The 72,089-nt window shown below is 38.2% G+C and overlaps 2 protein-coding genes across 3 annotated transcripts in view; one reads left to right on the top strand and one right to left on the bottom strand.

Moving 5' to 3' along the window:
• Nucleotides 1-8,875: 8,875 nt before the first annotated feature.
• Nucleotides 8,876-54,402, top strand: ITGB1 (integrin subunit beta 1). Of its 2 annotated transcripts, XM_046678453.1 has the most exons (17): nt 8,876-9,011; nt 27,151-27,217; nt 29,377-29,462; nt 32,388-32,610; nt 34,295-34,465; nt 34,986-35,224; nt 37,920-38,075; nt 39,511-39,606; nt 39,911-40,000; nt 41,457-41,597; nt 41,749-41,948; nt 43,504-43,742; nt 43,962-44,184; nt 45,259-45,491; nt 47,169-47,335; nt 48,259-48,339; nt 53,169-54,402. In XM_046678453.1, the coding sequence occupies exons 2-16, from the start codon at nt 27,151-27,153 to the stop codon at nt 48,331-48,333; spliced, it is 2,406 nt and encodes an 801-aa protein (XP_046534409.1). In that variant the 5' UTR covers nt 8,876-9,011; the 3' UTR covers nt 48,334-48,339; nt 53,169-54,402. The 2 variants fall into 2 exon arrangements, with proteins under 2 accessions (XP_046534409.1, XP_046534410.1); XM_046678454.1 differs by lacking the exon at nt 48,259-48,339.
• An 11,253-nt stretch (nt 54,403-65,655) lies between these two features.
• Nucleotides 65,656-72,089, bottom strand: part of CCDC7 (coiled-coil domain containing 7) — a 485,718-nt gene continuing 479,284 nt past the window's right edge. Inside the window, exon 37 of the mRNA XM_046679053.1 lies at nt 65,656-65,873. Coding sequence (XP_046535009.1) covers nt 65,656-65,873 — 218 coding nt within the window. The remainder of the gene's footprint in view (nt 65,874-72,089) is intronic.

Consider the following 72,089-nt stretch of genomic DNA (forward strand, 5'->3'; position numbering starts at 1 on the left):
TCAATTGTTATGCAACCAATCTCCAGAACACTCTCTTTCTTGCAAAACTGAAACTCTATACATATTTGTCTTTGTTTACAATTCCCCATTCTCCCAGCCCCCTAGCCTCTGACAACCATATTTCCACTTTCTGTCTCTGTGAATTTGACTATTCTAGGTACCTCATATAAGTGGAATCATACAATGTTTTATTTGTGACTGGCTTATTTCACTTAGCATAATATCCTCAGATTCATCCATGTTGTACCATGTGTCAGAAATTACTTCCTTTTTGAGACTGAATAACATTCCTATTGTATATATATACCACATTTTGTTTATCCATTCATCCACTGATGAACACAGGTTGCTTCCATCATTTGGCTATTATAAATAATGCTGCTATGAACATGGGTGTACAAACACCTTTTGGAGACCCTGATTTCAATCTTTTTAGGTATATACCCAGCAGTGGAATTACCGGATATGGTAATTCTATTTTCAACTTTTTTAGGACCCATCATACTTTTTCCATAGTAGCTGCACCATTATATAGCCCTGTCAACAGTCACAAAGTTTCTAATTTCTCTACATCCTCACCGACACTTCTTCTTTTCTTTCTTTTAATTGGTAGCCATTCTAATGGACATAAGATGGTATCTCATTGTGGTTTTGATTTGCATTTATCTAATCATTAGCGATGTTGAGCGTCTTTTCACATGCTTCTTGGTCATTTGAATATCTTCTTTGGAGAAATGTCTATTCAAGTTCTTTGCCCATTTTTTATTGAGTTTTTTGTTGTTGTTGAGTTGTAGAAGTTCTTTAAATATTCTAGATATTACCCCCTTATCAGATATATGATTTGCAAATGTTTCCTCTCAATCCATAGGTTGCCTTTTCACTCTGTTGATGGTGTCCTTTGATGCACAGAAGTCTTTAATATTGATGTAGCCCAATTTATTTATTTTTGTTTTTCTTGCCATATTCAAAAAGTCCTTGCCAAATCCAGTGTCATGAAGCTTTTCTCTATTTTTTCGTTCTAAGAGTTTTTATAGTTTTTGATCTTACATTTAGGTCTTTGATCCACTTTGGGTTAATTTTTTTATATAGGGTAAGGTAAGAATCCAATTTCATTCTTTTGCATGTGGATATCTAGTTTTCCAAATACTAGCATTTTTTGAAGACATTGTTCTTTCCCCATTGAATAGTGTTGGCAACCTGGTCAAAAATCATTTGACCATATATATGAAGATTTATAGGCTCTCTAATTATGTTCCATTGGTCTACACGCCTGTCTTTATGCCAGTAATACACTGTCTTGATTACTACAGCTTTGTAACAAATCATGAACACATGCTTACTCATTCATTCAATAACTTTCTTTGCTCTCTGCATATGCCAGGCACTTCTGGAAGCTGGGTTAGGAAGACAAAGTAGTTGCTCTCATGGAGTTTACACTTTAGTGGAAAAAGACAGAAAATAATCAAAGATAAAATAAATAGAAAAATATCAGAAAGTGACTGGTGCCATCCAGAGAATTAAAATATGGCAATGTGATGGAGAGGCTCGAGGTACTATAGCAGATTGGCGGTAGAGAAAGCCTTCTACAGAGGTGATAGTTAAGCTGAGATCTGATTGACAAGAAGGAAGTAGACATGCGAAGAGCATTACAGGCAGAGGGAATGACAAGGACAAAAACTCCAAGATAGGAACATGCTTGATGAAGTTATGGAACAGAGAGAAGGTCAATGTGGCTAAAGTATACTGGGCAAAGGGAAGATGGTTTAAGATGAAGTCAAAGAAGAGGGGTGGTGATTTTACTTTAAATGTAAGGAGAAGCAATATAATCATTTATCTAAAGCATTGTGTTAGACATATAAACACATAAGATATGGTCACTGCCCTGAAGAAAGATAGAATCTTATGAAGTGTCTAATAAAAAATATGTAGCTGACCAACTTTAGAATGATTTGTTTGAACAACCTTAGCCATACTTGTATGCTTGTTTACATTGATATACAACAATTATAATTTCACGTCATCCTTTCTTTTTTGAGAGAGATATATACGAATATATGTATAAATTATATATATATTCATTAAATTATATATTTTATATATTTAAATATACATAAATTAAGTGATAGACAAGGAGTAAGTAGATGGAGATGAAAATGTCACCTTATTATTATTGAAAATAGTTGTATTGAAGAACAGGGCTTAGAGCTACAGACAGATTGATTTCTTCTTGAACATCAGAATGACAGACTTACCTGCCTAGTCACAGTAGAGGTGGCATAGGGCAGATGATGTCTCTGTAAAACTACACAAGGAATCAGAGACAGTAAAATGCAAAGAATAAACATCTGGACTCTAGAGCCAGACCACCTGGGTTCCATCTGGGCTCTGTAACTTACTAGTTTTTCAATGTAATCTCTCATTGCTGTTTCCTTACCTATAAAATACGGATAATATTAATACTACTTCATGTAAGGTATTATACCATAATGTGTTCTGCATCTTGTTCATTATGCACACTTAATATATATTAAATATCTTTTCATATAAGTGCAGTCAGGTGTAACTCATTCTTTTTTAAAGCTGCTGATTATTATATTCCATAGGTGTATTAGAATTAAATTAATCAATTTTGCCTTTTCCTGAATGTCATATAGTTCTAATTGTATAGGATGTCACCTTTTCAGATTGGCTTCTTTCACTTACTAATATGCATTTAAGCTTCTTCTATGTCTTTTCATGGCTTGATAGCTCATTTCTTTCCAGCACTGAATAACATTCCACCTCTGGATGTATCACAGTTTATTTACCCATTCACCTACTGAAGGACTTCTTGGTTGCGTCTAGGTTTTGGCAATTATAAATAAAACTACTGTACACATCTATGTGCAGGTTTCTGTGTGTACATAAGTTTTCAACTCTTTCGGGTAGATACCAAGGAGCGATTGCTAGGTCATGTGGTAAAGTTATATTTAGTTTTGTAAGAAATTGCCAAACTGTTTTCCAAAGTGGCTAGACCATTTTGCATTCCCACCAGCAATGAATGAGTGTTCCCATTGCTCCATATCCTCACCAGCATTTGGTGTTGTCAGTGTTCTGGATTTTGGCCATTCTAACAGGTGTAGAGCGGTGCCTCATTGTCTTTTTAATTTGCAGTTCCCTAGTGACATATGATGTGGAGCACCTTTTCCTATGCTTATTTGCCCTCTGTATATCTCCTTTGCGGAGGTATCTGTTAAGGTCTTTGGTCCATTTTTTAATCAGGTTGTTTTCTTAAGCTTTAAGAGTTCTTTATATATTTTGGATCATAGTCCTTTATCAGATATGTTTTTTGCAAATATTTTTTCCCTATTGGTGAGATTTTAATTGAAGTGTTTCAAACCAGTGTTCTGACTATAGAGAAGAACCGTTTAGTTGACATTTTAGGCATGTGGCAGCCATAGTAGTTCTAAATAGAGAATTCTTGTGATCATAGAGCAAAAAGCCTATGACATCAGCCAACAACAATGCAGAAATCCTAAAGTAGAAGAGCCACTGGACTTGTTCTTCCAAATGCTATACGTAAAATCTTCATAGGAAATAATACTTAAAATTTATGTAGAATTGTTCTCAACGTAATTAAAAATTTACAAGAGTTTTTAATAGGAGTGATTTTTAAGATTTTATTTTCTCCTTTTTCTCCTCAAAGCCCCTCTGTACATAGCTGTATATTTTTAGTTGTGGGTCCCTCTAGTTGTGGCACGTGGGATGCCGCCTCAGCATGGCTTGATGAGCGGTGTCGTGTCTGCGCCCAGGATCCGAACCAGCGAAACCCTGGGCCACTGAAGTGGAGCATGAGAACTTAACCACTTGGCCACGGCGCCGGCTCCAGGAGTGATTTTTAGATATAATTTGAAGGCATTGAAACCCTAATATGTAAGTTGGAAATTTGAAATAAGAAGTTCTATTTCCCTTTGAAATTTATTTTACCTTGCAAAGCAAACACAAACAGCACACTCTTTAGTTATGAAGTTTGATCACAAATGATTGTACTTTTTCTATTCTACCTCCTACAGGTTAAACAACACTGCAGTGAAAATCTTCCTATAACAAAATATTTACATGTTTATCTGATGTTTAAAAAATTGTTTTAGATAAGATTAATTAATGTATAACTCAAAATTCCAGGACAAGAACAAAAATTTGTTTAGGCTCTTGGTCTATAAAAGGGACTGATCATATCTGGGCTTCAAATAGTGATTCTTAATGTTTTGGGGTTAATATACCATTGAAATCAGAAATATCTGCAGAAATGCAGATCTATATATACAAATTAAATTTTGTCTACAATTACAGGGGGTTCATGGACTCATGATTTCTGATACATTGGTACACAGCAAGAACTCTATTAATCCCCAAATTAATATTATGGGGATTAATTTGGGGAAAGATGGTGCTTTTACTTACCAAACAAATATATATTTTAACTAACTTAGCCTTCAGACTCCCTAATGAATCTGGCCTAAAATCAAGCTGCTCCTAATTCACATTGCCAAATTTTCTCAAGATACTCAAACGTAGTTAAAAGAGGAAAGAGATTAATGTTGTTTTATAGTCACTAGCCATAACTTGTTAGTATCACCATCATTTCCTGTTCTGAGTGACCCTGGTTCCTAAAAATAACTCCAGTGCTATTCAACTGCTTATATTTGGCATATTCTTCATTCTTATTTGGGAAGGCACATTCCCTTCCCCAGCTGAAGAAACCCAGTGTTTGAAAAGAGCTGCCTAAAAACACTGTTCCCCTCTGGGCTCTTAAAAATGTTCAGCATCTAAATGCTGGCAGGGAATGCTCACACCCAGTGGAGGCAATACTCTATGGACTGAGCAAGAGAAAAAACGAGGATGCTATATATGGAAAACAGGAAGCAGAACCAGTTGAGGCAGCCTTATTCATCCGTGACCCATATTCAAAGCCATGATCCAGCAACTGTTAACTATTTAGAAAAGGAAAAGACTTAATGGCTAGCCTAAGCTATAAGGGACACATTGCAATTCAGGCCAGACTGTTCTGACATTTTCTACCTTATTTTTAAATAAGCAAAGGAATAAAGCACTAACTAAGGCCTCAGGACAGGCTAGTCAAACACACTGACACATACCATACATACATGGTTGGTGGCTGCCTTGCAGCAAACTGAATTTTTCATGCTTCCTCCAGCAATTACAGCAGGGTATTGAGGAATGTTCTCTAAATCAAAACCTTCAAGCCAAAAACAAAAAGTTGCAAAATAAATAAACTTTCAGTTTTTCTATACTATGTGATTATTTGCATATTATTTATATATTTGGAGACAGAAAAAGGAGCACTAGAAGGACTGTCTCACCTTTTCTTGTTTTTCAAAATGCCAGTAATTCCCAGGGCTGCTTTTTTTTTTAACCAATGCACACAGATTCACTTTTTAATAGAGGGAGTTTAGTTTCTTAGAAAAAGGAATGAGGTTATTTATGATTCAGAAGCACTTCCACATTGGTATTATAGGGCATTATCAGACTTCTATTCCTTCTATCCCCATTCACTCATCTTTTTCTTTTTCTAATGTTTTAAAGGAGTTACACTCTAAGTAGCTGGAGGTGGCAGATGAGAAAAAAATATCTTGGTCACTCTGCAGAAACAGTTCTTAGCCAAGTAGCTGAAGACTCACCTAGCTACTGTCAACCAATTTGCTCTGGAAGCCACCACACACATTTACAATGGTACTTAAAACCTAAGTCTAATTGATCAGCCAGGCTACTTCCAAGGATTTTCCTTAATTAAATGTCCTAGTAGGGCATTTTCATCACACAGGAACTGTGTAATTCAGCACACTTCTCCCCACACAACTTTTTTCCTTATCATCAACGTTAGCATTAGTCTTCACCTATCAACCTGGAATCTGATTTGCAGTGTGTCCTGTGCACCCCCTTTGAATTTCGAAAACTACTCTTCTCACTCCTCATTGTCTGGACAGTCTAATTTATAGGGTGACCAACCACACAATCTATCACCCATATCAGGATGTACGTACTTTTGAGAATGAAGAGGGGTGCTATTAATAATTATGCTTGGACAATAGACAAACTGGGGCTATCTTGGGCTTACTGGGACACAAAGTCACCTTGCTTATTTAAAAATGATCTGGTATGGATTATGCCAGAATGTTTCAGTCAATGCCCAACACGAAAAAAAATTTGGCCTTGGGTGTACTTCTATTCTCACAATGCAGGTATTCATCCTTTGTTCAAACCCCATGGGATCTTACCCTCTGATGATTATTGCACTTGGTAAATGATTTATAAATCAATGCATACTGAACTATTTGTCCATAAAAGTTTATACCGTTTAGGGTTGTTTCCACTCTCAAAGATTGAAGAGTTAGCACGGGATGGTTTGTGACTTACTGGATGGAGTAATATTTGAAAGGCTAAGTAATATTCCCGAGAGTGCTCAACTACAAGAAAAAGACAGCTCTCCACTCCTGAAGCCAACATTGACTCATTCGTATTCCCAATCCTGTATTCCATAATCACGTGATTAAATACAACCTACTAGGTCTAAAGGGCAATAATCAAACTGATCCCACTGTTCGGAAAAAATAATCAGGTTTCTCGAGAACCCTTTAGGCTCTTTTGTACCTGACTTAATATTAATGGCTCCTTTCATTTATGTAAGCCTAGCCTTTAATTATAAATAGAAATAAAGATTAAACACTGATTGAAATGAACTTGGGCATCCAATCAAGTCTTTGTTGGTGAGCAACTCTGAAACTACTTTAGAAAACAGTAGGTGAATAGACCCATTTTGAAGAGCACATAGTACTACGGTGCCAAAACTAAAGGAAAGGCCCACTTTTAATTATTTGACATAAGGACTTATGATGAGATGTCAGAAGACAATTTATAATAATTGGGAGACAGTGTAGGTAAAGTATGATTTGTCTTAAATTCGAAATATTAATAGCTGTTCTATCATGATATGATTTAGCGATGTGATTTGCACTATTCCTACTTACTAGGATTTCCTGTTTCGCATGGTAAGACTGACCAACCCTTGTTTGGGGAGTTCATAAATTTCATAATTAGCGAACTGTCCATCGATTAATATGTAATATGAAATTGCAAGTAGAGTCATACTGCTGACCAATCACTGCTTATCTTAAAGAACATATTTCTTTAATTTCTCTTTTCCTCAGAGCTCATGACTTCCACACGTAAACTCTTACACTTCAGTTTAGCCAAATGCTCTGGCCTGCCCGAGGTGGAGCAAAACGACCTCTTTATTCATTTATCAAATACTAGCTGAGCCCCAATTATGTGTCCTGGAACAGTGTTTGACACTGGGATTAAAAAGATGATTAAAACGCCATTGACCTAATTTAGTTTACGTCTGTGCAAATGCAAACTTCCTAACATTCTTGTGGCAAAGATTGCCTCCTCAAATCTTATACACGGAAGAAAATTCTGGGAAATGTGGCGCAAATCAAGCCTGGATCAATTCTGCTTTCCCTTTAGAACTATAATCTCCTAGGGTGACACCAGGCCAATTCTGATTAATTTTGAATAGTAGTATGACCAGTATCTTTAAATTCAAGAATGTTAAGGGCTAGTGGCAGCTTTACAATCGGGTTACTAATACAGAAATATCATTTAGCCTGTTAACCATTAAGAAGGAAAAACCATGCTCATTTCTTTAGAGGTTTTCAGATTACCTAATCAACAGATTTGCTTTTGCTGGTGAGCAATGTGCAAATTTTCCATAGATTGGATTATTTTATTTTCTCTTATTTAAGACTGGCACTCAATAGGCATCCCAGCTTCTAATCTCCAAGTGAAACACTTCTCAGTTTCACAAATCTTATAATTTGAGCTCTATTCCCCACAGAGTTGCAGCTCGCCAGGTGGCAATGCAGAACTTTTTCTGCTAACAGAATGGCAGCTTGTCAGCAGCATATTCTGAATCACTGGGTTTCAGTATGATGTTGGTTGGCACAGGTTTCGATTCTTTTATCAAAATGTGGCTAGCCATTCTCATAATGAATGTTTCTCTCCTTTTTTAAATGTTCCTTCTCCAGCCCCCATCTCCACCTACTAAAAAAAGTGAGGACCAACAGAAGTTGTATTCTTAAGCATGAAACTTTTCCTTCTCATCCCTGTTCCCATAAATTGACCTCCAGATTAATCTAACAAAAGCAGTTCCCCATCTCATCAGTTTTTCTCTCCAATTTTCCTCGTCCCCATCTTTGTTGGCATCCACCTTCTTCCAAAGTCTTCACCTTCGTCCTAGATACAAGCCAAGCAAACTATCACTACAGAAAAGCAGTATTGGCTTTAGCCAGCTCCCTTCCAAAAGGAAAACGTTTTTGGTCGCCATGAAGCCCTGCGGGTGGGTGACTGTCTCGATGTGCCTGGGACTGCAGGGGCTCCGGGACAGTCTCAGACACACGGGGCGGTTGGTCAGACAAACAGACGTACTGCTTTGGGGGAGCAGAACCTCAGACAGGCGGACAAGGAGAGTCCACCCCAGGTTCCCTATGGCCCGTCCGGCCCTCTCTTACGGGAGGATACTATGACAGCTCACCAGGGCCTTACACCTCTCTCCCTTAGCAGAAAAGGAAACTGAGGCACCGCGAAGGCCCCGGCCGAGCCGCGGGCCCGCTCCTTTGTCCGGGCCTGGGCCTTCCCTCCGCCGCCGCCGCCTCCTCGCCCGGGGCGCGGCTGACGCGGCGGGCCAGGAATGCGTTTCCGGGGGGAGAGGGCGGCGGCGGCGGCCGGAGGAGCGGGCTGGGCAGCGCCGAGGAGGCGGTGCCGGGGGTCGTTTCCTGCGGGGAGGTGGCCCCGGCCGCCGAGTCTCCTCCCCCGCCCCCAGGAGGAGGAGCCGCCACCGCCCGCCGCGCCCGAGAGCCGGGACGCCGCGCCAGCCCCCGGGAGAGGCCGAGCGGGAGCCGCGGAGCAGCAGGCCCGAGCGACCGGCGGGGCCCGGACGCCGCCTGGAGAAGGTCGGGGCTCAGGGCTTAGGGCTCGGGGCTCGGGCGGGGCGGGCGGCGGCCTCCGGGCTCCGGGGCGCGGCTGGACCTCGGGCCGCCCGGCGCGGCCAGGCCGGGACCTCGGCGGGCGTTGGGCCGGGTGGGGGAGGCGGCCTCCAGCCTTCGGGCAGGAGAGGAAGTCCGGGCCCGCGCCCGCGGCCAGGCCTCTCTGCCGGACCTCGTCCCCGTGCCGCCGCCCTCTCCCTCCCCGCACGCGCGGCCGCAGCGCCCAGAGCCCGCCCCGCGCGCCGAGCGGAGGCTCGCCGGCCTGGGCGCTGTCACGTTGGGGGCGGGGGCGTGCGGAGGACCCGCCGCGACCGGCCGCTCAGACACCTGCCATTCGGAGCGCCCTGGCCGGCTGTGGGGCCGGGGACGGAGACGGGACAGGCGCTCGGCCCCCGCCGCGCCCGGGGTGCCCCCCGCCGGCGAGCGGGGAGGGAGCGGACGCAGGCCTCCCGGGACGCGCCGTCTCGGCCCTGGGGACCGGCCTGGACGGTGCTCTTTGTCTCCGTCTCGAGCGCGGGCTGCCTTTGCCCTGAGCAGCGCTGAGCTTAGTCATTAGCTTCCACATAAGGAAAACTGTTCATGCTTCCAACTTGCAGAAGGCAGGGGCTGGCTCTCGGCGCCGGGGCCGCGGGGTGGGCCCGAACAAGAGGGGGCGTCGGAGAGCCGCTTCGAGAAGAAGGCGCAGGGTTGGCATCCCGTGTTTTATTTGTTTCAGTTAATATTTCTAAGAGCCGCACTGGCGCGCCGGCGCCCTGGGCACGCAGGCCCGGCTCCCGGCGTCCCCGCAGCTGGTGCCCGACCCGTTCCTGACGCGGCTTCACCGCGGGCCATTTCTTCACCCTTCATAGCAAGTTTTTTTAAGAATACCAGTATGTAATGCCTAAGCAATTTTTATTTTGTTAATTTTGTGCTTTTGAGTCAAAACCTAGTACTAGCTGGTCCGATCACTAGTACAGTACACTCTTTAAGCTTCCACTTCCCCATCCTGTAAAATGGGAACGAGAATACCTACACTAATAGTAAAAGTAATAATTATTATAGGAGCGACAGTGAGGGCTCTGCGTAGCTCTAGGCACTTTACATGTAGTGTTTTGTCATTTAATCCTGGAACCCATCCATGAGGTAGGTGCTGTTTGTGAAGAAACTGGGGCAAAGGGAGCATAAGTAATCTGCCTGTGGCCATCCAGCTGGTAAGTGGAGAGCTAGGGTCGAGCCTGTGTTTGAACACAAGTAACCCTCCTTTGCTACAGTATAGTTGTGAAAAGCAAATGCAAAATATCAAACAGTTTAGAGTAGATGCTCAATAAATACTGACTCCTTTTCATTCCTTCTTGGTATATTAAAATGGTTTAGAAAAATTTGGGACCCGCCCCGTGCGTGAACGGTTAACTTCTCCCGCTCTGCATTGGCCACCTGGGTTTGCCAGTTTGCATCCTTGGGGCCCACCTAGCACCACTCATCAAGCCGTGCTGTGTCCCACATAGAAGAACTAGAATGATTTACAAGTAGGATATACAACTATGTGCTGGGACTTCGGGGAGAAAAAAAAAAGAGAGAAAGATTGGCAACAGATGTTAGTTCAGGGCCAATCTTCCTCACCAAAAAGCGAAAAAAATAAAAAAAGTGGCATGTAATTGATAACATCATTAGTAAAGTTTCTTTGGGTTGCATCCCACATAGATACTTAGGTGGGTGGAGTTACTGGGTTGTTATTTTTTCTTGTTTTGATGGTACAAAAATAACAAATGCAAAATGAACTTTGATTAGATATCTTTCTTAAACTAAATAAGCTTTTGCAAGAGATTGTGTAATAGACTGCTTTTAGAAATGATTAAGGAATTTTAGTTGGAAGTTATTCATTCTACATTTGTGGACATCAAGGCCCAGAGGGGATAGGACTGACTTAAGAGTCCCACTATAATGTTCATATTTTTAAGTAATTTTGGTTCCATGATCAATATTAAGTGAGGAACTGAAGATGATGAAGTGATAAATAGAAAAAAGTTGAAACAAATCGATATTTTGGTTACAGGCATTTGAGGAAAACCCATTTTACTTCTCCTAAAATTCAGTATAAAATGGAAGATGTTATTAGAATGCTAGTTAAAAAGATGGGATGCTTGAGGATGAAGTCCAAAGCTTTTGTCTGCGATGGTGAGCTCGACTTGAGTTAGAGGACACCACATTTCAAGAAAGGGCTTTTTAAAAAGAAGCCCGACTCCATTGCTCCCACTTTTCTGCTGTGTAAAAGTAAGGGGAGTGCACTATGCTGAGTGAGAGGAGCTGGGCCCAGGAGGTGAGTACTGTACCCCTCCACTCATGTGAGGCTCCTGAGCAGCCAGAGTCAGAAAGACAAAGGACAAGGGTGGTTGCCAGGGGCTGGAGGAAAGGGGTATGGGAGTTGCTGTTGCTGAGTACAGACTCAGCTTTGCAAGATGGAGAGTCTGGAGATGGATGCTGGTGATGGTTGCACAGCAGTGTGAATGTACTTCATATCGATGAATTGTACACTTAGAAACAGTTAAGATGGTGAATTTTACATTATGTGTATTTTGCTACAATTAAAAATAAATTATTAAAAAAAAGACAGGGGATATGGTTAATACTTTACTTCTGTAAATAGAAAGCGAATAAACTCCAAATTAAGTCATCTCTCTTGACTTCACGGACCTAAACTTTTGTTTTTGTAATGTTGATTCTTTTAAAAAGAATGTTAAGTTATATATTGATTATTTTCTAATGCCCTCACCATGGTGCACATGAAAAGTATAGCAGCAACGATATTGAAAATCACTGGATTTAGTAATTTTAACGTTCAGGTGGCTTTCTTAGCTTTCTGATCAGTATAATTAAAATCTGCCCCAAATTACCATCACTGAGTGAATATGCAGTTCTATATTGGTGTTGATAAATTCTTCACCCCAGGAGGAACTCTGGGGACATCTGGTCACTTTATAAAATAGTGGAAATTAATCCAACAGTTGAATGTGGTGCTAGTTTTTGTGAAATGCTTGCCACTCAATAGCTTTATTGTTTGGCTTCTTGCCAGATAAACTGACTCTCAGCACAGGGGGAGTATAGCATAATATTCTATCTGAAGAAAATATTTTTCTTTAATATCCTGTAAGTGCACTGTTTTGCTCTTACCTACCCTCTAGAGTGATGAGATGAAACATCTTGTAACTGGTAAAAATTTCAGAACTTTTGAGTTCTGAGAATTTAAATTTCTAAACGTATGACAAGCTAAATTTTCTAGAGGCTTCCTATGGCCTGTTAAATTTTAGATTTCTGCAGTCTGCATGGAGAGTTAGGATCTGTCAGGTTTTGGGTAGAATCCTAGAGGATTATCCTGTGCCAATATGTCAGTCTCTCTTGTCGTGTTAGCAGGTCTGTTCTGACTTTGATTATATGTTATAGGCTTGCTGTCCTTTTATGTTGCGGAAGTGGGAGTGTTGGGGTAGGGAGGATGGGTTGACAGGAATAAGGGTAGGGAAGAGCACATTAGTCTTCAGGGTCCTGAAATGGTGGCAGTGTCTATAGCTGTAGAAAACTGAAAAAAGTTACAGTATGTACCTAGGTGAAAGGAGCTGCGTCCATGGAACTGACATTAGCAGCCTTGGAATAGTTCAGTCTTAGTTGAAAAAAAGTCTCTCTTTTTTAGGAGCTGTGTGCAAAAGGAGCCAAACTATACTTGTAAATTTCTCTTCTTTTTTAAAAGATGACTAGTTATAAGACTCACAGAGTTAAGTTTTATTTATAAGATAATATAATGTGGGTTTTTAGAAGTCAGGTACCTTAAAACTGTATTTTCGGTTTGTGGCTTTAGATGAGAAGGTTAACTATTTAGTAATATGCTAAAACATGTGTATATCATCTCATCATGAGCTGTGTGTGTGAGTAAAAAGAAACTACTTCAAATATCCGTAGGAGGTGTGTAGACACACACAAGCACTTGCGTGTACATCTGTTTCTTACTTACAGGACCAGCCTCATTACACAGTCTCCAAAGTGCAAGTTCCTGGCCCCCAGGGTTGTATAAAATGACTCACTGGAGTGTAGAAAGAAAGTATGACTTAATATGATACATATTTTTTAATCTCATTGTTTTAAAGTTTAAATTTTTTTTTTTTTTGGCTGAGGAAGATTCACCCTGAGCTAACATCTTTTGCCAGTCTTCCTCTTTTTGTATGTGAGCTGCCACCATAGCATGACCACTGACAGACTAGTGGTGTAGGTCTGCACGCAGGAACTGAACCCGGGCCACCAAAGCAGACCACTCCAAACTTAACCACTAGGCCACCAGGGCTGGCTCTAAAGTTTAAAATTTTTATTATGATTTATTATGTCTTACTATATTGCTGTAGAAGTACATATATTTTAATTTATAAATAAATATGCATGTATTTTGGGTCCATGTATGTCCCCAATTTTTTTTAGTAATAAAGGTGAGTGATCAAAAAGATTTGATGATCAGTGGTTTCGGGGATGATTTGGGTTGGTGGTAAAAGAACTGCTGTATATTTAGGAGGGAGAGGTTGCTAAAACTTGGTGTCTGAGGTAAGAGAGATGAAAGAAACTCAAAGTGACCAGGATTCTGGTTAGGTGGTGCCATTTGCCAGGGTGGGTAATATGACCGCAAGGGGTGGTGCTGGTTGACTGGAGGGAGAGGAGAGGATGCATTTATAATGCTGAGTTTTTAAGGTGACCATGGACACAGGTGGAGATGTCTACGAGTGCAGTTGGATACGATTGGGAGCTCAAAACAAGAAGGCTGGTTGGGAGATTTAGATTTGGGAATCCTTTGTCTCTAAGTGCTAATTGAAGCTATAGGCTGCAGACGGAAATCCCAAAGGAGAGTGTGTGGAGTGAAAAGGGGCCAGAGAGAGAATCTGGGAACACTTAACAGTCAGGGGCTGGGTGGACGAAAAAGAATCTAGAAAAGCATTTCCCTTCCCCAATTTCTGCTCTGAATTTCTGATTCCTTTTGTGACAGTTTAGTGAGTGACTTGGATATTTGCGGGTTCTTCCTGTGATTGGCATGTTTGAGGTAAAGACAAAAACACTTCAGTCTTTTTAGATGCATTATTAGAGAAGCGGTTTGATGTAGTTACGGCTTCTGGATTTGGAGGTGGGAAACCTGGGTTTCAGTGTGAGCTCTGCCCCTGAATCTCTCTGTGGTCCCTGTTGGAATATTTCACCTTCCAGGGCTTTGGTTTCTGCATCTGCGCCATAAAGAAGCGTCCCTCATGCTCTCAGTCTGAGCTGAAGGATAGCCGCTGCTTGACCCAAACTGTCGAGTGCAGCTCTTCTCTTTCTCTCATGAGCAACCATTTTCTTATATCATGGCCAAAGAGGATCAGTGCTGTGTGAAATTATTGCTTTACGAAAACCTGCCAGTGCTAACCAGACACAACTATTACTCTTATCTCCTTGTCAGGAAGTAGTTCTGTTGTACGTGACGTTTCATCCTTCAGTGTGTTGAGTGCCCGTGACCTGAGAAGTGCTGTGCTGAGTGGGTGTAGATCAAGAGGTTGATGTGGACCTTGCTGTTGAGTGTATTGCCTGGTTGGGACGAGTTGCCTTCAATCTAGGGAAACAACAAATACCAGAGACTATTTTTACGGAATTACCATTCCAGATAATATTCTCTGATAGGTTTTTAGGAAATAATCAGCATTGGCTTAAGTGGTTTTGGAAGGCCTTGTAGAGGAGCTTGGAATGGTATGAGCAAAGATGTGGATGAGAGATGAGCACCATATTTTGACCATAACAGAGGTTGTCATTTACTTTGCTGGACACTATCAAGAATATGTTATGGGACCACAATGAAAGGAGTAGTTAATTCTTTATTATGGTTGGCGAAGAGATGAAGAGCCAATGAAGGCCCCCAAAAAAGTCAGAAAACTAAAAGATAAATTAGTATTTTATTTTGTCGTAAGGAATGTAGTTTCAGTGGAGTGATGAAGAAAGTATTTACATGAAAAACTTATGGGGAATGTACCATTTGAATTATGGAAGTCACATTTCAGTGTATAAATGTTTATTGAATGAATATGTAAATAACTTTCATACTCTTTATGAAATTAGGAATAGTAATTTATTACCTCCCCAATATCTTATATTTTATGATTTATTTCATATTGTGATTTCAGTCCTTCTCTAAAGGGGTGATGGTAGCTTATATTTGATTATTGGAGGAGGAGGTTATAGGTTGAAAAAGCACATTTAGTATTATGTTATGTTAGGAAAACACAAGAAAAAACACAATAGGGAATGGATTTGTGCTTATTAAAGAAACATGGATGTAAAAGGATGGAGAACCATTTATTAAGCAGTCACTCAGGTTCTTATGTTTAGAAGCCTAAGACCAGTGAATGCGTTGGAGAGGGAGAAGAGAATGCCATGATCAAGTGAACTGATCTGTGGATCACTATAAGGATATTTGTTGCTAAGAGCATTCATATTCATGGTCATATTTTATCCTTGCAACAATTCTGAGGTAGATGTTATTCCCAGCTTACTGCTAGTGAAATGAGAAATTAATTGATTTCTCCCCGTGTTTAGTTAGGTTTTAAAACATTTATTTTATATTTAAAATATACCAAGCACTGTGCTTGTTTGACTGCACTACAGGGCCGAGAGGAGATGAGACAAAAGATATGGTTGAAATTTGTTAAAGTTTTGATCAAGTAAGAATTTTGGAGTGATTTACCTAAAAAGTAGATAAACTTGCACAGTTTAGGAACATAGCTTACAGTTCTCCTTAATTGGAATTACATGGAACAAATCTTGCTTTCAAGAGCTTATCAATACCATTAAACAAGATAGTTACTTTTTTTTGCCAGCTCCATTCACAGTTATCTTTGTAAACTTGCCCCAAAGTAAAATTTCTCAACCAAAACAGTTGCTAATTTCTTCTTTTCCCCTCGCAGGGAAAGGCAAAATTTGTGACACAGCTCACTAGGCTGGTTTCAAAACTATTAATTATTAGGTAACGTCTTATGTTTTGAGTGGAAGGAGGAGCTGGGAAGGATCAAGTCCAGGCAACGTTTCGCGCTCATCGTGGATCAGCCCTTAATGTTATCGCTTAATAGCTTTGTTTAAAGTGTTTATTCTTCTGCTTGTATTTTAAGTCCGTTCTTCTGCAGTCTTTGAGTTTATTTTGTGCTCCATCCCCAATTTTTTGAATTTAATGCATTATTCGTTTTTTTCTTAATTCTCACATAAGGCCAACCTTTTTTGGGGGATGGGGGTAATACACCAGTTATCTACTTAATGGATCACTGTTGGCTGTGTCATCATGTTTCTGATTGGCTTGACTTATTATTTTGAATCCTATGTGGTTTTTCTTAAGCCTGCTCTTCCTGTCCTGTTGATTCTGTTCCTTGTGTTTGTGAGTTCTGCAGAGGATTTCAACTTAAATTTCCTTCCTTTGTTCTGCACACTTTTCCTGTAGTTTTGTGGTCTTACTGTTTGTGATTGCTCTAAGATAAGCTCTATTTGATATTTTTCTAAATTCCTTGAAGAGCATATGACTTTTTCTAGATTTTCTGCTATTTCCAGAGAAGATTCTTCCCCTCCTTTCACTTTTTGTCCTGTAGAGGTTTTCCTAGTTGTTCAGTTCCACACCCTTGCCTCCTCCCACTTCCAGCTTGTTTATCTTCAAGGCTTTCTGGTGACAGCATGCGGTGCATCCATTCTTTATCTTTCCCTCGCATTTGTGGACTGGGTGGTGGGTCATCACGATTGATCGTCCGTATTCTCATTTTCCTGGAGAAGGAGGATAGAGTAGTCACTAATGATGAAGTTGTTTTCCGTCTGTTGTTCTGTCATTTTCTTAAAGTACCTAGCCCTGTTGTGAGCTGTTCTCAGGTTTCAGATTAGTGAGCCTATAGCTTTGGAGCAGCCAGACCTTTGTTGTTGGAGCCCGTTAGCCCCAGGCTGATATGCAACTGGGCAAGAAGAGTGGGTGCTCGTGAAAAGCCTTTTTTTCTCCTGGGTGGGAGTAGTGAATTTTAGGAGGTTTTCCAGTGGAGACCACTGTTCTGTGTGCGCGCACAGTGGGTGGAAAGGACTTCAAAGGAGGCGTTAGCTGTGTCTCTGCCTTGGAGTACTTAGCCTCTTCTTTTTCCCATTACCTCCATTTTTCTTTTTCCCTTCATCTTTTCTTATCTTCATCTTTCCATATCTGTGTTCTAAGTTTTTGTTAATCATTCATTCTAGCTTATTATTTGGGCCATAAACACCTCCGTGATCACCACCACACACCTCTTCCTGCCAGAGAAAAAAAATGTTGAGTGTTACTTGTTGTTCTTGTGAGGGGGAAGGTGCTGTTGTCCTGGCTGATCCATGCCTAACTCACCCTCAGACTTGATGGAGTAGAGGGGAGGAGCGCTTCTCCGAGCTCCTTCCCTTATGCGCTCCCTTCTGGTTGCTCTCAGCTGGGGTGAACTGCGTGTTCATCACTGAGGCTTTCTGTCTGGCTCTGGTTCTTTTTCTGGACTACATTAATTTTATTTTATTTTATTATTTTTTAAGATTTTATTTTTCCTTTATCCCCAAAGCCCCCCAGTACATAGTTGTATATTTTTAGTTGTGGCTCCTTCTAGTTGTGGCATGTGGGATGCCACCTCAGCGTGGCCTGATGAGCGGTGCCACGTCCGCGCTGAGGATCCAAACCGGTGAAACCCTGGGCCACCGAAGCAGAGTGCGCGAACTCAAGCACTCGACCGCGGGGCTGGCCCCTACATTAATTTTAAAATACTGATTTGTTAATGGCCTATTTATTTTTACCCTTTCAAAAGCAGGTACAGAAAATAATGATGGTGGGACAGACTTGAGGTGAATCCAACTTTACTATATTTTTAGGGGAGTATTATGTTATTCCTCAGTTGTGGGTATCCAAATCTTTTTCACCATTAGGCTGAAAAGATTTTACAAGGTTAGGACATAGAAAGGGAAGGAATCAGATTCTCTTCTCCTGTAAGTAGTATCTGAAGGTGAGAACCCTTAGCCTTTCTTATTAGAAACCTACTTCTATTGAAAGCTTGGGCTTTTGAATTGGGCTGTGGGTTCACATCCCAGCTTTGTCACTCGTTGGCTGGCACATGATAGATATGCAATAAATATCTGCTGACTTTAATTGAATTAGTTGTCTTGAATAAAAATATGCCCTTCTGCAAAGATTTTATAGGAAGAAATCTCTTGTGGATGGCTTCTTTTTGTACTACTTGGCTTTTGGGCAGCTTATTTTAAAACTTGAAGTAAATGTAACTCACCTCTTTTTTTTCAAGTAATTTTTCTCTAAAATTTTCTCTAAAGTGTAATTGTTTAATTTCTATAAATATAGTACATATAAAGTTTCTAAAGATTTTTGTCTATAAATGTCAAAGGAAATGCCAAATGAGTTGTGACATTGTTAAAAACATTAATAAATGGGAGCCGGCCTCGTGGCATAGTGGTTAAGTTTGTGTGTTCTGCTTCTGTGGCCGAGGTTTACTGGTTCAGATCCCAGATGCGGACCTACGCACTGCTTATCAAGCCATGCTGTAGCAGGCATCCCACATATAAAGTAGAGGAAGATGGGCACAGATGTTAGCTCAGGACCAATCTTCCTCAGCAAAAAGAGGAGTGTTGGTGGCGGATGTTAGCTCAGGGCTAGTCTTCCTCCAAAAAAAAAAAAATAATGAGTGTATGTTTAAGTTTGAACAGAACATAAAACCACACTTAACCTTGATGAATAAAGATGAGATTATAGTGGAGATTAAAATAATTATGTACACTTTTTGTCAGTGGGAACAATTGCACATATTGGGATTTTAATCACTAAAATGAGATTGTTTGCGGGGGGGGGGTGTTTAAGGTTATTTGTTGTTCAAGGAATGAATTATGACCTCTTAGATAAAATTGAACATAGTAAAAAATGGTATTAGGGTGAAATGCTTTTGTGGGAATGACACACAAAACCTGTAGGTATGCTCATGAAATCTGACAATTGAAATAACTTTTCTTGGCCTCCATTCGCTTTGAAGGCCTAAGAAATAAACTCACAGAACATTCTAGGTCCTTTCCATATCTATGCTCTGAGTCAGTTCTAACACTGGAAGATGTTCTTTCTTTCAAAATAGTGACTAAGTACGCTTCCAAAGGTTACAGTTTAAAGAAGGACAGAATCAGATCACAGCTTCTGGATCAGATGGCCTGGTTTCATTTCCATCTGTGAGTTATTTAACCTCTCTGTGGTTTGGTTTCCTCATCTGTAAAGCAAAGATAGTATTCCCAACCTCTTAGAGTTGCTTGGAGGAGATAGCTAGCTGTTATCAGTATTATAGTCATTTGAAGGTATTGAGATAAAAGCAAGATAACTTTGTTACAAGTTATCTTAAATCATCAAAATGCAGTGTATTGTATTATTCTTGTCTGTGCCTGGTGTGTGCCTAGTCTGGCCCTGTAATTGAAGAAGTGGGTCCTCCTCTTTTTGGTGGTCCTCATTGGGCAGCAGTCCCTGGATGAGCTTAGACTGTACGCGGCATTTTGATTCAAGTTTCCACTAGTAAGATGTCTTTTCAGGGCAGTTTCTTTTAGCCTTTCCTAGGTTTGCTTCCCCCTGACAGAAGCCTCAAGTCATTCTTCCTTATTTCTGTTTGTATTAGATATGCTGTCCACACCCTGATCTTTTTTTGAGGTGGTCTGTGGTATTAGCCTTCAGAAATATCTGTATTTTGTCTAATGTGGTAATACAAAACACTGAGGTTTTGCTGCTTTTATTATTTTACATACAAATTATTAGGAATCTCATTGATAGAAAGCACATTAAATAGAATAATCCTACCCAGTTGCGGAACCTAAAATAAGTACCTAATTATACTTATGTTATTAATATGATAGTATCTGATTAAACCTTACTATACAGTAAAATAGGGTTTTGCTGTATCTGAATGGCTGTCATAATCTACATTAACCTAGTGTTTGCAGGCATGTTATTTCTAACCCTTACACCTTATCCTTTCTTCCATATCTTGTGTCTCCCTCAGGCAGATCAGTCCAAAATTTTCTTATGGAAAATGAAACTTTCAAATATAGTTACCTCTTTATTCAGTCAAGTCGTTATTGAGCTCCAGCTATAATGTGTCTTAATAACGGTAACAAGCAGCACTTAGGGAGTGCCTTCAATGTGCCAGATGTCCTTTTAAGTGTTCTATATTTACCAGCTTGTTTAATCTTCACATGACCCCTATAAGGTAAGTACTACTGTCTCCATTTTAAAGATAAGGAAATTGAGGCACAGATTACATAACTTGCCAGGGTCACCTGCCTGGTTAGTGGTTGATCAGAGGGTGGAATGCAGGACTCCAACTCCATGGTCCAGGCTCTACCTCTGTGGTCCGTGTTATGGTACAGTGGTGGGACGACCCATTGTTAGGCTTACTGTTTTTTTGGATACCTCAGAATATCTCCAGTTATCTTTATCTTTAGTTTCTTTATTTTGTATTAAATATTGAGATACTGTGACTGTGCTAGATACAGAGGACGTGAAGAAATGACTTCTAGAAGATGACCATATGGCAAGTCAACTGTACACATCTGTGGTAGATGAGTAAGAGCTACATGGGTCTTAAATACTAAATCTTTGAAATAAGGGTTCTTTACATTTGTTTTAAAATATGTATATGTGTCTTTATGTGAGTCACCTGGCTTATATCACCTCCCCAATTCTTGCCTTCATTCGGAGGCCTCGAGCATCCGCGCAGATGATATTTTTCACGCTCTGCTCCAGCGGTTTCCTCGACTCTTTCCAGCCCCAGTGGCCGTTGAGAGCACTGATTGGACCTCTTCCGTCCCGCTCACGTTCTCTTGGCCTCCCCTTGATTCCAGCCTGACTCACTTCTGGCTGACGGCATCTTGCCCCAAGTGCCTCCTCTTTTCACCCCGGGGCTTCTCCAGCAGGCCCTCTTTTCTGTCCCTGGGGTGCGGAGGCTGGTGGCAGCCTCTGGGCAGACGCACTCTAGTTCCTGGAAGTGTGCCTGAGTTAATGCCCCTTGGGGCAAACTTTTACCTGCCGGGACTGGAATTGGTAAACCTGCTTCTCCCCGCTGACCCTCCTGTGAACAGACTTTCTGTACACTTGTCAAACCTTCTCAGAAAGGTCACACCTCCAGGCGCCCCCTGTGGTAAGAGGAGTACCCTGATACTGGCTTTTTCCCTTTTTCTTGGTTCAGTGTCTTCAGTACCTCTCTCTTTCCCTGGGTCACCTTCCGAATAACCTGCCTGCACACCTGTTGTTGTCTTGGGCTCTGCTTTGGGGAAGAACCCTGGCTAAAACAGTTACCATAGCTACATCCTCACTGAGACCTTTTTACCCAAGGCTTCCAGGCTCTGAAGTTTCAACCCGACTGTCTTACCTCCCAGCTCTTTCCCTCCCTGGTTTGCACAAGCCCCTTTCCGCTCACCACGTCCTCTTGAGGCCTGGACTTTGTCCCCTTTGTTGTTAACTCTTGTCAGCACCACCACTTCTTTGCCCCGCCTTCTTCCTTCTGCACTTGCTCTGTGAACAGGGATTAATGCAGCGATTTCAGGTTTGAGTCGAAGGACCATGCGAGGTAGTCTCAGCGATTTGAGCAGTTCTACAAGAATTTTTTTTTAATTTTGTGTTTTTGTGCTAATAATTGTAATAATAAACAACCAACTGGATTATCTGATTGACCACCTTATAACTGAGTAATAATTATTTCAGTGCCTATGATCGTATTTGTTTGTATATGTAAATTAATTTCAGTTCATACTGTTTTAGAGCCAGGAGCATGAGGCATTTTAAATCTAGCTTTAAGTTGGCTTGTATATACTTAAAATGAATTGAAAATTGTTACCACTAGGGTATCTACAGTGACTGTTTTCTATTTAAAGAGGATCTGCATATTAACTAGTTCTGAGAACCTCTTCTGTCCTGGGCTTCTGAGTAATGTTGGAGAGAAATGTCATACAAATTAACGTCGTTCAGCAAAAATTTTTGAGTATTGACTTTGTACCAAGCACTTCGAGATGCTATAGCTGAGTAAGACACATCAAGACCTGGTCTGTGGTTAACAGATGGCTAATAGGGAGTTTCAGGTAAGGTGAGTGTTTTGAATGTGCCTTTATAAACTAGGGTATCCCTCACCTGCGGGGCCCTTGGCAGTGCTCTGTAATCCTATTGCATCTTCCATATTTTCTTCAACCCCCAGTCCCACCTCCTTTTTTCCCAGCACTTGTCCTTACTTCCTGTTTCAGAAAAAAACCATGGGCTGTCAGGCGTGAACTCTCAGCTTCTTACCCCTGCCTGACTTAGAGAAAAGACGCTGCCCCTCTCTTCAGGGAAGTACACTCCCTGAGCTCTGGAGGCCTGGCTCCATCCGGTGCTCTTTCTCTCCTCTGTCTTCACCTCTTCAAATCTGCCCTCAGCTCTCCTCTCTTCTAAGTTGTCTTTTGTTCATAGTCTCATCCATTTTCATAATTTCAGTTGCCACCTACATAATGTTATCTCTAACCCTGACTTACCTCCTGAGATCCAGATGCATATGTCTTCACTTCTCAGTAGGTATCTTCCTTAGATTTCACACAGGCATTTCACATTCCACATTTCTGAACCAAAAGTCATTATTTTCCCCCAGCTTCCTTTTCCTTCTGTCTTCTTTAGCGATGCTTCCTTTCCCTCTCTCAGTCTCCTTATCTCAGCAACGTCAGACGCTGCGTTGCTGCCTCCTGGTCACTCAGTTGTGTGTTCACTTCTCCATTGCTACTGACTGACTTCAGACGTTTGTTGCCTCTTACTTAAACCTTGGCGGTAAATTTTCTACTTCTTGTAGCTCCTATCTTGCCACTCATCCTCTACCTCATTAGTTTTCTGCCATATGTATGTTGTCATGTTACTACTATGCCCCAATTTTTTCAATTTCCCTACTATGTATAGAATAGAATCTAAACTCTTTCAGTGTGGATGGCATTTAAGGCTCTGTAACCTAACTCCTCCTAGCCTGCTGGTCTCGGTTTCTGTTATTTTCCAACTTAGAATTTAAGTCTCAGAAATTCCTAAGTACTTTAAGATTCTTTTTGGCCTTTATGATATTTTAAGATTTTAACATAATACAATTTATACTTATTGTAGAAAATTAGAAGGATAAAATAATCACTCATCCCACCGACCAGATTTAACTACAGATAACATATAAATATATTTTTTCTAGTCTTTTTTCTGTAAAGATAGAAAGAACGAGACAATTCCAGTTGGAGGAGGAGGGAGAGGAGTCACCCAGATGTATACATTTAGAAATAAGGTTGGAAAGAAGTTACTGTAATTGTTCTCAGGACTCCGTGGCTTTGCATGTGCAAACCTTTTGCCTGGAATATTCCTCTCCATTTGCCTGCCCAGTTCCTATTTGTCTGCAATTCTAGGGGCAATGTGGCCATCTCCATGAAGTCTCTGAACTTGCCCAGGCAGAGTTTGATGTCCTCATTGCACTTTGTCCTTGTCTACATTGTAGAAACCATCACATCGTATTGTAACTATTTGTATTTCTGTCTTTGAACTGAAAATTCCTCGAAACAGTGACCTTTCTGTCTCCAGATAGGGCACAAAACATGCCATGGTCAGCCGAGGGGAACTTGCAGAGAGGTCTGGAGAAACCAGTGAGGTCCCAGGGAGTGGAGTGTGTTGAGAAAGATGGTGAAATGTGTTAAGTGCTGCTTTGTGTTCATTTTTTGGAGTAAACTGATGTATTCCCCAAGTGCATGTTGTAGGCAGTTAAGAAACTTTTGAATGAATGAATGAACACAGAGAGTAAGATAATGCCTGGAAAGTTGCTTTTGCAAGAGTGCTTTCACATGCATGGTAGGAGGTGGACGCCAGTGACAGCAGGTTGAGGAGGGAATAGGAGGTTATGAAATGGAGACCAGTGTAGACAACTATTCCTTGACCTTTGATTCTGAAGAGGAGACACAAGATAGGATTAAGACAGTACCTGAAGGCGTCCCTCCCTGCTGGCCCCTCATAGTGAACCATTGTATGTGGAATGCTCTTGGTAGGAAACTCCTTAGGGCCCCTTTTCTCAGCCATAGAATCACCTGGAATACAGGCCCCACTCCCTGAGACTGGTTCTTAGGCCTGGGGTGGGCAGCCAGGTAAATCTGGTGCAGTTGTCACCTAGACCAACTTTGAGAAGTGCTGCCTTAGGAGGTTTTGAAATACAGGAAGCTCTTGGTGTGTCCTTCTTCCCCACACGCATGCAGGAGGATCCAGGACATTCAGAGGCCGTCAGGATCAATAGGGGAGGCTGTTGAGTCCTCTCTGCCACTTCGTCTTTACTATCCAGCTCTCTGCTGCTTGCTTTCCCCAAGGACACTTCTAACTGTATCTTCTAAGCCTCATTGTCCTCATGGCTCTTCTTTATTTTTACTTGCTGTCCTCTTCTGTCTCCTGTGGCTTCTCTGTTTCCCTGAGAGAAAGCTTGGCCTGTTATCAACATCACTAGCCAATGAGTGTCTCTCTCTTTCTTGCCGGTGCACTGACCAGTCACAGGAAAGTTGACATCTGTCCTTGAGCAGTTCTCAGCGGTTGTCCTTGTTCTCTCAGCTGTTCTTCAACACGAGAGCCTTGTTTTGCCTCCTTCTGGGTTTGGAGCTCTTCCAGAGGCATGAGGGTTTCAGAAGGCTGATCTTTGGCTTGTCAAGTTTGTAGAAGGAAAAGGACAGTAGCATTTAAGTCATAGTTTAAAGCTACGTAGCCTAAGAATGTTAGGGAACATTTCTATCCAATAACCTTATCGTAGTGATGAGTCTCTGAATTGAGTCTTTTAAAAGGTTTCTCAAGGTAGCCTAGTGGTCCCTAAAGTAGCCTGAGTAGTATCTTGAAGAAACACATATCAGTCCATATATGGAACAAATATTTGTTCTCTTCACTTTGTGTAGAAACTGCCCAGATGCTCCATTCATCACAGTCATGCATTTCCTCGGAAGCCTTAACATTCCAGGTCCTTTTTAGTCATAGCTTTGGAATTGATAACATTATTTGAATGGCTTAGAATTATAGTCTGTCTGGATTTATTACACATTAAACCTTTGAGGAAGGCCTTAAAAGGTGAACTGTCAGGCATTTGACACTTCTGTGACACTCAGCTTTTGTTGGTCTTTTGGATGCGGTCATAAGTGACATGTAAGCAAAATTGTGCGCTCGTGGCATAACAGAACTTGCTGGTCTGAGCACAGTTGCAAAGTGGATGAGTATGCAAATTATTCTTACTGCTTTTCTCTGGGAAGTCAACAGAGAAAATGCAAACAGCATTTAATAGCAGGGGAAACGCAAGTGTCCCAGGGTGCTCTGAGCACCTGTCCCTGGGTGAAAGCACCCTCTCGCAGCTGTGGGACTAGCATCCCAGGATGCAAGCTCTGGAAGACACAGAGGGTTTTAAAAGAATTGTTTTTTTTCTTATTAAAGGAAATTTATCAAGAAAGAAAAAAAATCCCACACAGTTACCCTGCCATAATTGTTATTAAGAAAACGAAAAGAAAGCATTATAACAATTTAGAACAAATAAAGCATCGTCTTTATGTTAGGCTTGTAACTCTTTCTCATCTTTAGGTCACTGTGGTTACTTTATATATTCATACACTGTTATTTTTACATCTTGATGTCTTCTTTCTATCCAAAATTATTCTATAAACCTTATGATGTTGCTACATTTTATTACTGTTATGACTCTAATAGTCCATCAAGTTGATGCAGCTAGCCGTTTCCCTATTATTGGGTAGAGAATGTTTGCATTTTTGCCTGTTGTAAATGTACTAGAGTTCTATACTGAATGTGCATGTGTGTGTGTATCACCTTTTATATTTTTAGTTATTTTCTTAGGATGAATTTCCAGTACCTAGATTACTAAGTCAGAGGGTAGAAACATTTTTTGTGGTTTTTGATATAGATTATTATTTCCCTCCATTAATTATACCAGTTTACAGAGCCATCTCTGATTTCTTTCAGCCATCTGCAGTAAGGTTTGTTGGGGATTAAATTACCCCCCCCCATTTTTTTGGCTTGCTAATTTACCTTATATGGCTTTAATTTATATTTGTTTGATAACTAGTAAGGCTAACCTCTTTTTGGTTGATATTTGTTTTGTATTGTACTCTTGTGGGAGGGACAGATATTTATGCATATTTACTAGACTGGCTACTAGTCAAGAGCAGTAGGTAGTTAAGGGACAGGGTCAGTGACCTGTGGCTGTAGCCATCTTCGACCAACTCTGGTAAGGTATAGATTAATATTGTTAAAACTTTGATTCACAGAAAATAGTTATATACCTAATGGTTGGAGTATGAAGTATTCTGCTTAATATACAGAATATTACTTAATTTTTCTTTAGAGATTCTAGAAGACACTCAACCCTCTTTTGGATCTTCTTATGCCCCCCTCCCCCACTTTCTTTTGGTTTAGTTTGTATATCTAGAAATTGTAGGAATTGAACTGAATATTTTACTATCCATGCATAGAAGGTGATTACCTTAGAAATAATTACGAGAGCTCAAACTCAAAAACTGAGTTGGGGTCTTGTGTAGGATGTTGATCTTAGCCTGTGGAGAAGTAAAAGCTATTGAAAAGTTGTCAGCAAAGGGATGGCGCCATCAGGACTTGGACAGGTTCGCCCCAGCTGAACGTGAACGCTCCCGTGTTTAGGTCGCGGAGGCCTCTGGCTCCGCATGTTTGGAGCCTGGAGCCACAGGAGATACTGAGAGAGAGTCCCTGCGATGAAGATGCTCATCGCTTTTATGGCGTCAGAGAATACTTGACACTGTTGTTCTTTTTTGAGGACTGTAATTCAGTGTTAAACTGTATTTGATCTGGAGAAGCGAGAATGGATTCGGGGGTCTGGTACAGAAGCTGCTTTAGTGGGGTCGGGTGAAGGGTGAGGTAACCAGGGCGGAGAGGGGGGCGACAGAGGTGTGGAGAGGGCTGGAGAAGAAATGGCTTGAGATGTATGATTTTTATAAAATCAACAGAAGATAAGGTGAGTGGGAATGTTTTATGTTTAATGTGTTTTCTTGTTTTTCATTTTCTTAATATGATATACATTTTATGTTTCAGATGAATTTACAACTGGTTTTCTGGATTGGACTGATCAGTTCAGTTTGTTATGTGTTTGGCCAAGCAGGTAAAAAAGAAAAACTGCTTTAGTTGTCTTTTCATTTCAGTCTCTTGTATTGCTTTTGACCAGTTAGATTCCTGGGAAAACCTCAGTTCGCTCTTGCTGCTCCTTTGAAGCCCTGCAGTGGCCCCGTGTCACTCAGATAAAGGTCAGCGTCCTTACAGTGGCCTGCAGGGTCCTTCCTCAGGCTCCCCTCTCCTCAGCCACCAAGAGTGATGACCAGCAGTTTGGCTAGTAAAATGCTAAAATGATAGGGAAAAAAAGAGTATGCTACAGAAAGATCTTTTGAGAGTGTCTAAGTGAGCATAGAGAAAGCAAAAGCATGTAATATATTTAGAAGAAAATAAAGTAAATGTGTAGATGGTGGATTATAAACTGTCCTTCCCTATATAAAAAAATGAAACCAGGAACCATTGACTTTCTAGATGTTCTTGCTCTTTAATCAAAAATTCTTACAAATTGTTGGCATCATCTAGAAGAGGAATGAAAAATAAAGCTGAAAATGTATTTAATCCTCTTAGAAACCATGGTGCATCCGCATCTGGAAGGATATGCAGTTCTGTTCTCCAGATCTCAAAAAAGACACTGCATAGAATAGTTATTTGATATCAGGATAGGACAGACTTACTACATGGAAACATGAAGAAAGAAACCATAAAAGACATTATTCATAAGTTTGAATTACATAAAGCCAACAGCAACATATAAAACCCAAAATTATCTATATGTCGAAACACCATCAACAAGATGAGAAACTGAAAAGCGGTTTAATTTCATTAACATGTGTAGAGATCTGGTAAAAACAGATGAACATGATGACAGAAAAATTTGCAGAAGACATAACAGAAAATTTACAAAAGAAATGGTCAGTAAAAATACGAAAAAATGAAACCTTAAGTAACTGACAGTTGAATTGATATTCTAATTTATTCCTGTTAAATGAGTAAAAGGTTTTTTATATTGAAAAAGTAGTTAGCATGGTTGAAGGTGTGGTGAAATGGTATTTGCGTACAGCTTGTGGGAGTATAAATTTGAATATTATTTCTGGATAGGAATTAGTGTGTATTGAGAATCTTAAAAACATGAATACTCTTCAACTCAGTATTTTCACTTCTTTGAATTTGTGATAAAGAAATAGTTTTACATTATAAGAATGTTCCTCAGAATATATGTGCGTGTGTATGTATGTGTTTGGAGGGTTTGTGTGTGCATGTGAGCAAGCACGTGTGAACTAGGCACACATGCAATTGGAAACCATCTACATTTGTGCAACTTTAAATAAGGTATGATAATGAAATATGTAGTCAGTAAAAGCCATATTTTTGAAGAATTTGTAGTAAAACACTTAGGATAAAGTATAAAAAGTAGTATACAAAATGTATATCCTCAATTTCATTTAAATAATGTCTATATTTGCATGCTTCCTTGCTATTTTTTATCTATCTGCATAGAAAAGAGACTAGAAAGAAATATACAGAAATGTTAGCAGTAGTTATCTCTTAGTGGGTTATGGGTGATTTTTAGTTTGTTTTTTTATGCTTGTATGTATTTTCCAAATTTCCTATGATGAGCATGCGTTAGGTTTACAATCAGAAGAGATGCATTGGAGACAGCCTGTATTAGTGCCTACCACATGAAAGGCACGCTTACCCTGAGGTGAATTCAAGAAACGTAAGACATTGTGAACACAGAACCTGAAAAATCATGGGATTATGGATTGGGTGATCTGGACTTTTTAGGTGTTTAACTTACTGAAAATGAAGGGAAAGCCGCTCAAGATGCTTGAGGTGGTATGAGTGTGGTCATATGAGTTAAATGAAAAGAAATCATACTTCACCCAGTTCTAAGAAAACTCCTGACAGTTATGACCATCCAACATGATAGATCCTGAAATTATGCCGTTGAAAAGAAGGATAACTGTATAGGTTAATGGTGCCTAGTCTTTGCTATAGAAGACGAGAAAGATAACTGTCTTTTTATGGCTGTCTGTGCCAGGGTGATCCCCAAACACCTCTGGGGGTAGGTTTGGGTCAGCTTAGTAACTAGGTTCGTAGTATTCATATTTAACATTTAAATGTATTGCCTTATTTGTCATTTTGATCCTGATTTTTCATTATTTTCTCTCGTAAAACTTAAAGTGATCTATTCTTTCTTTCTCCTGACAGATGAAAATAGATGTTTAAAAGCAAATGCCAAATCATGTGGAGAATGTATACAAGCAGGGCCAAATTGTGGATGGTGCACAAACTCGGTAAGATTGCTCGAGTCCTTTCCATTTATTCCCTAGTCATTTAGTGTTATATCCTTGGGAAGTACTGGATGTGAATACTGAATAAGCATCAACTCTATGTATGGTACCCTGTGATGGTCTAGAGCCATGCTGTTCAACACAGTAGCTGCTGGCACATGTGGCTTTTGAGCACTTGAAATAGGGGTGGTCCACATTGAGAATTGTTGTAAGCCTCAAATACATACTAAAGTTTGAACATTTAATGATGAAAAAAGTTATTAATAATGTTGAAATGCTAATATTTTGTATGTATTGTTAGAATTAATTTCCCTAGTTTCAATTTTTTTTCTTTTAGTGTGACTACTAGACAATTTAAAAATACATATTTTAGCTCACTTTTGTGACATGCATTATATTTCTATTGGACATCTTCCCAAAAAACTCTAACCATTTAATTTGACTGTTTTAGATTTCCCCCCTCTTTTAATGGGAGAAGTATAAATTAATCTTCCGAATTTTATTTGAGTTAAACTTGTCTAGAATTGGTTTGCATCCTAATAAAAGCCCATTGAGGTTAGGGTTTACATTTTATTCACTTTTGTCATCTGTATACATTGCTTAACCTGGTTGGTGCCTTCCACAAAGCTTACTAAATGTTTAATGGGTGAATGAATGAAGGAAGGAAGGAGTGAGTAAGTCAGAACAGGAGATAAAGGGAAGTCATTTTGAGGATATCTCATGTATTCACAGAGTGAATAATGTCAGGAGGTCAAAGGCTTACTGTCTGTTTTTACTCAGGCATTTGACTCCACATTTCCAGTGCCTGTTTGTAGGCGTAACTGGTCAAATATCAGATATTTCATATGGTTTGACCATATGAAAGACAAAATAAGTTGTTTTATTATATCAAGTTTTTTCTAATAGCACTTTCTGTTCTCCTAAAAGTGGTATTCTGGAATTAAACTGGAGACAGTGGAGGAAATAGGGATTGCTGTGAGTTTGTCTCAGCAAGGCTCACTTCCCCACGGCTGTCGGTTGTCTTAGCTGGAACATGAGTGTGGAAATGCCTGCTTTATCTCTGTTGCTACAAGAATTAGAATTGATGGAACCTAAAGTGGTTTTAGTTAGAAGGTCCTAAGTAAGTGGTAGCTGCTATTACCAACAGGAGCATCCATTTTATGAAGGTTATAGTTTATCTGCAGTTGAGGGTTACATAGCCAAACTATCCTTTAAATAATTTAGCCTTTGATCTTTGTGGCATAATTCCTAAATTATTAAAGGCTATTTTGGAGTATGTTTAGTGAAATTTTACTTGAGTGTCATGATACTAGGATTTCCTGGCTTGGCTGTTGGGAAGTGTGTGATGTTCTAGGCTCCTGTGCTTTGGTGATATTTTAGGGTTGATAATACATAAAAGTGGTGCAGCTCTGAACCATCTGACACCCGGTATTCACGTCCCATTGTTTGTCTAATTACGCAAATGCTCTCATTTAGTGTTCTCTTTGCCTTAAAGAATAACTACTCTGGATCATTGTGTATTCTTTGTATTTAAATATCCTCACTTTATGCAGCACTATGAAGTGGGTAGATAATAAATACCATATAAAACTGAAAAGGAAGTGACCCCAAGTAAAAGGCATTCCCTCGTTTTCCCAATGTCAACATTAAAAAATAAAAAGATTTTTGGCCAACTAAATACAAAACTTTTAGTGCTATACGTGGAGTAGTCAAGTTAGTTAATTGATTAGTTATGTATACACATTTCAAAATGATACACACACACACAGTCGTTGTTTTTCCCCCCACTCTCACATTTTGTGAAAAACTTTCATTCAGAATCTTTACATACATCTTACCAGCAGTGTTTTTGCTTTCACTAAGGTACTTCTTCAGTCCTCTGATAAACTTTTTATTTCCATCTAAGTTGTTTGAGGTATAACACATTTTGAAATCATGTTACTACCGGAAATTTTACCCTAAGCCACAAGTACTGTTTACATACCATTAGGGCCTTTTTTACTTTATTTTTTTAAATCACCCTGTGGAAATATGACCATTGTTGTATAATCACTGTAGTGTTGTTTTTTTTAAAGATTTAGTTTTTTTATTTTTCCTTTTTCTCCCCAAAGCGCCCCGCCCCCCGTACATAGTTGTGTATTTTTAGTTGTGGGTCCTCAGTGTGGCTTGATGAGCGGTGCTGTGTCCGCGCCCAGGATCCAAACCGGCGAAACACTGGGCCGCCGAAGTGGAGCACAGGAACTTAACCACTCGGTCACCATGCTGGCCCCTGTATTGTTTTTTAAAATAAATTTTCAAAGTTTCGTTTACAATAATAGCCAAGACTTGGAATTTTTTTGAACCTCCATGAATACTTACTAAATTTGTACTAAATTTCTTGGTCCCCTTTTTAAAAATAGCATAGTTAATTGAGATGCTTTTAGGCTAAAATGTTTCCCTTAAACATTGAGTTGTTGAAAATCTTGTGATGTAGAATGCTACATAATGTGAGAGACTTTTAAGGATATTTCTAAGGGAAATTTTGGGAAAAAATATTTGTCCGATATTTGGGTGTGTATGTTATTAGTGGCTGTTAACCATGCTGAATAAGTGATTTCATGGAAGAAATTTCTTTGATTAGATCCTATGAATTTGAAGGTGGGACATTTGAAATGTATACCTAGGTCAGTCCTAAGTATTACTAAAGTAATAAATTACTAGCAGTATATTAGTAATAAAGGTATTACTTTCAAGGAAAAAATTTTGTTTTTAAACAAGAGCACTTATTATGGTTTGGAGAAAGGTAGTATTTTGCTTAAAAATGAGAAATGAAGCCCATTAGATGTGTCGCTTGATTTTTGCAATTTACTTGCGTATTTGCAATTATGATTATGTAAAGGTTTGAGCATTATACTTTTTATTTCTCCGTGTATTTTATATGTCATTTAGACATTTTTACAAGAAGGGATGCCTACCTCTGCACGATGTGATGATTTAGAAGCCTTAAAAAAGAAGGGTTGCCATCCAGATGACATAGAAAATCCCAGAGGCTCCAAAGATATAAAGAAAAATAAAAATGTAACCAACCGGAGCAAAGGGACGGCAGAGAAGCTCCAGCCAGAAGACATCACCCAGATCCAGCCCCAGCAGTTGGTTTTGCAGTTACGATCAGGTACAAAATTCCAATCCTGTGGAAGCCTTTGTTTCTACCTGAGCTTTTCCACAACAACTTGATATGAGCCTCTTGCCAGTTTCTGCTGACGGCTCGTTCTCACACTGGACCGGCTGCCAAACAAATGTGAAATACGTTAAAGTTTAGAAATTTTTTGCAGACATTTGTAAGTCACATATATTTGAAATGATAATAAATGTTGCCTAATGTCCAAAGTAAATTCTGTTAAAGATTCAGAAAGTTTTAGATTTAGTGAACTTTGCAAATAAGTCCATCCTCTGTTATGATTACATAATATAAAGAAAACATTTTAACCTATTTTTTCCTTTGTACTTGTTTAGTATTGTTAAAATATTAAGGTTTTTGTGATAATCTATGACAGTCCCACATCTGCAAACAAAAAGAAAAAGAAGAAAACACAAGCCCTCTTCCTAGTCTTTCCAGTTTCCATCCCCTTTCTCTCAGAGGAGGGGTGCAGACTCCCGCCTCCATGGCTGCCCTCCCATCCTCCTTCACCCACGGCCAGGCTCCTCGCCTCCATGTCTGCCCTCCCGTCCTCCTTCACCCACGGCCAGCCTCCTCGCCTCCGTGCCTGCCCTCCCATCCTCCTTCACCCACGGCCAGCCTCCTCGCCTCCGTGCCTGCCCTTCTGTCCTCCTTCACCCGTGGCCAGGCTCCTGCTCTAAACCTGTGCTGGCACAGCTCTGCCTTCCCCTTGAACCACAAAGCCTCGTGGACCCTTCTCAGGGCCGTTTTTTCTTTAGCCTTTCTGTACCAAGTGACACCTTTGAACTTCTTGGAAGGCTTTCCTCTTGGCTTCTACAACATCACTCCTGGTTTTTTTCCATCTCTCTTAACGTTGCTTTCCAGTGTTCTTTTTGTGTCTTTTCTTCCTCCTTCTTTGCAGTCCGCTTAATTGCTGGTTGTTCTCTTGTGGATTTAAAACCATCTGTATGCTGTAACAGACTTTTAAGCTCCAAACCCATTTATCCAACTGCCTTTTAGAAGTCTTTAGAAAATCTGCAAGTTAAAAATTTCATGATTTTTCACCCAAACCTTCTCTTTATCCTGTATTTCCTCAGTGAGTTACACCTAACACCTCTTGTGCATCTCTCCTCTTCTCCTTCCTCATTGTTTCAATCTTCATCATCTCCCTCTTAGATTCTTGCTATAGTTTCTCAACAAGTTTCTTTGTCTCTATAATTCATCTTTAAAACTTTTTGCCAGGCTCTAGAGTAAAGATATGATTATGTTATTCACTTGCATATAGTGGTTTCCCATTAAATAGAGAACAATCTTCCCGTAAAACTTCAGTCTCTAAGCAGTTGGGTGTACCCTGCAGCGGGCCCTGACCTACCCACGCCAGTCTAATATGTGTCGTTCCGTCTATTTGTTTTCCTCTGTCATAGTTATATATCGACTTTTGTCTGTCTTGCCCCCTGTGGACTGGGACTTGTCTTTTCGTGTTGCATCCCCAGGGCCTGGCATTTTAAGTATTTGTGACTGAAATTGAGTACACAGAACCGTTGAGTTACCTATGGAATGTCCAAGCTTTTGTAAAAATTATGGCAATAGTACATTTTATTTTATAGTGTTTACCTTGTAAATCTGATGTACTTGTTTTTTCTCGTTTACTTTTAATTGCTGGCAAGCTAATTTTGTTTTCTAATCTCTCTTTAATTAGGGGAGCCACAAACATTTGCATTAAAATTCAAGAGAGCTGAAGACTATCCCATTGATCTCTACTACCTTATGGACCTCTCTTACTCTATGAAAGATGATTTGGAGAATGTAAAAAGTCTTGGAACCGATCTGATGAATGAAATGAGGAGGATTACTTCAGACTTCCGAATTGGTAGGAATATTGAGAAAATTAATGATTTTCCTTTGTAGGAGCCATGACAGTTTTGTTCTTCACCACATACTTGCAAGATAAATAGGCCTGTTTTTTAGCCTTTTCTTTCTTGAAGGGAATGATACTCCTGTCACATGTCTAATAATGTTTCTGCCTCCTTGTTCCTCTGGTACTGTATGCTACTAGGTTACTTGACACAGATTATACCACATAGATATAGGGAAATGCATGCTTGTTTTCACAGGAATTTATTCATTCACTTGTGGATTTATTTTATAAACATGTTGAGTACTCAGATTCTATTTTATTACTCATTAATATGACCACATTTGCCTGTATAGCCTGTTCTCACTTTAGACCTGAATTTTTCATATTATAATGATTTCCTTTCCAAACCTTATTATTAAAGATAAAGATTGACTTACATGGGGTATCATACTTGATTTTTTTTTTTTAATGCAAGTCTGTCTATCCATCCGCCATCCATCTATCCATCTCTCTATGCATTTTTCCTTCACAGGGTTTGGCTCATTTGTGGAGAAAACTGTGATGCCTTACATTAGTACAACACCAGCCAAGCTCAGAAACCCTTGCACAAGTGAACAGAACTGCACCAGCCCATTTAGCTACAAAAATGTGCTCAGTCTTACTGATAAAGGGGAAGTATTTAATGAGCTGGTTGGTAAACAGCGCATATCTGGAAATTTGGATTCTCCAGAAGGTGGCTTTGATGCAATCATGCAAGTTGCAGTTTGTGGAGTAAGTGCATTCATTTTCTATAAAGGGATATTATTTGTGTAAATTTTAAGTATGACTGTACTATCAGTTAATAGAAAAAATTGCCTTAATTACCATGTCATATTTGATTATTCTAGAGAAATACAGAATTTAATCCCTTAAATTCCCTCCAACTACAAGTGTTTTGTTTTTGTTTATTTTTTTCTTTTTGGTGTGGAACGTTCACCCTGAGATAATATCTGTTGCCTGTTTTCCTCTTTTTTTGCTTGAGGAAGATTAGTCCTGAGCTAGCATCTGTGCCAATCCTCCTATATTTTGTATGTGGGACGCCACCACAAGATGGCCAACAAGTGGCCAACAAGATGTGGACAAGTGTAGGTCCACACCCGCGATCCAAACCTACAAACCTGGGCCACCAAAGCAGAGTGCACCAAACTCAACCACAACGCCATGGAGCTAGCCCCAATTAGTGTTTTATAAAAGTATATTTAATCATTTTGTCCCTATATAAGCCAAGGCAGTTAGTTAGTTCATTTATATGGGGCTTTAAAAGCCAAGAATGCTCACCATTTGAAAGAGCAGGGCAATTTAGCTGTACTTTAGCTGGTGTTCTGGGTTTTTAGGAGAGGCCCAGGTGGCCTGGCTCTCTGGCTTTGTGCCAGAGGTGAGGTTATCCCAGGTTATCACCGGGAACGTTAAAAGTGCTCAGATGAAACAGTGTCTCACCATTTTCCTTTGGTCAGTTTTCTTCTGCTCATTGTCTTTGAAAGATGTCTTTCCCTGTGTCTTAGTAATTCAAAAAGAAAGAACTTTTTAAGTGCTAGTTTGTAAACTATATGAGAACATTTAGGAGTCATATAATATTTAGAATTTTAATTGCAGGATTTTCAGTGGTAAGCTTGTCTCCATTGGACTAGTGATTAGAATTTTATGACCTGTTTACCAGTTGAGGATTTTGAAATGACCTTTTAATAATATAGCTGGAGCTGAAACTAGAAAACGTTGTGAGGTAGATAAAGTTTCTCTTAATTACCTACTGCTGTCCCATTCCCCCCCACCCTTTTTCCCTTATAGTACCCCTATTCCTAGAAGACCTTCCTTGATTCCAGATGCTTTTTTTTTTTTCCCTGAGGAAGATTGGCCCTGAGTTAACATCTGCTGCCTGTCTTCCTCTATTTTGTATGTGGGACACCCCCACAGTGTGGCTAAGTGGTGCAGGTCTGCACCTGGGATCTGAACCTGCAAACGTGGGCCAGTGAAGTGGAGCATGCCAAACTTAACCACTATGCCACATGGCTGGCCCCCAGATGCTTCTTAATAGTTATTTTTCCACCAGTCTTTGCTAAGGTGCTAACCGATATCCAAGATAATAATAGGGTATAGTGATCTGGTACAGTGGTGAAGAGAACAGTCTTTAGATTGTTATGACCTGGCTTCAAATTTTCCCACCAGCACTAATCCTAGGCAGCTTCCTTAGCCACTCTAGGGGCTCTTCCTTCTCCTCCAGAAGGGATGATAATAGGTCGACCTCACAGAGCTGTTGTGAAGCTTAAACGCAGTAATCCACGTAAAGTGCCCATAGCCCTCAGCAAACGTTAGCTGCTATGTTCTCGTTACTTCTGACATCTCACTGGGGTAGTTGCAGTTTAAGGACAGTCTCTGCTTTTAAAGCTGAAGAAAGAGTAATATTCCAGGTGGAGCCCAGCCTGACCCGCTTCTGTCCAGCCATTCGTCTGATCCTCTTAGCAGCTCATGTGGAGAGTGTTCTCGGGGCTGCCTTCCACACCTCCACCTGTGGATTCCAGTGGGCTGGAGCATCCTGGCCACTCCCGTCCTTCTCTGTTCATCAGGCTGACTGAGAGGACCTGTTCCGCCTACTTCTCTAGATGCAAAAAAGAGAGACGTTCAACTTGGATTGCCAGCATTACTAAACTTCATTCCTGCCTTCAAGGAGTTTGCAGTCTTATGAGGAGATACACAGATGTATTGAGTAAATTTAGACAAATATAATTATAAATTTACCATTGAGAGAAGAGAATTTTACTGCTGCTTTAAATTCTTTGTTTAATAAGGTGCAGAATAAAATAAATGAACAAATAAAAAGTACTGATGAGTTAGAATGGGTGGAATTAAGTAGGTCAGGTCTTTGGAGAAGATAATTTTTTCCATAGTTAAAAAGGAAGGCCTAATGTGAAGGGTCGATAAAGGAGGTATATGCTATAGAAGATAGAACAAGGATGGAAGAAGGGATGCGAACAAGACAGCAGTAGTCGGGTAAAGGAGGGGACGGGCTGAGGCATTTTTATGTGCTCAGCACATACTCAGCAAGCGCCTACTGTGTAGCGCTGTGCCAGCTACTGGAGATTCGATGATGAGCAAAACCAGGTGTGGTCCCTGCCCCACAGGGAGGGAGTTAGCTTACTGTCTAGTGGGGAGAGAGACATTGATTTTAAAAGAGTCCATTTTTTAAAGGAGCTGAAAGAAATGGGCAACCAGGCAAGATACACTTTTACAATGGGATGGAGGAGCTTTATTCAGTAGGCTGTATGCAGGGTTATTAGCATTATCAGCAAGATTATTAGCTGTGTGAAAAGAGAAGATAAAGAAAAGAGACAGAATTAGGGTAAAAGTACAGTGGTAGCCTATATGAAGATAAGAGATTTATGTTGAGTTATTGTGAGTAGTATTTTGAAATTGAAATCCTTTTCTTTTCAAGTCATTGATTGGCTGGAGGAATGTTACTCGACTACTGGTATTTTCCACGGATGCTGGGTTTCACTTTGCTGGAGATGGGAAACTTGGTGGCATTGTTTTACCAAATGATGGACAGTGTCACTTGGAAAATGATGTGTACACAATGAGCCATTATTATGTAAGTGCTTAATTCCTTACATGTTAAATGGATTTGTGCTGAATTTTAGTGTTTAATACTAAGAGTGTTGTCGGTGCCTGGCTTGTGGATTTTTCAGGGTTTGGGGTTTTGTTATTTTGGTAAGTATGGGCCCTAACCCACTGTGCAGGAAAGCTGGTGTTGCTGTTTCTGAAGATGTGGCTTTGTGCTTGCTTCCTTCCGCTTCGACAAAGGCCCCACTTAGGTGAAAGGAGCTTCTCAGATGCCTTTCCTCCCTGCCTCGACCCAGAGTTGTGTTTCCTCTCGCTTGCGTGTGTCATTTGGTTAGCAAATTTGATATTATTTGTAAACAAGTAATTTGTATAGTCTTACACTCTTTATTTATAGATGGTTTTTAAAAGTCTATACCCTGTCTCTACTGAAAATAAAGGTTGGCAAATTATTCAAGTTCTAGAGGAAATAAACCTTGATGAATCTTGGTCTTTTTCTTAAGTGATAGATAATACAACCTGTAATTACTGGCAATTCTTTAATTTCATTGTTCTGACATATACATAGATAATCTTGTTTCTTGGAACTGTTTTATTATGGAAATTTTTATACACATAAAGATAGAAGAGGATTATAAACCCACATGTACACACCATCCATTTCAGCAATTATTTGTGTTATTTAAAGCAGTCTTGTATAAGTAATCCAGTTATATATGCAAATCATTATTTTCGAAAAGTATTGAAAAGACAAAAAACATGACTACAGAAGGACCGCATAACTTTAATGTAGACAATGAAGACACTGAAATTGTTAGAGATTTTGTTTACCTTGGTTCAGTCAACAATTTAAATGGAGACTGCAGCCAAGAAATTGAGAAGACAGGACTTGGAAGGGCAGCAATGAAAGAATTAGGAAAGATCATCAAGGGTAATTAGAGACCAAGGCCAAGATTGTCCACACCCTTGTATTCTCAATTACTGTGTATGGGTGTGAAAGCTGGGCAGTAAGGAAGGCTGACAGGAAAAAAAATGGACTCATTGGGAATATGGTGATGGAGGAGAGCTCTGTGGATACCCTGGACTGCCAGAAAGATGAACGAGTGGGTCCAGAGCAAATTAAACTTGAACCATCACTGGAGGTAAAAATGATAAAACGGAGGCTGTCCTACTTGGGGCACATCCTGAGAAGACAGGAGTCTTTGGAAATGACAGTGATGCTGGGAAAAGCAGATGCAGCAGGAAAAGAGGAAGAGCAAATATGAGATGGATGAGCCCGTAAAGGAAGCCATAGACCTGAGTCTCCAGAAGCTGAGCAGGGCTGCTGAGGACAGGACATTGTGGACATCCCTCATTCACAGGGCGGCCAGGAGTCGGAGCCAACCTGACAGCCTGTAGCACATACTGAAAAACTGGAATGGATTGGATGTACTTACATAACTAAATTTGATTACTTAATTTCGTAGGATTATCCTTCTATTGCTCACCTTGTCCAGAAACTAAGTGAAAATAACATACAGACGATTTTTGCAGTTACTGAAGAATTTCAGCCTGTTTACAAGGTAAATATATATGGTGAGATAAAAAGAGGAATAAATTTCTAGACCCTTTTGTTTAGTCATTAGAGGCAGAATCATGTTTGAATTGAAATATGGGACAATGGCACCAGTTAGACAGACTGGATTTTATGAAAGTGATTTATGTTACATTTTAATCACATATTATAAAACTAGTCTTTCTTAGATCTGATTCCTTAAGTTATTTAGGAAACGTATAGGGAACTGGTACTTAAATAAATATTAGATACTTGGTAGATGCTAATTGGTTGAATGAATGTATTTTATATGTTTTATCCTTTAATTGCAGGAACTGAAAAATTTGATCCCTAAGTCAGCAGTAGGAACATTATCTGCTAATTCCAGCAATGTAATTCAGTTGATCATTGATGCATACAATGTGAGTACATTTTAAATAAGATCTGTTCTGGACAACAACCTGTTGAAAAAGTAAAACTCCATTGATACGCAAGCCCAGAGGACAACATGAAACTTAAATCCTATATATCTGGAGGAAAAACTCTTATCTTTTCTTACAAAAGCATAATTATTTGCATAGCCTAAACAAAGCAAAAATGAGATAAAGGCATATGGAGAAAATTTCTAAATATCTGTTTGAATGTCACTAAGCAATAGGTCTCCTTGTTGGAAAGCAAGTGTGAAACATAACTTACGTTTAGATTAAGGATTACCTCAATCTTTTTTTTCCTGTCCAAAGTGTCTTATAGATTCATCTATTTTGATGAATTGTGCTGGAAAAGGTTTCTTGCCAATTCTCTTGCCATATATGTAGAGGATATGGTTTTCTATTCTCAAGAGGTACACACATGCTCATGTACATGTACCATAAAATATATGCAAATGTATTATATATATATATATATATATGTATATGACTTATGTATTTTAAAAAGATTTGTAAGATTTTTTCTCCCCGCACATGGAAGGAAGTTGAATTGAAATTAAAGAAGAATTGTGTTCTCCATCTGGAGCTTAATTCAGAGTACCTTTAGTGATACTCATTAAGCATTGGTTAATAATCATTTCAAGTAATCTGTAGCATTTGTAATATTGTGGTAACCATTTTATGCTGCGTACACTGCCTCCACCCCTCAACCCTTTGACAGGTTGAATTTTAGATATTTTTTACCTCATGTCAGGGGTTCCCAAAATGTTTTAGAAAGATCATACTTGAAAGAGAGAGGTTTTTACAGAGATTTTCAAGATTCCAGTTGTTCCATGTCTTCCCCATAGCTGTTCTCCCTCTTAACAGAATATCTTAATGTTTTCCTAACTCCCATCCACGGGATTAGTGGACAGAGAGAGCTCGCTGCTGCAGCTTTCTCCATGTGTCCGCAGTGGTCTGATCCTGAAAAAGCACTCGCCTCAATCCTTCCTACTTGGGATTTGGGATTTGTTTTTTGCCCGGGGCTACAGTGGCTCCGAAGCACGTTGTTCCCAGATTGTGTGGTGGATTGCTGACCTCAGCTCGTCAGCTGGACATGGTGGGAGCAGAGCCAGGTCTCCAGAGCGCAGGGAGCATGTTTGTTCTGAGTTCTCAGGATTCCTCATATGGCCTCCGCTGTGTGATCAGTAATGTTTTAGCCCAGTAATTAAAACACAAATGCTCTTAACTTTTTCAATCATGTACATTATTTTGAAGAATTGATCCTTGTTAATTAGAGCCTGTTTCTCTGGGTTCTGAGTTTCCTTGTCACTCAGGATTTGGCTTCAAATATTATGTAAATCATATTGTTTTCTTAACACTTCATTTTACCCACTGGTTTTATGCATTCAGCTTATTTTGTAGTAGTACTTTGCTTGCCTTTTTTTTGTATAATTAGTCTTTCTTTTAGTCCCTTTCCTCAGAAGTCATTTTGGAAAACAGTAAATTGCCAGAAGGAGTAACAATAAATTACAAATCTTACTGCAAGAATGGGGTAAATGGAACAGGGGAAAATGGAAGGAAATGCTCCAATATTTCCATTGGAGATGAGGTATGTTGTATAAACATTTTCTGAAGGAAAAAAATGACTTGTTTTAAGCAACTTAGTTTGTAATTTGGGAAACAGTAGAAGAAATGAATAGCTTTTCAGAATACTTTTTAGTACATTTAAATTGCATACTTTCTTGGTTTTTTCCTTCAAGGTTCAGTTTGAAATCAGCATAACTTCAAATAAATGTCCAAATAAGAATTCTGAAACCATTAAAATCAAGCCTCTGGGCTTCACTGAAGAGGTGGAGGTTGTGCTTCAGTTCATCTGTGAGTGTGAGTGCCAGAGCGAGGGCGTCCCCAGCAGCCCCCGGTGTCATGAGGGCAACGGCACGTTCGAGTGCGGGGCCTGCAGGTGCGTGAGGCTGCAGGAGCACGGGGGGGGGGGGGGGCGCGTGGGCTTGGACACTGACGGGCAGGCCATCTTTTGGGACATCCAGAGAAAATCTTTCTATTTGGAACAAATAAATCATTTGTTCCAGCAGTTGTGGCTCACCACAAAATCAATTTGATGATCTTGTGTGTGATATTTATAGAAAGTTCTTCCCTGCCTTTTTTCCCTAAGAAAACTGCTGTTTACTCAAAAACTTTTGTAGCCATCCAAGACATATATTTAACAAACTGTTGAGGTAGCATTTGAGATTTTCTCTCATGTGATAGCAATCTGAATTCTCTAGAGCTAAATGAGCTTATGTAAAATATGTCTGTAGAAAGATGTTTTGGAAAGATATATCAAATTTATAATGGTGATTTTATCTGGGAAATGGATTAGGAAGTAATAAAGGGTGTTCACCTTATACCACATGTACATTGTAACAATTTTTTTAAAATAAGTTATTTTGTAAAATTAAAAAGAAAACTATTTTCAGAACATAGAATCTACTACTCACAAAACTTGAATCAAATTATTTTAAATTTTATTTTCACGTTCTGGTTACTGTCAATTAAAAAGTAAAACTAAATATACTCTGAATACAGCTTTCTCCTTAAAGGGATAGGAGGAGGGGAGAGTATTTTGATCTAAATGTTAGCCCCAAATGACTAGGCTTTGAAGGGTCTTTAATCATGAGAAAAATAAATGACTGCGTTTTGCCATCGGTTATTAACTGTCTGTTCCAAATAACAATTAAAATGTTACATTTTTACTCTCTATGTTGTACGTATCTTGACTGAGTCATTTAGATCCATTTTTAGTAAAACATCTTTTAACTAAAATGATTGTCTTGAAAGTGTTTTGCCTTCATTCCTGCTGTGTATTTACCAGAATTAGTGAGCCAGTGTCTGTGAGCGTGATGTGTTATAAAAATAGACAGTGTGTCTGAAAAGTCTGGACTCATCGGATAAATTTATTTTTAAACAGTGTGTTAATTATATTTTCAAATGTTAATGCTCAATATGTTTTTCTTCAACTTCTATACACTTTTTGGGGTATATTTATTGTACACTTTTTTAGACTAACAGTTGGACCGTTCCTTTAAATTTAGAGATACTTCACCTATAATAGCAAATATAATAGCATATTATTTGAAAACATACCTACCATACTCTTTTTTTCTTTTTAAGTGAAATCATCTCCAGTACAATTGCATGTAATTAACGTACTCTAAAAATAAGTTTATCCTACGTTTCCAATGTTTTGTCCACCTGTTCATTGCCAGATTATGTTTTCATCTTGATCAGAAGATTGTTTTCCAAGCCCCTTGCATATATTCCACATGAACTTGAATGACTGGTGTGTGTGTGTACACTTTTGTACGTCTGTGACGTGTGGCATGAACACTCCATGTAATATAATTGTCGTTTGAAGGGATTGTTCATAGTCTTATTTTCTCTCCCAGTCTTTCTCACAGCATGACTTGTTTTAAATTATTTTTATTTTATGTGATTGAAATTTTGGACTCCTTCTTTAGGTGCAACGAGGGGCGTGTTGGCAGACACTGTGAATGTAGCACAGACGAAGTGAACAGTGAGGATATGGATGCTTACTGCCGGAAGGAAAACAGTTCAGAAATCTGCAGTAACAATGGAGAGTGTGTCTGTGGACAGTGTGTTTGTAGGAAGAGGGATAATACAAATGAAATTTATTCTGGCAAATTCTGCGAGTGTGATAATTTCAACTGTGATAGATCCAATGGCTTAATTTGCGGAGGTGAGAAAGGGGTCTGAAAATGGTTATAAAATATGATCCCATCTAATACCATAAAAAATGTTGTTTGCTTGGAGAATACGTAGAAAAAGGGCAGCGCTGAGGATCAGTCCATCCCTTTGATACACTTTCTTCCACGTTATTGCTTATTTTTACTTCTAAATCAGTACTGTGATTTTCTATTTTTACCACTTTTATGAGAAATGATATTTTTAATTGCAGGAAATGGTGTTTGCAAGTGTCGTGTGTGCGAATGCAACCCCAACTACACTGGCAGTGCGTGTGACTGTTCTCTGGACACTACTTCATGCATGGCCACCAACGGCCAGATCTGCAATGGCCGGGGCATCTGTGAGTGTGGGGCCTGCAAGTGCACAGATCCCAAGTTTCAGGGGCCAACCTGTGAGATGTGTCAGACGTGCCTTGGTGTCTGTGCTGAGCATAAGTAAGTATTTTCTAATTGCTTGCAATAGTTGGTATTTGCTGGCTGTTCACCTAACAATGTATTATCGCTCCCACTGGAGCAGTGCTGACATTTGGTTACACTGTAAACCATATCTGCCACACTGAAGCCTGCACCTTAAAACTCTGTCTCAGTAGTTAGCATCTGTCGCATGATATTGAAATGTGTCATATGAGACTGGTGCCATTATTTTGATCTGAATTTGCTATATAATTGAATCCATGTGGTAACCTTTGTTAAATTAGCATTACCAATTGCTTAATTACTATCTTTTCACTAAACTAAGAAAAATTGAAAGTCTGCACCTTGAAAGGACTGTTATTGTACCAGCAACACATTGTTTACGTTATTTTAGTTTGATGTTCTGTGTATGTAATATCTGATAGGGGTAGTTTTATTTGTTGTTAGCACCATAGAGTGGATTCTGACTCCTAGCACTGTGTGGACAGCAGAGCAGAACCCTGCCCTCCTTTCTGCATCATCCTCTCACCTTCCGGGCTGTCTATGATACGTGCTCCACTGCTATTCACGGGGTTTTCATGGCTGTGGTTTTTGGAAGTGGGTGGCCAGGTCCTTCTTCCTGGTCTGTCTCAGTCTGGAAGCCCCACTGAAACCTGTCCACCATGGGGGACCCTGCCGGCGTTTGAAATCCTGGTGGCAGAGCTTTCAGTATCCCAGCCACATGCAGCCACCACAGTATGACACCCAACTGACGGTTGGTGCGGCTCCCTGACTGGGACAAGAACCCAGGCCGTGGCCACGAGAGTGCCAGATCTTGACCACCAGGGCTTAGTTTTATTTTATTACTCATTTCTTTCTTTTTTGTAATTTTAGTTTAAAGTGTAATAAACCTATTATTTCACTTGGGAAACTAGTATCTTTATATTTAGTTTTCCCATCTAGAAATGTAGTGTACTTCTCCTCTCCATTTATTCAGATCTTTCATAGCTCTTGGTTTCATTTGGTCACATTTTGAGTGTAGCACATGCAATAACCTTTAAGCATATATTTATTTTAGGTAATAAATTTGAAGTGTGATAATTTTTGTTTTAACAGAGAATGCGTTCAGTGCAGAGCCTTTAATAAAGGAGAAAAGAAAGACACATGTGCCCAGGAATGTTCACATTTCAACATTACCAAGGTTGAAAATCGGGACAAGTTACCTCAGCCAGGCCAGGTTGATCCCCTGTCTCACTGTAAGGAGAAGGATGTGGACGACTGCTGGTTCTATTTCACGTATTCAGTGAATGGGAACAATGAGGCCATTGTTCACGTTGTGGAGACTCCAGGTTTGATCATTTCAAAATGTTTTTCATTTTATGTCTTGTTTCTACTACTTGGGCCTATTGGCAGTTTCCCTAATATCCAGCTTGATTACTTTAGGTCCAAGTTGGGATATTTTTGATCTCTCAAAGCGTAAAATAGTATTTAACTAACTAAGTAAGAAATGAAAAGAGAAAGCAAGTGTTAGGTGTTATCATTGGAGAGTTTGAAGACTGAGTGCGGTAATCTACAGAAAAGCTCTCAGAACGTGTCTGCACTCAGCAGGTTCCCGTATGAACCAGGGCATTGTTGGCGGTATTTAAATCTGAGCATGAGTTAGGTGTGGACTCTGAGAAAGGTAATTGGTTAAAATATATTATAAAGTGTGAATTGTTCAGCTTCTCAGAAGAGACAATATTTTTATCTTGGTTTTTCGAGGTGCTTTTTTGTATATTCTTTGAAATTTTCTACATTTGTATATAGGTTTTTGTGAGAATGTACGTTTTCTTTTCTTTTGGATAGATATTTGGAGTGGATTTGGGGGGCATATAGTAAGCATATATTTAACTTTCTAAGAGACAGCCAAACGTTTTCAAAATCTCTGTCCTGTTTTGCATTTTCAGATAAGTGTTTTGCAAATATTATCTCCTACTCTATGCTTCCTTGTCTTTCATTTTCTTAATAGTATTTTTTGAGGACCATAAGCTTTAATTTTGATGAACTACACTTTACCAAGTTTTTCTTTTATGGATCTTGCTTTTACTATTGTATTTAAGAATGCTTTGCCTAACACAGACTCATAAGAATTTTTCTCCTGTGTTTTCTTCTAGAACTTTTATAGTTTCTGATTTTTCATTTAGGTCTATAACCCATTTTGAGTTAATGGTAGCATGTGGAGTGAGGTGCACTTTTTTGCTTGTGGATGTCCAGTAGTTCTAGTACCATTTGTTGAAAGACTGACCTTTCTCCACCTTTGTTGAACATCAGATGACCTGATGTGTGTGGACCTATTTCTGACTCTTTATCCTGTTCCCTTAATCTGCGCATCTGTCCTCTAGCCAGTACCACTCTTCTCAATTACTGTCGCTTTATAGCTGGTCTTGAAATCTGGTAATGTGAGTTGTGCAACTTTGTTCTTTTCTAAGAGTGTTTTTGAAACACTTTTCTGGTTCTCTTCCTTCCTTGTAAATTTTAAAATTAACTTGCTGATATCTACAAAACTCCTGCCAGGATTTTGATGGAGATTGCATTGAGTTTATCTATCAAACTGGGGGAGAATTTGACAGCTTAACAATATTGAGTCTTCCAATACATGAACATGAAATCTCTCTCCATTTACTCAGATCTTCTTTGATTTCTTTCATCAGTGTTTAGTATTGCACATGTTTTGTTAGATTATGCATAAGTATTCCTGATTTTTGATGCTATAGTAGAAGATGCTATTTTCTAAATTTTAATTTCCATTATGTAAAAATAAATTTCCATATAACATATGGAGTTACATATGCTTTTTGTTTATTGACTGTAATCCTGTGCTCTTATAAACTCACTTGTTAGTTCTAGCGTCTTTGAGAGTGTACATTCACTTGTCTTGTATTTTTTTTCCGATAGGGTTTTATGAGACTGCCCAGCTCTCTGTAGTTTGGGCTGTAATTTGCACATATTAATCCCTTGTGTGCTCATTCTTTCCTCCTTATTGACAGAGTGCCCCACTGGTCCAGACATCATTCCAATTGTAGCTGGTGTGGTTGCTGGAATTGTTCTTATTGGCCTTGCATTGCTGCTGATTTGGAAGCTTTTAATGATAATTCATGACAGAAGGGAATTTGCCAAATTTGAGAAGGAAAAAATGAATGCCAAATGGGACACGGTAAGTTGCAAAACATCTAAAAAGTAAGGTGGTTCGTAAAGTAAATGTAATACGTCTAAGATTTGTTAACTCTAAAACCGATTGTTACAGTCCTCTTTAAATATTTTAAAGTTCATTATTCAGAGAACTTGGATTTAGTGAAAAACTGAAAACATCTTAAATACATCCCATTAAAACAAAACATTATAAGAATGTGTCTTCTGGTTACTGTGGTCACTGTTTTTATTTCTTTAATAATTTTTATCTTAAATCTACTCTTTTGCCTTTTCATCTCATGTAAAATAGAATCCCGAATGTGTAGCAGACTGGTCAATGGAAAGCTTCTTTTTTTTCCCCAACAAAGAACCTTGAGTGGAAAGCAGCCAGACTTAAAAGGCTACATGCTGTATGATTCCATTTATGTGACATTTTGGAAAAGGCAAAACTGTAGGGGCAGAAGTCAGATCAGTGGTTTCTGGGGGCTGGAGTGGGGGAAGGGGCACGAGGGGTCTTCTTGGGATGATCTTAATTGTGGGCATGTTTATCCATTTGAGAATTCATGGAACTCTATACTTAAAAAGGGTATAATTTACTTTCTGCAAATTATAACGCCATAAACCTTGCTTTATAAAAAATTTTAAAGCTATAAATTACTGAAAATTTGTGCTAGCATTTACTGCTTTGAAATACAGAGTCAGACGGGCGAGGTATTGGCCCTCGTGTATTCATCTTTTGACACAAGAAGGCAGTGACAGTCTTCAGTATTTTTAAGTTGTAAATGAATTGTAATCATTTGCATTTTACTACAATTTACTCGGGTTTTTAAAAAAATTAGTAAATTTCTGAACTGTAGAAATAGTAAAAATTCTTTTACAGTGTTTAAACACTATACATGTCAATTTTTTTTCTGATGAAATCATTAGAAACTATTTCTTTTACTTTAGCAAGAAAATCCGATTTACAAGAGTCCTATTAATAATTTCAAGAATCCAAACTATGGACGTAAAGCTGGTCTCTAAGTAGCCGTTCGTATTTCCTTTCATTTCCGTCTTTGCATGTGAGCTGTTATCCCTTTTTACTGCACTGTGTGTCCTCTACCACTGTTGCTGTTCTTTTAAAAGTCTGGCTTTATTTATATGGCTGTATTACAGCTTTTCTTTTTGTGTGTTAGTGTTTAAGAAGTGCTTTAAAATAAGCTTTATGATACAGAAGCAGCAGCTGTGCTGTAGGGAAAAGAGAATGTGCTTTGTGGTCAGACAGGCCCCCGGTCAAATCCCAGCTCTGCCACGTCGTGAGGCCGTCACGCCCAGCACGTCAGCGTTTCCTCTTTCACAGGCCGTCGGTAGCCCTCTATCTGTCGTGTGCCGTGGTTGCTTTGGCTAATGAACTGCAGTGTATGACATCACCCTGTCAGCTATCACCCTCACTACAGCCTTATGCCTTAGGTGGTATTATCCTTATATAATAATTTCTATATGTAAATTTTAGGGTTAAATAGTGGAAAGTGAATGTCAAATCTAAATTGCAAAATAGAAAAATGTAACTTGATGTAACATTTATATAGTATACAATATATAACAACAATATTATTGTTATTAGTTCTAGACATATTTTGAGATCCTTAGTTTGTTGATTGTAACTTGAAATACCGTTAAAAACCAGAAGGCCTTTTATTTATACATGTTTTTTTCTTTTTAGTTATTGAGTGGTTCTCATGTTCAAAGCTAACATTGAACTTTTTTAAAGATAAGAAAGACTTTACAAAGAAAAATGCTATTACAGTTTTAAATAAAAACTTAGTTGAAAATTTCATAGTTGTAATAAGGCTTACTTATCATATTCTTTAAGCTAGGATAAGTTATTTTCGAGAATGTATGTTTTACCTACATGACAAATTTATTATTTTCTCTCTTATCAGTAGTGGACAGGATTCTTCCTTATGTCTGAATTGTCATGATGTGCTTCTAGCATATTTTAATATAATCATGTAAGCCCCTAAAACTCACTGATAAAAAGGTCATGATTAGAGCACATCCTCCTGACTGGTGGATCCAGAACTTGTCTTTCCTTTCCCAGCTACTTTTATCCTTATTTCTCATGTGAGAGGAGTGAGGCCCAGAAGGTTCGGTGACTTGACCAGTTCACATGGCTGGTCGGTGGAGGAGCTGGGATTCAGACCCAGCAGCTGGGCTGGGATCCGCGTCTTACCTGCCATTTGCCGTAGCTACCACATGCCTTCAGGAGACTCCGTCAGGGAGAGTGGCTCACTCCTCCTGAGAATTACAGCTTTTTGACGTTTGTAGTAACTTAGAGTGACCCTGCTGCTCTGGGCAAGCACTGTAATAGGGAAATCACTTTATTGCATGGAAACCAACCCCACAGTTTTGCTTATTGATTCCAATGGGAGTGTACTTATAAAATAATAACTAATGAGATCTTAAAATACAGGAATGTTTAATATTTTTAAGAGATATAGGAAGTACCCATAACATTGGAAACCATTACTTGTCAGATTTTTCTTTTGTTTCTAAGATTTTAAGACTTTCGAAATGGCAAAGTTATATTTGATGGCAGAAAATCCTAGTCAGCTCCGTAAGGGGCAGGCTGCTACACTTTGTGTTGGTCTCAGACTGGACGCATTTTCTCTTTCTCACCTAGTACTGTCCAGAATATCACTTTTAGAAAGAAAGTGATTTGCTGGGATTTTTTTCTTTCTTTTTTTGGTAGGTCAAAAACAGTCAAAATTGACAATTCCATATGGTTACTTCTCATGTGAGAGAAATTTCTGCGTCCTACGAAAAGGTGAAATTTTCACCTTTGCTGTACTTTAAATTATACTTTGAAGGGAATTATCAATAATTAATCGTGAAACAGTGTTTACATTGTTAACTTAATTTTTGGATAAAATGTTACTTCTTTAGCTAAAATAAAAATTTTGGATAATTCAAGAAGAAAAAGTTTAGTAAAAATTTCTTTATTCCTTAGTGAAATCCAGGCAAAGTAATGGCTACAGGTTATTAGATGTTTTCTCAAGAAAAATTAAAGTAGAAATAAACAATAGAAATTAATGAACGACGATCAGGAAATTAAAACAAATCATGGCCGGTAGAGGACTTTTCTGATATGGGACCAAGGTTTGCCCATCAATTAATTATGTCATTAACATATTTCAGATAATGGGCAAGCAGTGTTAATTCTTTCAGCACATAAGACTACCATGTGGGTACATTTAAAAAAATAAATTATCGACTTTATGGTTGTTAAAGTCGATTGAAAAAATTGTCTAGTTTATCCTCCCCTGCTGTTAGGCAAATTTAAATGTGAATCCCTGGTCTCCCACAGTTGTGCATTGTGTATCTATTTATATTACATTAGAGAGATGATTCTGTAGCCACTACTGTCAGCCATTCCACTGTGAGCACAGGGATGACATTTTACTGAGTACTGAGGACTTCATTTCTGAATATAACCCTGTTCTCTTCCTTTAAATAGGCTTTGCTTTTTTTCGGGATGGGGTGGGGTTGCACTCTGAACGATGGAAACTAATATGGGTTACTGTAGTTTACCTCCGTTTAAAATGGTGCCTAACATGGATAGTTTAATTTTACCTCTAACCTTGCATGTTCAGCTTTTGTTTGGATGGACTTTGAAATAATAAGTGTAAATGTTTGTGTATATGGAAAGGCAAACTGTTCTCCAAAGGTAAGTTCTGCCATGAAACTTGTGCTTGGGACTCATCAGTGACTTAGGTGTTTTTCTCTTTTGTTTTTTGTCTTCTGAGTTTTTTTGTACTTCCCTTACACTTCTTAAGTCTTAAATATTAGATGTATTTAATACATTATTTTAAAGAAGTTTAATTTAAATGGTAATTTGTTTTCCAGGCATATTTGAAAGAATGGGCAGTACTAGCCTCACATGCAGATAGGAAGATGGAAATAAAGAGTGTAACTTATGTGTGCTATAGAACTGGTCAAGAATGAGTTGCTAGGATCCAGTTTCCTTTGTCCATTATAAAATGTCTGCTGTAATGTCCGTATAATAGTGTATTAGCTCCATTTGGGGTTAGAACTCAGAAGCTGATATCCTATATGATTTTTATCATCCAGATTATATAATGTTTGTGTCTGAGGGATCCTGAGTTCTTCCATGTTTCTGAAATGACTGGTCAAGTTGTATTTTGTGGGGTGGGGTGGAGTGAGGGGGCACTAAGGCATGTTGTCATGTTTGCATTGGTATTCAGACTACCTGCTGAGGTGAAGTCACAGTGGTTTATTTTGTGTCTTCAGGACCCAGCCCTCATGTACTATGCTTCCCCTCAGTGATTTCCAGTCTTTTTAGCATGGCACACAGGACGGTTGGTGACTTGGCACTGGCCTCTTTCTTCTCTCCTCTTCCTTCCCCACACCTCAGAACACACACTCACACGTGCCCCCTTGAAGACTTCTGAACTGTATATATTTCTACATAAATGTGCCATTCTTTTCCCTACACCTTGACTTTGCTTATGAACTTTGACTTTGCATATGTTTCTATTAATCTTTCAATATTTTATCTATAGTCTATGAAAATATTTCTAATCATCCCAGAGTCACTTCCTTTTTTCTTACACTGTTTCCATATTACGTACATAATTCTATACTGTACTATATCCAAGTGCCTAAATTTATGTTAATATTTGTCATCCACCAAACGGTACCCTTCTAGAGAGCAGAAATTGTGGCAAGTGAAAGCCAGATCCAAACAGAATCTGCAATGAAGTGTGAATAAAATTTAAAAGCAAAAATTAGTTTATATGCTTTGTATATTTTTAAAAATCACTGCAAATGGTTCTATAGTGAGATATAAACCTAAACAACATTTCAAAATCTTAAGTTTTGCCTAAAAACTTAATGATTTAAGTTTTTATTTAATATTTATTTGATTTGTACTCACTGTAATTTCCTCTGATACAGGATTATTTGGCCCTGGTCTATTTTCAGTTTATAAAAACAGGAGACAAAAGAAAGCTGTAGCAGATATTTAAATGTAGCACCTAGCATAAGAGAATTTTTTAAGAAACTGGTAGTGTGGGGTTGTGTGTTATTTTTCTACTTGAAAACATCCCTGTCAGTATATTTGTGGATCTTGAAAGATCTCTGTGGTTATGTTTTGGAGTCATTTACTAGGTTTGATTTCAGTACTCTTTACTAAAATATAGTATCCCAATAAAAATTAAACATTTCACCAATATGATATTGAAGGATAACAATTATTTCATGAAGAATGGTAATTATTTTTGTTAACATGCTAAGCAAATTTGGCCATGTGATGACTTGGCGGACTCCACAGTGCCTTCAGTGACGCTGACAGCCTTACCCAAGAACTCTCTAAGTCACTAACTTTTGTGGAAGAGCCTCAAGAGAACACCTGCCTCACAGAGATGAAAGCCAAGGGTTCCCAGTAATTATCAAGCACCTTCTGTGTGCAATAAAGGCTTAAGAATCAGGCAGTTGATGGCAGAAAAGCTAATTCTTCAGGAGAGGTATTCTTCCTTAAAACAGGCATTCAAAACTAGTTCAAAGGAGAGAAACCGTAACAGCACATTCTCTGCTGTGGAGGACTTTCTTAAATCCAATGAAGAAAGGGCTCAAGAATGAATAACGCCAGACTACAGGGGCACCTTTAGATTGTTTGTAGAGCAAAGCTTTCATTTTTGTGTAAACTTGTATTAATGCCTTTAAAAAAATTGAGTGTGATATCTGGACAGATAAAATGGAAATGACTTATGAAAATGACTAACTTTCAGGATTGTTTTATGAAATAATATTACATGATTTTAGTAGAGTAACTGGGCATTTTTCTCACTTTTTTTTAGGGTGAAAATCCTATTTATAAGAGTGCTGTGACAACTGTTGTCAATCCGAAGTACGAGGGAAAATGAGCACTCGCTGTGCAAATTTCACAACACTGAATGCAAGGCAGTACTTTTCCTAGTCACAGTAAGGTAGCTGTAGGGCTGTACCGCCATGGGGTTACTCATGCCGGTTTTGAAAGTGTACAATATGTATAATTTTAAAAATTTGTTATTATTTTGAAAATAATGTTATCATCAATGCCAGGGACTGACCAGAGACTTGAGACAGGATGGTTGTCCTCATCATAAGGTCACGTGGTGCCTTTTTGACCTTTTCCTCCTGGGCTGTTGAAATCAAATTCTTATTGGATCGAGTGGTGTGTCTACAGTGATGGAAGGGCAGTAGTTAAAATAATGAGTATGATGAGAGTTTCTATTAATCACGTATTAAAACTGATCTTTAGCTTTACAGATATGTCAGTTTTCAGTTATACAGAATCCACAGTAAATTTCTGCCAGCTAGTTTAGAATTGTTTTAAATTTATTACTTTGCTATTTGCCTAGTAGACATGACTGATGACATATCTGAAAGACAAGTGTCGGGAGTTACTGGTGTAAAATAGTTTTGAAATATTTGATCTACAGAGGCCATGGGAAAAAGTCAGAGAGTTAGAAAGGGAAACCATAGCTTTAAAACCTGTGTGCCATTTTGAGAGTTACTTAATCTTGGTAACTTTTATGCCTTCTTTTTATAAATTCAAGCCTTCAGGAAAAGTATTGGGAAATTTTCTGCAAAAAAGTCCTTGATTTAGCATTATTTACATAAAGGCCTTAATTTCCATAGTACTTGCTGAATTGGGGACCTTTGGGTGAATTTGTTTTATTCATTTTATTTTGTTTGAAGCCTGGTGCTTTTTACCACCTCTTCTAATCATTTAATGTATTTGTTTGCAATTTGGGGGTAAGACTTTTTTTAATCACTTTTTTTCTTTGATGTTTTTTCTGTAAATTCGCCTCTTAGTGAACGTGTGAAGTTGTACTGTGGCTTACGCAACAGCTCTCACTTAAGCGACTCTTACTTTCAGGCAGTGCCGTAATAGACCACTGTATAGTTACTTCTCACTGTCAGAGCTGCCCATTTTGTTTCATACCAGTCACATCCTTGTTTTAAGTGCCTTTTAATTTTAACAGTTCACTTTTTACAATGCTGTTTACTGAAGTTATTTATTAAATAAAACTGCCTAAAATATTTAAATTGGATGTTTTTGCTCTGTATTGATATCTTTTGTCAATTTGTGTGCATGAAATTTTTATAGCTTAGAGGTTGACAAAAAACATTCTGGTTGATGGGTATTTCACTTAAGAAGCTAAAACATATTTCTTAAAAAAAGAAAAAAGAAGAAGAAAAGATGTGCTAGCGACAATAAGGAAAGTTATATGGTAAAGCAGACTTTCAGACTATCTTTGGACTCTCTAAATAATATTGTATAAATACTCATTCCACGCACCTCCCCTCCCCCAGACTAGGAGATGGGTCTCATCCCTGCATTGAGCAGAGTTAACTCTTTGTGAATATCATCTTAGAGCTGTTCATTAGAAGCTGGAATTGTATCATTTTACTCAAGGTACAGATAGGGCATTGTTACTTTTTTGATAAGGAAAATAAGATTTTCCTTAGGCTTTGATTTATTTATGTTAGAAAGTATATATATTGATAAAAATACTTGTGTAAAGCTTATTAAAAGAAATATATTCCTTCCTAGAGCATACAACAAATATCAGAATGACGTGGGGGAGAGGACTGTGTTAAAAGTTTCAACTTTACCAGCCTTTCACATTTACAGTGCTCCTCCCATTTAAAAATATTAGTATCCTTTTTATTCCACTTAAACGTATTTTCTAGCTTAGACTAAATCATTTTTCAGTTGAGAATGATACATTTTTACTAATTTGTGAGCCCCGTGAGAAAAATTATCTTGTTCATTTATTACCCCATTTCATCTGCTTCGTTTTCCATCACCCACCACCCATGCTCCTGCTTCAGCTCGTTTCCTTGTGCCTTAGGCATAATCAGTTGAATTGAATTACATATTTCAGCTCTACAAGTTTGCTTTTATAATGAGGTTTTCTATAAATACTATAGGAATGAAGTCTACTTTCTATGTATATATGACTTTTTTTTCCTGACATATGTCCTTGAGGCTGAAGTATAGTGAATTTTTAGATTTTATATTACAACTTATAAACAGATTTTCTGACAATAGAAATTCTTTTTTTTAGAAGGTAGAGGAATTGTATAGAGTTCATTTCTCATGCTGACTTTAGGGGCATTGACATTTGAATAATTTTAGATTTGAAGCTGGCTGTTTCAAAATACAGTCTGAGAGACTGATAATTAGTTTTGATCGAAGCCACATAGAACTTTGTCACTAAAATGTTTTTTTATTTAGTTGATGAGGAAGAGTGTCCCTGTGCTAACATCTGTGCCCATCTTCCTCTATTTTGTATGTGGGACACTGCCACAGCCTGGCTTGATGAGTGGTGCGTAGGACCAGGATTGAACCTGTGAACCCCAGGCCACTGAAGCAGAGCACACTGTACCACCAGGCCTGCCCCTTTGTTTTCTTAGTGACAGTACCTTTGACCCCCAATAAAACGCTTTCCAAAAAATAGAGTCCTGAAAGTAAAATAAGTTATAAGTTTTTTTCATTCAGAATCTACAATGAAAAGTCATAAAATGTTAGGTATCATGCATGTATTATTTGGTGAATGTCTAATATCAACAGTGGCATATTTTGCAGTGATTCCTTGACATTTTAAAAAGTTTTCTTATTCCTTTGCAAATTATGACTTTATGAATTTCTTTGATAAAGATGCCCAGGTAAGACCTTGGGCCGTAAGAACACTTCATCGTACTACTAAAAAAGTCTCTATGGTCAACTTTTTATTTTAACCTGGAATTGACATTTTTCCCCTCTGTTGCCTGCTAGAGTTTGAGATATAACCTTGAATAGAGGACATTTGTCTTTAGTGGCTATCTCCTCGAAGACTTAGATATTTCTGACCTAATATGCTCAAGAGTTCAGAAACAGAAAGTATCTCTAGGACTCTTGACCCTATTAAGAGACTTCACTGGCTCTTTAGAATACTGTTGTGCACCACATAACAATGTTTTGGTCAATGACGGACCGCATACACGACAGTGGTACTGCAAGATTATAATAGAACTGAAAAGTTCCTATCACCTAGTGAAGTTGTAATGTCGTAGTGCAACGTGTTACTCACGTGTTTGTGGTGATGCTGGTGTAAACAAACATATTGCCAGTTGCATAAATGTATAGCACATGCACTTATGTACAGTACATAATACTTGATAATTCATGACTTTACTATACTATACTTTTTATTAAAAAGTGAAAACATGGACCCCAACACCAAAAGTTCTTTATTAAGAAACAAATGTTCATGGTGCATTATCTGCTTATGAGCAAATCTATGATGAAGAAGAGAAACAAACCAAGCACACCACCATGGACATATTTCTGGAAAGAGTGACACGTCCTCCAGGAGAGCCTCAAGCTTGTCCTTCCGGAGGTATTCCAGAAGAAGCTGTTGTTAGTATCATAGGAGATGATGGCTCCATGTGTGTTATTGCCTCTGAAGACCTTCCCGTGGGACAAGATGTGGAGGTTGAAGAGAGCTATATTGATGACCCTGACTGTGTAGGCCTGGGCTAATGTGTGTCTATCTTAATATTTAACAAAACATTTAACATTAAATAAAAATTCAAAAATAGAAAAAGGCTTATAGATTAAGGATGTAAAGAAAATGTTTTTGTACAGCTGTATAATGTGTTTTAAGGTAAGTTATTACATGAGAGTCAAAAAGTTAAAAAAATTTAGAAGTTTATGAAGTAAAATTACAGTAAGCTGAGGTTAATTTATTGAAGAAAGAAAAACATCTTTTTATACATTTAGTGTAGCCTAAGTGTACAGTGTTTATAAAGTCTGCAGTCGTGTACGGCAATGTCTTAGGCCTTTGCATTCACTCACCACTCATTCACTGACTCACCCAGAGCAACTTCCAGTCCTGCAGGCTCCATTCATGGTAGGTACCTTATACAGGCATACCTTTTTTTTAATCTTTTATACTGTATTTTTACTGTATCTTTTCTATGTTTAGATATGTTTACATACACAAATGTTACCAGTGTTACAGCTGCCTACAGTATTCAGTACAGCAACATGCTGTGCAGTTGGTAGCCTAGGAGCGATAGGCTATGTTGTATAGCCTAGGTGTGTAGTGGGCTATACCATCAGTGTTTGTGTAACTACACTCCATGATGTTTTTCCTTTGTGGTTTTCATTAGCCTTACATTACATATCTTATAACATCCTCTTTAAGCTGATAACCAGTTAACTTTGAGAGCATACAGAAACTTTGTACTTTTATCCTCTCACAGTTTAGGTTATTGATGTTAAATTTACATCTTTTTTATATTATGTATCCAATAACATTGTTGTAGTTAGGATTATTTTTAATATATTTTTTAACTTTTAATCTAGAATTGTAAGTGAATTACATACCACCATTACAATATTAAGAGAATATGACTGACTATATATTTACCATTACCAGTGAGTTTTAGACATTCCTATGTTTTTGTGATGTTAATTAGTATTTATTTCAATATTTTGAATATATTATCCCACTGTCTCCTAGCCTGCAAAGTTTCTGTTGAAAAATCCACTTATAGTCTGATGGGAGTTCCATTCTATGTGATGAGTTGCTTTTCTCTTGCTTACTTTTATTTATTTATTTTTTTTGGTGAGGAAGATTCCTCCTAAGCTAATATCTGTTGCCAATCTTCCTCTCTTTGTGCTTGAAGAAGATTAGCCCTGAGCTAACATTTGTACCAGTCTTCCTCTATTTCGTATGTGCAGTACCTCCCACAGCATAGCTGATGAGTGGAGCAGGTCCACCCCCAGGATCCAAACCTGTGAACCCAGGCTACTGAAGAAGAGTGCGTGGAACTTTAACCACTTGTCCACAGGGACAGCCCCTCTCCTGCTTATTTTAAAGTTCTGTCTTTGACTTCTGATGATTTAATTATAATGGGTCTCAGTCTAACTCTTTCCAGGTTCAAGTTGTTAGGGGGGCCTCATGTATCTGTGCATTTTTCTTGCTGCATTTCTGAAGTTTTCAGCTGTTACAGTTTCAGATAGACTTTTTGCCTTTTTCTCTTTCTCCTCTTCTTCTGGGATTCCAATAATAGGTATATTGAATTCTTTAATGGTATCCTGTAAGTTCCATAGACTTTCTTTCTTTTACTCTTTTTTTTTCCTTTCTCCTCTGATTGGATAATTTTATATTTTATATGATCCATCTTCTAGTTCACTGATTCTTTCTTCTGCTTGGTCAAGTCTGATATTGAAGCTCTCTATTGAATTCTTCAGTGCAGTCATTGTATTCTTCAGTGCTAGGATTACTGTTTTGTTTTTTTTCAGTGTTTTCTATTGAGGTTTTTATTTTGTTTATGCATTTTTTTTTCCTAATTTCATTTAGTTATCTGTGTGTTCTTGTAGTTCACTGAACTTCTTTAATAGGATCATTCTGAATTCTTTGTCAGAAAGTTTATAGATCTCCATTTCTGTAAGGTCAGTTATTGGAACTTTATTAGTTTCCTTTGATGGTATCATGTTTACTTGATTCTTCATGAAATAAAGGACATTAGAAAATAATTAGAGCTGTATGAAGAGATAAAGATCTCTGGTAAAGGTAAACATGGGCAAAATATAAATATCAGTATTACTGTATTTTGGGGTGGTAACTCCACTTTTTGTTATCTAGATTAAAAGACAGGCATACAAATAATTATATATGTTATTGAGCACACAATATATAAAGATATAATTTGTGACAATAAAGATGGAGGGTATAGCTGTATAGAAGCAGAGTTTTTGTATGCTGTTGAAGTTAAAGTTGTATCAATTCAAATTAGATTGTTATAAATTTAAGATGATAGATGTAATATCCATGATAACCTCTCTTTTTTTATATTTTATTTTAAATTTGAAAACTTTTTCCTTCTCCCCAAAGTCCCCCAGTACATAGTTGTGTATTCTAGTTGTGGGTCCTTCTAGTGGCATGTGGGATGCCACTTCAGCATGGCCTGATGAGCTGTGCCATGTCCACACCCAGGATCCAAACTGGTGAAACCCTGGGCCACCAAAGTGGAGCGTGTGAACTTAACCACTTGGCCATTGGGCCAGCCCCTCTTTCTCTGTATTTTAAATGCTCAAGTGGAAATGAGAAGGGAATCAAAATGGTTCAATACAAAAAGGTCAACTAAACACAAAAGAAGGCAGTAATGGAGAAAATGAGTGACAAATAATTATAATACATGCAGAGAAAAATAGCTAAATGGCAAAAGTAAGTCCTTCCTTATCATTAATTACTTTAAATGTCAGTGTATTAAACTATGAATCAAAATGCAGAGATTGGCAGAATGGATAAAAATAAAACAAAAAACATGATCCAACCAACTATATGCTCTCTACAAAAGAAGTTACTTTAAATCCAGAGAAACAAATAGGTGAAAGTGAAAGGATGAGAAAAGATATTCCAATCAAATAGTAACCGAAAGGGAGCACAGGTGACTACTAATACCAGACAAAATAGACTTTAATTCAAAAACTGTTACAGGGGACAAAGAAGGACATTATATATTGAAAAAAGTGTCCATTAATCAAGAAGACATAACAGTTATAAACATATATACCAGTAACGGATCCCCAAAATATATGGAGCAAACATTGACAGAATTGAAGGGAGAAATGGACAGTTGTACAATAATATCCCAATTTGAATAATGAATAGAACATCTAGACAGAAGACCAGTAAAGAAATGGAGGACTTAAATGACACTATACACCCAGTAGACATCATATATATAGAACATTCTACCCAATAACAGCAGAATATATATTCTTTTCAAGTGCACATGAAACATTATCCAGGATACACTGTATGTGACATCACAAAACAAATCTTAATATTATGCAAAATGAATGAAATCATGCAAAGTATTTTCTCTGACCACAATGGAATGAAGCTAAAAATAATAAAAGGAAAACTGGAAAATTCACAAATATGTGGAGATTAAACAGCACACTTTTTTTCCATTCATTTTTGCAGGGGGGTCATAATAGTTTATAACACTGTGAAATTTCATTTGTACGTTAATGCTTGTCAGATACTGTTGTGTGCTCCTTCACCCCTTTTGCCTATCTTCCACCTCCCTTCCCCATGGTAACCACTAAATTGTTCTCTTTGTCCATAAGTTTGTTTATATTCCACGAGTGAAATCATACAGTGTTGGTCTTTGTCTGGCTTATTTCTCTTAACATAATGCCTTCAGGGTCCATCCAGGTGGTTGCAAATGGGGCAATTTTGTCTTTTTATGGTTGAGTAGTATTCCATTGTGTATGTGTGTGTATATATATACACACACACACACACACACACACCACGTCCTCTTTATCCAGTCATCAGTCGATGAGCATTTGGGTTGCTTCCATGTCTTGGCTATCATGAATAATGCTGTAATGAACATGGGGGTGCATAAGTTTCTATGTATTGTTGATTTCAATTTCTTTGGATAAATACCCAGTAGTGGGATAGCTGGGTCATATGGTATTTCTATTTTTAATTTTTTCAGAAATCTCCATAATAGTTTCCACAGTGGCTGCACCAGTTTGCATTCCCACCAGCAGTGTATGAGGGTTCCCTTTTCTCCTCACCCTTTCCAACATTGGCTGTTTTTTGTCTTGGTGATTATAGACATTCTAATGTGTGTAAGATGATATCTAAGTGTAGTTTTGATTAGCATTGCCCTGATGATTAGAGATGTTGAGTATCTTTTCATGTGCCTATTGGCCATCTGTATCTCATCTTTGGAAAAATGTCTGCTCATATCCTTTGCCTACTTTCTGATTGGGTGGGGTTTTTTTTTGTTTTTTTTTTTTTGGCAGTTCATTTGTGTGAGTTCTTTATATATTACGAAGATTAATCCCTTGTTGGATATAAGATTTGCATATATTTTCCCCCACTTGCTGGGTTGTTTTTTCATTTTGATGTTGGTTTCCTTTGCCTTTCAGAAGCTGTTTAGTCTGATGAAGTCCCACTTCTTTATTTTTTCTTTTGTTTCCCTTGTCTGAGTAGACATGGTATTCAAAAAGATCCTTTTAAGTCTGACGTCAAAGAGTGTACTGCCTATATTTTCTTCCAGAAGTTTTATGGCTTCACGTCTTACCTTCAATTCTTTGGTCCATTTTGAGTCTATTTTTGTATGTGGAGAAAGATAATGGTCTACTTTCATTCTGTTAGATGTGGCTATCCAGTTTTCCCAGTACCATTTATTGAAGAGGCTTTCCTTTCTCCGTTGTATGTTCTTGGCTTCTTTGTCAATGATTAGCTGTCCGTAGATGTGTGGTTTTATTTCTGGGCTTTCAATTCTGTTCCATTGATCTATGTGCCTATTTTTGTACCAGTACCATGCTGTTTTGATTACTAGAGCTTTGTGATATATTTTGAAGTCAGGGATTGCGATGCCACCAGCTACGTTCTTGTTTCTCAGGATTGCTTTGGCTATTTGGGGGTTTTGTTGCCCCATATGAATTTTAAGATTCTTTGTTCTATTTCTGTGAAGAATGTCATTGGGATTCTGATAGGGATTGCATTTAATCTGTAGATTACTTTAGGTAATGCGGATGTTTTAACTATGTTTATTCTTCTGTTCCATGTTCATGGAATATCTTTCCATGTCTTTATGCATTAACGATTTCTTTCACTAATGTCTTATAGTTTTCCTTGTATAGGTCTTTCACCTCCTTGGTTAAATTTATTCCTAGATATTTTATTCTTCTTGTTGCAATTGTAAATGGGATTGTATTCTTGAGTGCTTGTTCAATTATTTCGTTATTAGAGTATAGAAATGCCACTGATTTTTGTAAGTTGACTTTGTACCCTGCAACTTTGCTGTGATTGTTGATTACTTCTAATAGCTTTCTGATGGATTCTTTAGGGTTTTCTGTATATAAAATCATGTCATCTGTGAACAGCGAGAGTTTCATTTCTTCATTGCCTATTTGGATTTCTTTTATTTCTTTTTCTTGCCTAATTGCTCTAGCTAAAGCCTCCTGTACTATGTCGAATAAAAGTGGTGAGAATGGGTACCTTTATTTTGTTCCTGTTCTCAGAGGGATGACTTTCAGTTTTTCCCCATTGAGTATGATGTTGGCTGTGGGTTTGTCATATATGGCCTTTATTATGTTGAGGTACTTTTCTTCTATACCCCATTTTATTGAGAGTTTTTTTTTTTTTAATCATGAATGGATGTTGGATCTTGTCAAATGCTTTCTCTGAGTCTATTGAGATTATCACTTGGATTTTGTTAATGTGGTGTGTCACATTGATTGATTTGCGGATGTTGAACCATTCCTGTGTCCCTGGTATGAATCCCACTTGATCATGGTGTATGATCTTTTTAATACGTTGCTGTATTCAGGTTGCCAATGTTTTGTTGAGGACTTTTGCATCTATGTTCATCAGCAGCACTGGCCTGTAATTTTCCTTTATTGTGTTGTCCTTGTCTAGCTTGGTATCAGGGTGATGTTGGCCTTATAGAATGTGTTAGGAATATTTCTGTCTTCCTCAATTTTTTTGGAATGGTTTGGGAAGCACAGGTAATAAATCTTTGAATGTTTGTTATAATTCTCCAGAGATCCCATCTGCTTTCTGATTATAATATTCTCTTATAATCTTTTGTATTTCTGTGGTATCTCTTCTAATTTCTCCTCTTTCATTCTAATTTTATTGAGCCCTCTTGCTTTTTTTCTTAATGAACCTGGCTAAGAGTTTCTCAGTTTTGTTTATCTTCTCAAAGAACTAGCTCCTTGTTTCATTGATCCTTTCTACACTCTTTTTTTGTTTTAATTTCATTTATTTCTGCTCTATTTATTTATTTCCCTCCTGCTGAGTTTGGGCGTTGTTTGTTCTTTTTCTAATTCTGTTAGGTGTAGTTTAAGATTGTTTATTTGAGCTTTCTCTTGTTTGTTAACATGTGCCTGTAATGGTATACATTTCCTTCTTAGGACCGCTTTTGCTGCATCCCATATGAGTTGGTATGGTGTGTTTTCGTTCTCATTTGTCTCCAAAATTTTTTTTTCTCCCTTTATTTCTTCCACGACCCATGGGTTGTTCAGCAGCATGTTGTTTAGTCTCAATGTACTTGTTCTCTTCCCAGCTTTTTTCTTGTAATTGATTTCTAGTTTCATAGCATTATGGTCGGAAAAGATAGTAGATATGATTTCAGTCTTCTTAAATATATTGAGGTTTGCCTTGTTTTCCAATATGTGGTTTATCCTTGAGAATGTTCCATGTGCACTTGAGAAGAATGTATATTCTGCTTTTTTTGGTTGGAATGCTCTCTATATATCTATTAAGTCCATCTTATCAAGTGTTTCACTTTAATCCACTATTTCCTTGTTGGCTTTTTCTCTGGATGATCTCTCCATTGATGTAAGTGGTGTGTTGAGGTCCCCTACTCTTATCGTGTTATTGATAATATCCCCTTTTAGGTTTGTTAATAGTTGCTTTATGTCCTTTGGTGCCCCTGTGTTGGGTGCATATATGTTTATAAGTGTTATGTCTTCTTGGTGGAGAGTCCCTTTTATCATTATATACTGCCCCTCTATGTCTCTCTTTACCTGTTTTATCTTGAAGTCTACTTTGTCTGATATAAGTATGGCAACACCTGCGTTCTTTTGTTTGCCATTAGCTTGGAGTATTGTCTTCACTCTGAGCCTGTGCTTGTCTTTAGAGCTGATATATGTTTCCTGGAGGCAGCATATTGTTGGATCTTGTTCTTTAGTCCATCTTGCCACTCTCTGTTTTTTGATTGGAGAATTCAACCCATTTACATTTAGAGTGATTATTGATATATGAGGGCTTAATACTGCCATCTTATTGCACATTTTCTGGTTCTTCTGCATTTTCTTTGTTAACTGTCCTGTGTATTTCGGAATACCAATTTGATTAGGTAGTTTTCTATGTTGGTTTTCTTCATTTTCTCCTTGTTTATATATATCTCTGTTCTAATGATTTGTTTAGTAGTTACCATTAGGTTTGTATAAAAAACCTCATAGATGAGATAGTCCAGTTTCTGATAGCCTCTTATTTCCTTATAATGTACTGATTTCATCCCTTTCCTCTTCCCCCTCTATGTTATTTTTATCACATCTTGTTCCTTCTTGTGTTGTGAGTTTGTGGTTAAAATGATGAGATTATTTTCATTTTAGTGTTCTCCTTTTCTTCATCCTTGATGTAAAAGTTAAGTGTTTACCAACCTGATCTGATAGAGAGCTGCCATTTTCTGATTATTGCCTACCTATTGATCACCTTGCTCAGGGCTTTGTAGCCCCTTTCCTATTTTTTTTTTCTTTTCAGGTATGCAGGCCCTTCTTGAGGATTTCTTGTAGTCGGGGGGTCTTGTGGTGATGAACTCCTTTAGCTTTTGTTTATTTGGGAAAGTTTTTATTTCTCCATCATATCTGAAGGAGATTTTGCTGGATAAAGTATTCTTGGCTGAAATTTTTTGTCTTTCAGGATTTTGAATATATCATTCCTCTGTCTCCTAGCCTGTAAGCTTTCTGCTGAGAAATCTGGTGAAAGCCTGAGAAGGGTTCCTTCATAAGTTAATTTCTTCTGCCTTGGTGCCCTTAATATTTTTTCTTTGTCATTGACTTTTGCCAGCTTTACTACGATATGCCTTGAAGTAGGTCGTTTTATATTGACATAGTTAGGAGATCTCATAGCCTCTTCCATGTGGATTTCCATCTTCTCCCCAGGTTTGGGAAGTTCTCCACTGTTATTCCTTTGAACAAGCTTTCTCCTCCATTCTCCTCTTCACCTCTCTGGAATACCTATAATCCTTATGTTGTATTTCCTAATTAAGTCAGATACTTTTCTGAGAGCTTCTTCATTTCTTTTTAGTCTTAGTTCTCTCTTTTCCCTCTGAAGCATTTCTATGGTATTGCCCTCTAAATTGCTAATTTGTCCTCCATACTGTCAGTTCTGCTGTTTAGTGAGTCCAGATTTGTCCTTATCTCATCCATTGTGTTTTTCATCTCCAACGATTCTGATTGGTTCTTCTTTATAGTTTCAATCTCTTTTGTGAAGAAACTCCTGAACTCGTTAATTTGTCTTTCTATGTTTTCTTGTAACTCGTTGAGTTTTTTAATGATAGCTATTTTGAATTCTTTTTCATTTAGTTTATGGATTTATGTGTCTTCAGGGTTGGTTTCTGGGTACTTGTCATTTTCCTTCTGGTCTGGAGATTTAACATACTTTCTCATACTGCTTGGTGGTGTGGGTTTTTGCCTCCACATGGTGGTGTTATCTGGTCATATCTGCTATGTGCTGCCGCTGAGTGGGGATCAGGCACTGTTTATTCTTGGCCCAGCATGGTTAGGGGCATCCCAGCTCCGACCACTGACTGCTTTTCTCTGTGTGTGCCACTCTGGCTGATGGCCGATCTGGAGCACCAGCAGGAAGAGTGCTCTCCTTCACCTGTGCTTCCCCCAGCCTCTGCTTCTCTATCTGTATGGAGCTCTGAGCTGTCACAGGACTGGGGTGCCAGGCAGGGCAAGGGGCACTTTCTTATACCTGTGAAACAGCACACTTTTAAACACCAAGGGGTCAAAGAAGAAATAAGGGAAATTAGGAAGTACTTAGACATTAATGAAAATGAAAAACCCACATACCAAAACTTATAGGATGCAGCTAGGCAGTACTCAGAGATAAGTTTATACCTATAAACACCTATATCAAAAAAGAATAATCTCAAATCAATCACCTAACTTTATACCTTGAAAAACTAGAAAAAGAAGAGCAAACTGAACTCAAATCTAGCAGAAGGAAGGATATAGTAAAGATTAGAGCAGAGATAAATAAAGAAGAACAGAAAAACAGAATCAATGAAATAAAAAGTTCATTCTTTGAACAAGGTCAACAAAAACTTTAGATAGAATGACAAAGAAAAAAAGAAATGACACAAGGGGAGATATTAGTACCAACTTTACAGAAATAAAAATTATTGTAAGAAGATACTTGGAACAATTATATACCAACAAATTAGGTAACCTAAATGAAATGGATAAATTCTTAGAAACATTAATTAAACAGATTCAAGAAGAAATAGAGAATTTGAACAGACCCATAACCAGTTAAGAGATTGAATCTGTAATCAAAACCTTCCAACAAAGAAAAGTCCAGGACCAGATGCATCACTGGTGAGTTCTACCAAATATTTATAGAAAAATTAACACTGATCTTTCTCAAAATCTTCCAAAAAATAGAAGTGGAAGGAACACTTTCTAACTCATTCTTAGAGTCCAGCATTACCCTGGTACCAAAGTCTGGTGATGTCATCACAAGAAAAAATATTGTAGACCCATAACCCTTATGAATATAGATATAAAAATCCTCAACAAAATACTAGCAAACCAGAACCAAAAGCCTATTAAAAGGATTGTTTCCATGATCAAATGTGATTTATCCCAAGAATGCAAAAGTGGTTCCACACACAAAAATTAATGTAATAACTCATTTTAGTAGAATCAAGGGGAAAAACATGATTAGTAAAATTACCACAAGATTAGGTAAATTGAAGTAGAAAGGGTATTTGACAAGATGCAACACCCTTTCATGATAAAAACACTCAGAAAACGGAATAGGAGGGAAAATTCTCAACATAATAAAGAATATTTATCAATAAATCACAGCTAACATCATCCTCAATGATAAAAGACTGAAAGTTTTCTCCTAAGATCAGTAACCAGACAAGAATGCACGTTTTAACCACTGCTATTCAACTGTGTATTGGAAGTTTCAGCCAGATAAAGTGTACAAAAAAAAAAAAAGAAAAGGTATCCAAATGGGAAAGGAATAATAAACTATCTGCTCATAGATGACCTGATTCTATATATATAGAAAATCCCGAAGAACCCACTAGAAAACTACAAGAGCTAATAAATTAATTCAGTGAAGTTGTGTTTCAAGATCACTCAAAACTAAGCAGTGTTTATAAACACCAGCAATGAGCAATCTGAAAAGGAAATTAAGATAGCAATTCCATTTACAATAGCATCAAAAATGATAAAGTACTTAAGAATAAACTTAATCAAGGAGACTTGTACACTGAAAATCACAAAACATTGCCGAAAGGAATTAAAGAACACACCAGTAAATGGAAAGACATCTGTGTTCATGGATTGTAAGGTTTAATAGTGTTACAACGTCAGTACCACCCAAAGTGATCTGCAGATTCAATGCAACACCTATCAAAATCCCACTGATGTTTTTTGCAGGAATGGAAAAGTCAATCCTCAAATTAATATGAAATTGCAAAGGTCCCCAAATAGCCAAGACAGTCTTGAAAAAAATAAACAGATTGGGAGGACAAGTGTCATACTTAATGTGATTATTGGTAAGGTAGGTTTTAGCCTTTCATTTTGTATTTATTTTGTATTTGTCCCATCTTATCCTTTTTCCTTTTTTCTGCATTGTCTTGATTAATTGAATATTTTTTATTCCATTTTATCTCTTTAATGGATTATTAGCTCTAACTTGGTTTTCAGTTTTTTGGTTGCTTAAAGATTTATAAATATGCATCTGGACACAATCTATTTTCAAAAGATATTAGATCTCTGTGTATTCTTTAAAAACTTATATTTCCATTTCTGCCCTCCCTGCCTTTATGTTATTTTTGTCATACAGTTTACATTTTAAAAATGCTTTTTATTTTGAAATAGTTATAGATTCATTGAAAGTTGCAAACATGTATTCAGGGAGGTCCCATGCACTCTTCATCCAATTTCCCCTAAAGATGACCTCTTATATAACTGGTACAATACCAAAAATCAAGGAGTTGAACTTGGTACAACCAGAGAGCTTATTCAGATTTCACCAGTTTTGTGTGTACTTATTTGTGTGTGTCTGTGAATGGTTCTGTGCAGTTTTATCATGTGTGTAGATTTGTGCAATCACAACCCCAGTCAAGATACAGAAATAATTCATCACCATGAGGTGCTCTCATGCTGCCCATTTATAGCCACACTGACCCCACTTTCCCCTGTACCCTGCCAACCACTAATCTGTTCTTGATCTCTATAGTCTTATTTCATGATGTTTACAAATAGAATCATACAGTATATAACCTTTTGATATTTGCCCTTTCTCTTATCATCATTCTCTTGAGTTCCATATAAGTTGTGTTTATCAATAGTTTATTATTTTTTATTGCTGACTAGTATTCCATGGTAGGGTATGGTGTAGTTTGTTTAAGCACTCATATTAAAGGACATATTGATTGTTTCCAGTTTGGGGATATTATGAACACAATTGCTATTAATATTAATGTACAGATTTTTATGAAGATGTAAGTTTTCATTCCTCTGGAAGACATGCCCAAGACTCCAATTGCTGGTCATATGGGAAATCCATGTTTAATTTGTGTCAGAAGCTGTGACAGTACTTTTCATAGTGGCTGTGCCCTTTTGCATACTAACCAGCAAAATATGAGTGATTGTTTCTTCCCCTCCCCAGCATTTGATGTTATTATTATTTTCATTTAGCCATTCTCATACATGTATATTGATATCTCATTGTGGTTTTTATTTGTATTCCCCTAGTAGTAATGATGTTGAACACCTTTTCACATGCTTATTTGCCATCTGTGTGTTCTTTTTTTTGAGGAAGATTAGCCCTGAGCTAACTACTGCCAATTCTCCTCTTTTTGCTGAGGAAGACTGGCCCTGAGCTAACATCCATGCCCATCTTCCTCTACTTTATACGTGGGACGCCTACCACAGCATGGCTTTTGCCAAGCGGTGCCATGTCTGCACCTGGGATCTGAACCAGCCAACCCCAGGCTGCCAAGAAACGGAACGTGCGAACTTAACCACTGCGCCACTGGGCCGGCCCGCCGTCTGTGTGTTCTTGATGAAACATGTTTTCCTGTCTTTTTCCCACATTCTAATCAGATTTTTTATCATTCTTGAGTTTTCAGAGTTCTGTATATATTCTAGATACAAGTCCTTTTTCGAATATGTGGTTGGCAAATATGTTCCCTCAGCTTGTAGCTTATCTTTTCATTCTCTTCATATAGAGTCTTTTGAAGAACAAAAATTTTTAATTTTGATGAGGCCAAGTTTAACAATTTTTTCCACTTACAAACATGCTTCTGATGTCAAACCTCAGAACACTTTGCCTTGTTCTAAGTCCTGAAGATTTTCTCCTACAGTTTTACATTTTGCATTTAAAGCTGTGATTCGTTTTGAGCTAATTTATGTATAACATGATGTTTAAATCAAGTGTTGTATTTGTGCCTATAGATGTCCAGTTGCTCCAGGCCATTTTTGAAAAAGCTAACTTTCCTCTGTGGAATTGCTTTTGCAACTTTGTTAAATGCCAGTTGGGCATATTTGTGTGGGTCTATTTTTGGATGCTGGTGTTTGTGAATTTTACCGTTTTGGGTGCTGGATTTTTTTTAATCTTGAAGTATTCTTGAGCTAAAGGGTTGCAATTTAGTTCCTTGTAAACAGTTTGATACTTTTGGGTCTTATTCTTTGATTTGTTAAGAGGGATGTAATGTAAGTGCCCGACAAGCTTTTAATTGCTAAGACATCCATTTCACAAGGCATTCATCTTGAATAAACCTCTTCCAGCTGTATGACACAGCTACTAGCAAAACAACCAGATAAGGATTAGCCTGCCCCCACCCATGAAGGCCCCTCTTTCAGAAAGTCCTGGGTAACCTAGATAACTGACAGCTTGAGTGACCCACTTCTCCTTTCTCAGCCCAAATTTCAGCTTGTGTGCTTTAAATTAACCAATAAAGAGTGAACATGGGAAACCTTAGACACTCCACCCTTAGACCCTAATAAAGGCAGAGCCCCAGGTCTGTGTGCTGGGTCTATCTATAACCCTGACCTCACTGTGTGGTCCTTAGGCATACCGTGGGACGTGAGAGTAATAAATCTTGTTCCTCAAAATTCCCTGATGGTTTCTTGATTAAGTGCATTCTGCGATCATAATAAGAACCAAAAGGGCCAGTCCAGCCACAACACTGGCCCTGATGGGGAGGTATTTGAGGCTCACTATGAGTTATATGGGCCTGGGTGAACATCTCAGGCATTCCTAGCTGGTAGTATCACTGTCAACACAACAAGGGACCAGAGCAATGTTTAAGCCAGGACTATTTCTCATCATCAAAGCAAGATCTTCTGACCACTCCACACAATGCTTTTGGAATTATGAGGTTTTTCAATCTGACTGACACGAATAATCATTAATCCTGGCCCTTTGCAAACCTCTAATCCTTTGGGAATGTGTTTTCTCAACCTTGCATAATTTCCTCACATGAATACACTAGTCAGCACTTTACTAAATTCTTAAGGGGACGCGCGGCATATCTCTAGTGTTCTCTCTGTGCGTAGCTCTTCTCTCTCTTACTGTCTTGCCTACTCTAACCTCATGGATGTTCTTGGATTCTCAGCTCCAGGGAGAAGGCCAAGCTCTGTCTTTGTGCCCTTTCCCTGAGTCATGTCCTGGGAAGTCTTTAAAGACTGTAACTTGGGACAATTGTAGAGATCACTTCCTTTGTTTTCCATCTCTCAGGAATGCTCCGAGTGTTGAAAACTGTTTCTTTCATTTCGTTTAGTTTTTGGTTCACAAAAGAATAAATCTAGCATTCCATCTTGGCTTGAAACAGAATTCTTGAAAAGATGAAATTTTAAAATTTTTGAAGTTTAAATGATCAATTTTTATGATGTTATCAATTTTATGAAGTCCAATTTATCAACTTATAAAATGTGTGATTGAATTCAAGAAATCTATGCTTAACCAAAAACAAAATAAAAATAAAGTAAAACAAAGGCTTCTTTCTATGTTTTATCCTATTTTTTAATTTTTGGTTTTACCTTTTATATTTGAGCTTTGCATCCATTGGGATTTAAATTTTTAATTTTTTTTTCTTTTTGCATATGGATATTCAAGTTTTTCAGCACTATTTGCTGAAAATGCTATTAACTCTCCATTTAATTGCCTCTTCATCTTTGTAGAAAATTAATTAAACAAGTGTGTGAAGATGTATTTATTGATTTTCCATTCTGTTCTATTGATCTGTTTCTATTTTTTTCTTTTTCTTTTTTAGAGGAAGATTAGCCCTGAGCTAACATCTGCTGCCCATCCTCTTTTATTTTTTGCTGAGGAAGACTGGGCCTGAGCTAACATCCATGACCATTTCTTCTACTTTATATGTGGGGAAAAAAAAGATTGGCAACAGTTGTTAGCCCAGATGCCAATCTTTGGGGAAAAAAAAAAAAATGTCATTGGGATTCCGTTTGGGATTGTGTTGAATCTGTAGATGGCTTTAGGTAGTATGGACATTTTAATTATGCTTATTCTTCCAATCCTTGTGCACAGAATGTCTTTCCCTCTCTTTATGTCGTCATAAATTTCTTTCAGGAAAGTCTTTTAGTTTTCATTGTATAGGTCTTTCACTTCCTTGGTTAAATTTATTCCAAGATATTTTATTCTTTTTGTTGTGATTGTGAATGGGATTGTGTTCTTGAGTTCTCTTTCTGTTAGTTCATTATTAGAGTATAGAAATGCTACCGTTTTATGCAAGTTGATTTTGTACCCTGCAACTTTGCCATAATTGTTGATTACTTCTAGTAGCTTTCCAATGGATTTTTTAGGGTTTTCTATATATAAGATCATGTCTGCAATTAGTGAGAGTTTCACTTCTTCATTGCCTATTTGGATTCCTTTTGTTTCTTTTTTCTGCCTAATTGCTCTGGCCAAAGCCTCCAGTACTGT

This window comes from Equus quagga, chromosome 12 (assembly GCF_021613505.1).
Source record: "Equus quagga isolate Etosha38 chromosome 12, UCLA_HA_Equagga_1.0, whole genome shotgun sequence".
NCBI classification, from domain to species: domain Eukaryota; kingdom Metazoa; phylum Chordata; class Mammalia; order Perissodactyla; family Equidae; genus Equus; species Equus quagga.

Excerpts from the sequence above, each read along its gene's own strand:
- ITGB1 (XM_046678453.1), top strand. The coding sequence starts at position 27,151 with ATGAATTTACAACTGGTTTTCTGGATTGGACTGATCAGTTCAGTTTGT. Across the intron at positions 39,607-39,910 it reads AATTTCAGCCTGTTTACAAG|GAACTGAAAAATTTGATCCC; the intron begins GTAAATATATAT and ends CTTTAATTGCAG. Across the intron at positions 44,185-45,258 it reads GGTGTCTGTGCTGAGCATAA|AGAATGCGTTCAGTGCAGAG; the intron begins GTAAGTATTTTC and ends TTGTTTTAACAG.